Raw genomic sequence first — 72,089 nt, 5'->3', positions numbered from 1 at the left:
CTTGGCATTTTGTTGCTTGGCAAGTCTCAAGTGACTGCTGCTCTTGTCAGGAGTTAAGATTGAAGTGTAGTTCCCGTAGGCAGCCTCGCAGCAATGGGTGGCTAACTATTGTCTGACTAAACTGAGGGAGCTGGCTTCAGGAACATCCCAGGATTGATTGGTTGCACGCATGTACCTTTCAATCCACCTCTTCAAACATGGGCATTTTCCTGAAAAAGACTTCACGCCATTGTTTGTGCGACCAAATTTGAAATCAATTCCAACCACCCACCCCCTCCAATGTCCCCCCCTCCCCTCCCGCCCCATTAATAAATAACAAACCATTTACTCCCTTTGAACAATCACTTCGTTGGCAAGTGATTTTCTTTCAATAGACCACGTTGAATTGGCTGGAGTTGTCATTCTACCTTCTATGTGCCATTTCATCCTGCCTTTACACAATGTCTTACATGGTCCTGCAGCTTGAGGAATTCTGCAGATGTCCTGTCAAGTTAAATAGCATTTAGGACAAGTTTAGATAATCATAACCGTTGAGAGTTGAAAGTGTTTCCTGAGGCCTCAGATATGAGAAAATTTAGCTTTTCATTGTAAATTCTTTGTATCTTCTACCATAAGCAGCAGCTGTTAAGAGAATGTAAAACATTCTTGAACTTCAGGCACCTGGGGCAGAATTTCTGCTTGTCGGGCGGGCGGGCCCGACCCAATCTCTGGTGGGCAGGGAGCCGATCCCCACAGGAGAAGCGGGTCCTGCCGCCATTTTAAGTGGGCGGGCCGATTAAGGCCCACCCAGCGTGACGCCCGGCGGGAAGTGCTATGCGTTTCCTGTGCGGGCAGGGGGTGGGGGGAGATTCCCCAAATGCAGGAGTGCGCTCTTTCACGCATGCGCACAAAAGAGCACACATCTCCCTGAGACAAAGTGCTCCCTCAGGGAGATCGCTGACAGCTTTATAAACTTTAAAAATAGAAAAATAAAAAAATCCTTAACATGTCACCCTCATGTGACAATGTCACACGAGATGGGACATGTTAATAAATTTCACTGAAACTTTAATAAACTTTTTTAAACCCTACATGAAATCTCATCCCGCCGGTGGATGAGGTTTCATGTTTTTTCAGAAGCCCGTCTTGGCTCCTGGCCAAGGTTGGACGGGCAGGTCCCTTTAATTGTTTTAATTATCCTGTCAATGGCCTCAATTGGCCATTGACATGTTGGCGGGTGGACAGCTGATCGCGCTGTGCCCCCACCTTCCCGAAGATTTAAATGGGGCGGGATGACGTCGGGGGTTCCGCCCAATGTCATCCCGTGTCATTTTTGCATGGCAACGGAAAAATTCAGCCCCTGAAGTTGAGATAGCCTGATGTTCAATAGCGCCTTCTTGCAAAGAGGGATTTTGAGAGGGTAGGAAATCTCCCCCCATGTACTATACTGGAAATGGACAACTTAGGTTAGAGTTTCTTCTGCTGTAATGGGCAGCTTTGGGAAACAGGGCAGGAACGATTAAATTGGATTCTCATGCATTTTTAGATACCCCTGAATTTCTGACTTCTTTTCCGTCAGGTGCCAGAGCCAATTTCCTTAATATGAGCAGAAAATAAGGTGCATGATGACATGATATATTCCATGTTCCTATTACTGACTGTGTGTCCAGCATTATTTGCCTTTACAACAAAGGTAGAAGTAAATTTAAAGTCCCGTAAGCAGTTCCTTATCCTTAGTCCTGAACTATTTTAGTTTTTGTTTTGCTACTGGCATCTTCTACATTTATGCCTTCTGCCATGCCTTTCTCTTTTGTTGTCTCCTTCAACTTTCTAAAGAAGTCACAATGTATTTTCCATCAGGAACATTTTTTGTTACATGTTTAGAAATTTGCCTTAGAAATTCTTTTGGGTATGGTCATGCTGATCATTCTCATTAGTGGTCTGAGCATCTTATATTTTAGGGTGTGCCCATACAGCCAAATACCTAGTAGTGCAATAACATAAACCAGGGGTATAATTGAATTGAATATCAAGTTTTTTTTGTACATGAGCTTCTTTAATGTCACTAAAGGTGGACTGAAACAAAGGGTCAAATTTTTAAATAGCTGTGGAGGCAGGACTGGAGGTGGATGGGGCGCAATTTCCCACCACTAACTGCTATGTCGCTGTCCTGCCACGTCCCTGCCTCCAGGCTATTTTCAATCTAGGGTGATCGAGGGGCGGGAGCTGACAGCTACCCTGCCGCAAGCGAAGGATGGCCAATTAAGCCAATTAAGGAGCATACCAAGGCCAACCCCTACACACCAGCTGGAATTTTTCAGTCAGCTTGCAGGCCTCCGACTGAGCCCAAAGCATGGCTGAGGAATAGAGGCGTCTTCCGGCTGAAGATTGGGCTGGAGGCTGGCACCCCGCCTACCTACAGAGCATCCCCACATCTGCAAAGATGGCCTGGCAGCTGTGGTCTTTTTGAGTTGAAAATATTATACATTTCGTCAGAGGGCACCTCCATCATCATCTCCCATCTCTGGATACTGATGTGTTGGCGGGGCCCCCTATTGGCCCTTCGACTTCAGGACCCCATCTCTCTCCTTTAATTGGGCTCTGGGAGAAGGCCACTTAATCGAATGTCTCCTCAAAAATCATCCTTTGTGTCCTGATGTTGGCATGTGTGAAGTCGCGTTCCCTTCCGGTTGCAGGATCGGGACCCAGAATGAAAACTCAGCCTAAACGTTTTATTCGTCAATGTCAAATACAAACACTAAGCTGCTTTGTTTCACAGGAAGTGAGCATACAGAACAATGTTTAAGAATAAATTCTCATATAATACAAAATATTGTTTCTCACATCAGAAAATCTCTCTCCTGCACGATAACCTCCTCACTCCCTTTACTGGGCCTGACTGCTTAGACTTTCTTTTTCAGAAACCTGACTGCTTATGTCTACATCCCTGTGTTTCTCTTCCTCTGTTCACAGTCATAAAGGGGTCAAAAGTGTTGAGAGTGGGATGTGTTAGTAGCCAGAGTTTTGGACTGCCACAAAGCTCCAGCTACACTTCACTGCTGCTGGTAGCGGAATCCTCCAACTGAGCTGCTGTTCATTACATCACCCTCAATACCATGCTTTTGATGCTTTGCAAACATCCTTCTTTTACAAGCAGAACCTGTGACACCTGGGTCCTTAGACTCTTCAGCCAAGGGTGATATGACCTGAGTTCCAGCCAAGAATATCCACCTTCTTAACTTCAAATCCAAGCATCTCATGTACACCATCCTGTGCACTCCTCAGCTTTCTTTCTAGTGGCTCTCCGGTGCTGCACATGTAAGGGATGAGTGACACCATGTGTGGTGTGGCACTGCCAGATCTCTACTTCTGTTTCTTTTTCATGTGCAGCATCCTAAGGTGGAGAAGAAGAAGGGAGCTGGGGATGGGTTGTTGAGGTACTGAGTTTGCATATTCCTTTCAGTAGGAATGACATGAGGGTTTCATGATATAGTTTTCTGACAGTTTATAGGAGAAGGAGAAATGGAATATCATAATAAACTTGCAACTAGAACCCACTCTACAGCTATCTCATCTTTGACTCCATGTCCTCACTTACGCCACATCAGCTCCAATAATTCCTTCTCGCAGAAGACGAAAGGGTTGTGATTGGCGGTACCACCATTTGTAAACAATCAGCCTGCTGCTATGTACATGTCTTTAAGATATGAGAAGAATGCAAAAAACAAGATGATCTTCGGATTGTAATGGGAGATTGTCCAACTTAGGCTTGAGTTTTCGTAAAGATGGAGAGTGTCGCTGGCTTAGCCAAAATGGTGCTAGAGACCCGAGTCCTGGAGTCCCATCTCGAACCTGGCAACCACCATTTTCAGCGGGGGATGAGGGTGGGGAAGGGGGGAAGGTTGTAGTTTACACATCCATGGTTCACACAGGCAGCTGCACATTAAAAGCATAGCTGCCTTCAAACGGATCTAACTTCCGTAACTGGAATGTCCAAAACATGACCTGTGGGCTTTAGACCTTTCAGGAGAAGGTCTAAAGCTGCCTGAGTTCTTTGGAGAAGTAGGGTATCCTTTTGGAAAGTACAGTACCCCTATGCATATGTCAAGGGACACCTTTGGGTGAGGTAAAGTGCCCTTTGGGATTGTTAAAAGTAGACATGGGGCAGAATTTTTTGTCTCGCAGGCGGCCATGCGCCTGAGCTGAATGAGAGTGATATAGTGCGCAATGACATAGGGCGAGCGTCCCGACGTCATCGCACACTCTCACGATCTTTTGGTTGGCGGTTGCGCACGAGAGGCGGCAGTGCGCCCGCCGACAGTTAAGAGACCTATTAAGGCCCTTAAGTAATTAATTAAGCTGCATTATTTGCTGCCCGCTCAACCGTTCAATTGGCGGGTGGCTGAATAGGCCAGACGGCCTTTGCATTTTTAACAAAACCTCATCCAGGCGAGGGATGAGGTTTCCAGCGCTTACTAAAAAATATATATATTTTTCAACATCATTTTTCACACTAAGTCACATGTGGGGACATACTTATCTCATATCTTAAAAGTTTATTTTTGTATTTAAAATCCATCAGCTCCCTGAGACAGCCCTGTACCTTCAGGGAGATGTCAGTGCGCGCTCCCTGTGTATGAGCACACCTCAACGCTCGTGCTCCTCCCAACCCCACCCCGGCAGTGCTGAGGCTCCCAGCATGCATTTCACGTTGGCTGGCCGTTAATTGGACAGCCAGTGTGAAGCCGCGGTTGGAGCCTGATCACGAATGACAGTCAGTTTTGCAGCTTCTCCCGGGCCCACCCACCATGTCTACCCGGTGAGGGAAAATTCTGCCCAGGAATGTGCACAAAAAGTGGATAAAACCAATGGAACTGTCAAGCTGAAGGGAACTCTCAAGCTACCAAGATATTTAAACCTCACTGGAACTGTCAGACTTATTGTAACTATCAAGCTGTTTGGAACTGTCAAACTCAATGGACATATCAACTTGTCAAGGCATAAATCTCCTGGCCTTTAAATATTAAAAAAAACATCCTGGAGTTTGAAAAACATCAGTGCTATTTCATTTTGTCTGTTGACATAAGCATGAGGGCTATCATGACAGGATTGGTGCTGCATGACTGATTTGACAACATACCATTATCACAGTGGGGTGCCTGTCAGCTCAGAGTTTGATTGACAGCTCCAAGTGATTATAAAGTCTCTGATGTGGGGTGAGGAACACAAATGCTTGATTTTCAAAGGAATTAAGCACTTGAATCAAATGTTTATATTTGTAAGGCATTAAGCACTTGTATTAAATGTTTCTTTTTATAAGGGGTTATGAAGTTGAAGGCATGTAAGTGTAGTGAATGGGTTTTTATGAATAAGAGTTTTTTTATAAAAAAATAAGTCTGCGATAGACATTTATTTCATCTCAGCATGGGTCCTGAGGTCTGCCCATGGTGGATGCTGGAAGAGTTGGCATAGATGATGTAAGTGAAAAGGGTGCTGGGTGGGGGGAATGGGTTGGCATAAGTTGGCACTAACTTGCCATGGGCCATAAAGGGTCATGGGGACGGACAGAGGGGAATGGGTTGGCATATGGGCTATAAAAGGCCATGGGGATGGGTAGAAGGGCGTAGGTTGTCATGGAGAGTATGAGGGAACATGAGGTGTGGGTGGGAGCCATGAGGTGGCTTGGGTTGGCATGAAGGATGCATGTGTATGGGGGTGAGGTGGTGTGAGGAGTGAAGGCTGGAGGGCTGTTTTCTTGTTTCATTGTGTTTTGTTATAGCTGGGATGAAGTCCCAGATCACCAAGGTGGGCCTTTCCCACAGCTCTCCTCCACAGCCGGTCCCAAAACTTTTTCCGTGACTGGCAGCCAGACTCCCATTAACAACCACACCCTTACCCCCAGAATGACAATTAGAGCCTCTGGGGCACTTTCTCCCGAGTTGGGTTTGCAGAGTCGGGAATTTTCCTAGCACTGCGCTCCCAACTCAGGAGTGAAAATTCAGGCCTTAGCATCAGCAAGCCCCTAATGGGGTGATAACAGGTGATTGGAATAATCAATTACAATCAATCAGGAAGAAGGTCGCTTACTACAGTACATTCTTAGCATCTGTGACCACTTCCTTTTACTTTGCCCAACTTGGTAAAGTCATTACCTTATTGAGTTATAGTGGAGGTAACACTACCCAGGCCAATCCCTAATTCTGTACCCAGGCATGATCCTTTAATGGCCTTCTTTCCTTCAATCCAAATTGATAAATGAAGTCCATCCCAGAAAACTCAGCAGGGTTCAGATTGGTGGGTAGGATTTTCATCCCGCCACATTCCTAATGAGAATCTTTTTCATTATAAAAACTTAGGCTCTTTTGTAAGTAAGTAATTGGACATAGCCCACAAAGGACCATAGACATCTCTCTCCATTGGAGGGAGAGAGACAATTGATTATATAGCTTGATAGCACCACACCACATGTAGACAATACACCACCAGGGAGATTAGATGTCTTGATCCTTACTCTGCCATGAAGAGTCGATTATAATTGTGCTTAGTAAGCGTAATTTTGACTTGGCAGCTGCATAGGCAATAATGACTCATTGTTCTGTATGGGTAATTAAAGCAAGGCAAGACAATGGAATTAGCAGTTCCTCCCACGTTTTGCCCAATCAGCCCTTGTCACTGTAGCAGTGTATAGAATCATAGAATGGTTACAGCACAGAAGGAGGCCATTCAGCCTATTGTGTCAGTTCTCTGCAAGAGCAACTCAGCTAGTCCAATTTCCCTGCCCTTTCCCCATAACCCTGTCATTTTTTTTCACTTCAGGTGCTTATCCAATTCCCTTCTGAATTTGCCTCCAACAGTCTCAGGTAATGTATACCAAATTGTAAACACTTGCCACATTAAAAGAGTTTTTCCTCATATTGCCTCTGGTTCTTTTGCCATTTGCCTTAAACCTGTGTCCTCTGGCTCCCTGCCCTTCTGCCAATGGGAACAGTGTCTCCCTCTCTACTTTGTCCAGACTCCTCATGATTTTGAACACGTCTATCAAATCGCATCTCAAACTTCTCTGAGCAAACAGCCCCATGCTGCTTCTCCAACCTCTCTGGGTAACTCAACTCCCAGCCTCTGGAACTATTTTGTTCGAAAAGATTACTTATTTACAGCATGCCATTTTCTTTTTAATCTCTTCAAAGACACAGCTGGAATTCTCCTCAGTGAGAGAAAATTCTAGTGAAATGTTTTCACAGCAACTGGGGATGGGGAATTGTTGAAATTTAACCATCAGCACCAGCAGCTCCAGTCATTAATCCACCTGTATCGTGTTTAATTTACGGTGTTCAAATACAGCTCACAGCAGCTGCAAACCCAAATGACTCAGCAGCAGAGGTGCACTAATTTTTCTGATATTGTTATAATGACCTGGGGTAGGTGAATTGTCAACTTGCTGGCTGCCAATTTCTCACATGAGAAACAGGCAGCTGCAAGTTGAAAATTGGGGCGATTGGGGGGGATGGCGATGGGGCTCAGCCACTGTATTGATAAACAAGGGTCAGGACTTTGTGCCTGTCAGGCGGGTGGGCCCGACCCAACCTCCGGCGGGCGGGGAGCTGATCCCCGCCAGTGAAGCGGGCCACGCCACCATTTTACGTGGGCGGGCCAATTAAGGCTGGCCCAGCGTGACGTCCGGCAGGAAGCGCTATGCGCTTCCTGTGCGGGCGGGGAGGAATCCCTAAAAGCGAGAGTGCACTGTTTCGCACATGCGCCGAAAGAGCGCACATCTCCCTGAGTAAATGCATTGGAGGCGGTTCAGAGGAGATTTACTAGATTGATACCTGGAATGAGCGGGTTGCCTTATGAGGTAAGGTTGGACAAACTGGGCTTGTTTTCATTGGAGTTTAGGAGAATGAGGGGTGGCTTGATTGGAGCAGAGAAGGTCCTGAACAGTCTCGACAAGGTGAACGTAGAAAGGATGTTTTGTCTTGTGGGTGGGTCCAGAAATAGGGGGCACTGTTTTAGTACTAGGGGTCGCCCTTTTAGGACAGAGATGAGGAGAATTTTTTTCTCTCAGAGGGTTGTGTAACTTTGGAATTCTCTGCCTCAGAAGGTGTTTGAGGTGGGGTCATTGCATATTTTTAAGGCGGAGGTAGATAGATTTTTGTTAGGCAAGGGTATCAAAGGTTATCGCGGTTAGATAGGAATGTAAAATTCGAAACAAAATAAGATTATGGTTGATCTGCTTGAGTGGCGGAGAAGGCTCGAGGGGCCGAATGGCCTACTTCTGCCCTTATTTTGAATGTTCGTACTTTTTTAATGGTAGGCCATTAACTCCTTTAAATACGACTAATTAGACTACTAACACTGACATGAGTCATTTCTAAGGTGTCGCAAGTAATGTATGCCAGCTCGAAAAAGTAATCTAGTTATCAACACTTTCACAACATACTTTTAAAGAATGTTTTGTCATGCATTGGACAAATAACTTACTAGCAATCGCATCCATCTAAACCCATTAGAGCAGATGTTTGTTGCCTTGTTGCTAGCAATGATTTTTTTAATATATTGCATGGCTCACAAAATACTTATTGATTATTTCTGTATGTTCACTTCAATAATATCAAGACCAATACTTTTTTTTATTTTTGTTGATGTATCCTTGTCCACATTATCAGATGATTTGTTGCTTCTTAGTAATGAACTTGTGCATGTAGGAGACATGGAGAATGCTAAAGCTGTAAAGATGCTCCTCACATCGACAGGTAAATTCAGCCAGCTTCGCAAAATTTGAAATGGTTGACATTTTCAATCCATGCCAAAGTGTTACAGAAGCTGAGGTGACTTGAAGTAGATGGCATCGTTGAGTGAATCAAATCATCCTGATGGATATTGAAACTAGTCATTGTGTGACACAAAAATGGCGAATTTAGACTATGGCCAGAATTTTCTGGCCCCATTGGCATTGGCCATCATGGCGAGCGGTGGAGGGGCGGTGGGGATGGACAATGTGGCGAGGGAGCCAAATATCAGTTTCACACAGGCGTGAAGGCACAGCGGGGTCACCTGATGGTCTCTGTCATGGCGGAATGCGAATCCTGCTGGAGGCCGGCATGAATCTGATATGCATCCCACTGATGGGATGCAAAGTAAGGCCTGACCCTTGCCAGATGTACTGTTACACCGGCGGGAAAACACGCCGGCCCAAAACACCTCTGGACAAGCGTAACACGCAGAGTTCACCATTAGGACCTTGCTCAGATCGCGGACATCTGAGGAGAAGAAGATGTTGGAGCCCTAACTGTTACCAGAACCCGGAGGAACACACGCATCGCATGCTGAGTGTTCTCATGGACATGGTTCCACCATGAAGCCGCTGACGGAAGGTGGGAGGTTTCCGTTGATGTCTGGGCTCTACTTTGGAACATCACGGTCTAGGCCATGGGGCTGCTATGGATGATTGGTGAGGTGGGGGAGAGGGAGGTCCAGCTGTGAGTGGGAGAGGAAGGTGTAATCATGGGGCGGTGGTGAGGTTGGGAGGGAGAGACGATGGTTTCACGGGGGGTTGAGGTTGGGAGGGGGCAGGAGGGAATGGGGAGAGGAGGGTGTAGCTGGGGAGAATGCGGCAAATGGGGAGGTAGTTGTAAGTGGGGAAAGCTGCAAGGGAAGGAGTTCAAGAGGGAAAGGAGTTCAGAGGGGGGAAGGAGGTCAAGGGTAAGGAGTTAGAGGGAGAAAGGAGTTTGGAGTAGGGGAGAAGTATACAGGGGAAGGAGCTTGGTGGGGGGTGATTGGAAGGGGGAAGGTATTCAGGGTGAGGAGTGAATCGGACGGTCAAAGGTTTGCAGGGGGAGGAGGGAGTAAGGGTGGGGGTTGTTCAGGTGAACGTGCAAGAGAGGGGCCTATGGAGTCAATAACTGCCTCCTGGGGAGCGAATGGAGGGTGGGAATTGTAGAAGGGAATGGTGAGCATGAGAGGGGGCAGAGGGGGCAGAGGGAGTTGGCAGGGTCAGGGTGCATCGGTAGTCGTAGATGGGATGGCGAGGGTGGTTGGTGGGGATTTGGAGGCAGATACGGACCCCAGGTTGGGAAGGAGGAGATCAGGGAGGTCAGTGTGGGTGGGGGTGGGATTCTTAGGGAGGTAGGGAATGCGCATGTTAACTTGGAAATCCTGGGAAGACAAGAATTAAGGTTGGTAGGTAAGAATGGGAAGGTTGAAGGTGGTGCCAGGGGGAAAGGGCATGTGTGAGTGGGGGAGGGGAAAGGATGGGGGAGCTGATCAAAAACTTAGCAACTACCATGACTGTCAAAATTGAAAGTGGGCGGAGCCTCGTGTTGGACGGGCACAGGTGCTGTATGGGAGTGTGATTATTGGGTGGGCGGAGATGCAGGTCAGCTCAGATGGACAACTGAAAGTGAACCCCAGCAGACAGCATTGAAAATGCCCAGGACAGTAAGATGTGTGTAACGGTGAAGGCTCCACATGTGTGGGAGAGTGTTTACACGAGGCTCCGAAAGGCCTTGCCATACAACATGCTTCTCCCATCAGAATCACTCGTGGGCCAGAATTTTCCAGCCCCATTGATGTTGGACATCATGGCGGGCAGGTGGGACAATATGGCAAGAAGGTCAAAAATCAGTATCACACCAGCATGAAAGCAGAGTGGGATCATACGATGGTGTCTGCCTTGTAAGAATGGCAATCTTGCTGGAGGCCGGCATGAATCCGATTTGCATCCCGTTAATGAGGTGGGGGGGGACAGCAGGGTTGGTGCAGATAAAATGTGTTTTTTTTTTCACTTCATTTTTTCTGAAAGCATTGCTGATCTGTGAATTTTTGAGGTGGAATTAACTGCTTCAGCTATTCCCCCCAATGTGCCCTCAAGTTTCTGTGCCAGAGTCCTGTCTGCAGTCCCTATAAAGAGGACCTCCAGCTCAACATCTTGTCAATGGCCTGACTGTCATCAGCTCTCATCTCCTTTCCTACACTTCCTCCATTACTACTTGCCCTTTAAGCTGCGACATGCCATGAAATCATAACCTTTGAGCTTCTGCTGAGGGATGTCAACTTTCCAGGATTGCCCAGGGATTAAAGATTAATCTCGATAACACTGTTCCAAGCAACCTTAGAGAAATATCAGGAAGCCATTTAAAAAAGATTGAGCAGGATTTTCAGTCCTGCCAGCAGTGGGATGGGATGGGAAAATGTGGAGGAGGGCCAAAAGTCAGTTTCCCGCCAGCACTAAAAAAGTTTACGATTGTCCGGTCCCTACTTTCCTAACGGATCGGGCAGCCCGCTTTGCCATAACAGGAACCGCATCTGCAATCATTTAAATATCATTTATATACTGACTGCTCATTATAACGACAGAGGCAAGGGAAGGTGCTGGAGGTCAAAGGCTTGACTGTAGGTGGGGGGAAGACTTGGAAAGTGCGCACACAGACACATCATGGATGGGTGGCGGGGGAGTTGGGGGTTAATGCAGTCAGGGCCAGAAAGCTTAAGCAGTCCTGTGGACCTGCGATACAATTTAGAGATTTGGAGGGCTGTGTTTGGTACACCTGTCCTGATCCCAGCCCAGGGACTGGACGGCCCGTCAGTCCTCTGTCAGTTGTGCCCAGCATGGTGTGCAGGGCGCGACCATGCCCTCGCATACGTTAGGTCTGGTGGTTGGTGGCTTTATACTGGGTTGCAGATGGCGCAGTCAGTCAGGGGATGCATCTGTAGTCTGTAGGTGGGGAGGAGATAATGTAGGGCTGGGAATTCAGTGGTGTCATGGGGGGTCTCTGTAAGTCACAGTGCAAGAGGCCTCAAGATGGAAAGGGATCAGATCAACATGGATCATCGGGACATCAACATCAGATGGTTCGGGGGGGGAAAAGGATATCATCCACAGTCATGACAGGATCAAGGATGAGAGGAGGACGAAAGACAGTGATTGGAAGGAGGGAAACCTGAACATGATGTAGGATTGGGCTTGCAAAGACCCTTTATCCCTCTTGTGGAAAATTCTGAGGGTCAGAAGGAACCAACTGACAAAGGCCACTGGCTAAAACGCATATGCCTAATGACCCTAACATTTCTAAACCTTGCAGCTGGCATGTTCAGTTTGTGATCTCACCCCTGCAACCCCCCACCCCCGACCCCCCCAAGAGTATCATACCATGATTGCAACTTTGGGCTCCTGACAGTGCCCTGAGTGAAGCTTCTGCTGCCTGGTAGAACTCATTGACATCCAAGCCCCTCCTTCAGAGCACTGTTAAAAGTATGCCGTTTTGGTGGGGGGAGTCATTGGGGAGCGTAGGTACACTAGTGATGATCCAGAAGCCTGTAATAATGCTGCAAAGGGGCTAATGGGGATGTATTGGTTGGGATGATAGGAACCCACGGGTTCCACACAGACTTCCTACTTAGCGAACGTAAGGTGACCATTGCAGTCTTATGTTCAGTCAGTTTCTGTTTGTTGCAGAGACGAGAACAAGGGCATGATGGATGGAGCAGGAAATATGCATTCATCCTGGCAATCAGGCAACAAAGAAGGAGGAGACAAAGGGCCCATCGCCACCAGGCTGGGCAAATGCAAGAGCCTTACCCTGATGATCAAGGGCCAAGGGGGTCCCCTCAACACCCAGAAACAGAGACTGCCAGGGGCGTTGTGCATAGGCATCTGGCAAGACCAAGGGTGTACAGAAGATGCCTCTCATTCCTCCAGATCAGCGAGAGAAAGTGCCATAGATGCCTTCACATGTCTACGGATGTGGCAGCTTACATCTGCCACATTCTCAGAGGGGGGAGTTGACGCTGCAGGGACTCGGAGACTATGCCTTGTCAGTGGTTCTCAAAGTCACTGCCGTTCTGGACTTCTACGTGAGTGGCTCGTTCCAGGGCTCCACTGGGGACCTCTGCAGGATTTCTCAACCATCTGTTGACAAGTGCACCCGAAAGGTTATGGATGCCCTATTTAGCAAGGTGCACGATTACGTCCAGTTCCCCCTGGATGAAGCTAGCCAGGCTGCAAGAGCAGTGAGATTTGCAGCTATATCTGGATTCCCACAGGTACATGGTGTCATAGACTGCACTCATGTGGCTTTAAGAGCTCCCTGGCAACAGCCACTACAATTCACTAACAGGAAGTGGTTCCACTTTCTCAATGTGCAGCTGGTCTGCAACCACCAGAAGCAGATTATGCAGGTATGTGTGAGATACCCTCAAAGTTCCCATGACTCATACACCTTGCATCATTGCTAGCTGCTAGAGATATTCAAGGGCCCTCCGCGCATTCCAGGTTGGCTCCTCAGTGACAAAGGCTACCATTTTGAAGATGTGTTTCCAATGCCTGGACAGGTCAGGCAATGCACTACTGTACTCTCCCCAGAGGGTCTCATGCATCCTGGTGGCTTGCTGTGCTCTACACAACCTGGCACTCCAAAGGGGGATAGATGTCTTGCCAGAAAGAGAGATGGAGGAGTTGCACTTCCCCTCTGATGATGAGGGCTTTGAGAGAGCTGATCTGGATGAGGGTGAGGAAGCAGAGGCTGCAGAGGAAGAGGCACTAGCTCAGGCAGGCATGCATGTGACACGCTTATAGCTACCAGGATCCAGGAGGAGGGTGACAATTAACCAGTAGTAGCCTCTTTGATTGGTGCCCTCCATGCTGGGTCCACATAAGCACTATCATTGCGATCCTCATCACGTGAAGGCAGCACATAAATCTCTGAATGAGTAGTTGCACGAGCATCACAATGGCCTTATCCTTGGAAGGCAATGCAGCCTCAGGAGCATGTGGTCTTTCTGCCAAGGGATAATAACTGCAACAGGGCATTTAGTGAATAGACTTCAGATATTGCAGCCTCTGCAAATATCCCGGCGACATTCCATTGCCTAGGCAGCGTTCAAGAGGCAGTAACAGCACTGTAATCCTCATTGCTCTTGTGGCAGTATTCCTGCATTCATGCAAGGTGCCTGAAGGACGATAGCCATCACACACTAGTTAACTACTTCAAGTCCCAGGTACACTGTGAACCAGCTCTGTGGTTTCTCCGCACAGCCAATCATTTCTGCTAGACGAGACAAGGCCTCTTCCGTCCCCAGTGTTACAAACATCCTCACAATGCAGTCATCTGCAACTCTCAGCGATGGATGCAACGCAGCCACTTAGCTCACCTCTCAGTGGACCGTGAAAGGTTCAGGAGATGCAAAGTCTGTTATATATGAATAACTCATGACCATGCTTCCATTTTCAGTCTCCCAATATCCCGTGCTGCCTAGCCGTTGTTTTGATGGCCTGAAAATGCTGATGCTCCATCTAGGCCTTAAGGACCCAAATTATTGATACTAGAGAGCACACATCAGAGATCTATTGTAGCCTCAGTTTGATCCCAATTGATGGCTACATATTTAACAGTCTAGCATATACACACCAAAATCAGGCACATTGATGCCATTGTAAGTAACACATTGCCAAGTCAATTGACCATGAAAGGGATTACAGAGGATTAATGTCATGTGGTGGTTGACACACCTTCTGGCCCTGAGCTACATCCTCCCATGTTCAAGTGAACTTTCTGGGGCCTGTGCACGCACATCCTATGCCACACACTTGTTCCCTTTTGGCAGGGATCATAAGGCTCAGCATGTTTCTCAGAGGTCCTTAGCTCTACACCACGGAGGTTGGAAGATAGGGACTAATAATGAGGTGATGTTCAGATGTACATGTGGACCTGAGATAATGCTGCAGGCAGGCAGGAGCACATACGAGCTGCGAGTTTCCATTCTGAAGTCAAGCACACTCAAGCTACATGGGGGCTAATGAAAGAAGCACCAACTCAATGCACACCGCCATTAAATCCTCTAGGATACACATTCTTCTATAATGCAGAAGGATGGAGGGACTAAAGCAGCCTGCAGGTCCTGAACTCATGAGGCACCATGACATGAGACTCTGAGGCAGGATTCATTAATGCTCTGGCAGACCACAATGTTCAATACAGGAGCAGGGATGTCTTGCTGCAAATATACAAGGCCTTGGTGAGACCATACCTGGAATATTGTGTGCAGTTTTGGTCACCTTATCTGAGAAAGGATGTTCTTGCTATAGAGGGAGTGCAATGAAGGTTTACCAGGCTGATTCCTGGGACGGCGGGACTGACATATGAGGAAAGATTGAGTCGGTTAGGATTATATTCGCTGGAGTTCAGTAGAATGAGGGGGAATCTCATAGAAACCTATAAAATTCTAACAGGGCCAGACAGGGTAGATGCAGGAATGATGTTCCCGATGGTGGGGGAGTCCAGAACCAGGGGTCACCATCTGAGGATACGGGATAGACCATTTAGGACTGAGATGAGGAGAAATTTCTTCACCTAGAGAGTGGTGAGGCGATGGAATTCGCTACCACAGAAAGTAGTTGAGGCCAAAACATTGTATGTTTTCAAGGAGAAGTTATATATAGCTCTTGGGGCGAAAGGGATCAAAGGATATGGGGAGAAAGTGGGAGCAGGCTATTGAGTTGGATGATCAGTCATGATCATCGTGAATGGCGGAGCAGGCTCGAAGGGCTGAATGGTTTACTTTTGCTCCTAGTTTCTATGTGTCTATGTTCTTAGAGGCTGATGCTTCACTCAGGTCACGACTGAGCAGAGAGCAGACAGACACTGTAATGAAATGGTTATAGAGCTGAGGTAGATGATGGGACGTCTGGGATGAGTGGGGTGGCTGGAGGAGAAGCAGCAGTGACACCTAAGTGACCACAGAGCGTATTATTAGAAAGAAGAGCAATACACAATATGAGAAGTGCAATGAGTGGAAATATATTTACATGTGTGCAAAGAATATACAAATAGTGGATGCCCATGCTACCTTTGTGTTTTGAGTATTTCTTAATTTTTTTAATGCGACCGCTACATCTAGGTTCTTCCCTGACATCTGCAGCAGAGGTGAAGGCAGCCTGTTGACTGCTATGCCTTATTATCTGTGATGACCTTGGCTGATGCCCTCTGGAAGGCCTAGTCCTGTAGAGGTCTGGCCTGCTTTATATCTCCGGTTGTGGGGTAGGTGCACTCTCCACGGCCTGTGGAGCTGGAGCTGATGGGATCACAAGCAGAGGGATTTGGGATCAGCTGGACCTGGAGTCGGAGTTACCTGGGTGGATGGCACCCTAAGGGTGGCCAAGGACCCCTGCCTGTCTCCTTGGCTAGAAGGGGCAGCTGGAGTGAGATCGAGGTGCCCTGCTCCCTCTCACTTAGCCACAGATGGGTCCCACCTATGCCTAGAGCGGTGTAGTGCAGGACCTGGCACATATCAGGCACAATGCCCTGGACCAAGGACCCCATGGCGGTCACCATCTTACTGGTGTTGACTTCGGGGCACTGGCATGTCAGAGCAATGACATCAGACTGAACATGGACTGACTCCTCCATCGTGCGTTGCAATCTGGTGATGGCATCTGACAACCTTGCCTGATGTTCCCATGTTTCTTTGCAGCTCCAACATCTGTGTTAGGGCCGAGTCCACAGCTCGTCATCTGACTCGGATTCAGCAGGAGCCTGGCCTTCAGCAGTCCTCCGAGACCCAATGACATTGGGTGTCCTGGGTCCGCATGCTGTAGAACCAAATTTGTGCTGTGCTCACCAGATTGTGACCCCAAGCCTGCTCTAGAACCATGTCCCACTGAGGTGTGTGTCCCTGTGCTAGCGGAGGGTGCGGGTAAGTGCTGTGACAGGTCTCCATCTATGGGTCCTCTGGATCTTCATCCGAGGTGGTGTGGGGGCTGGGGCTGATGGGCTGTCTGCCTTTGGCTCTCTCCGTCTTCATGCTGGTGCCTATCAATGAGATATGAGATTAGTGGTGATTGTCTGCATAGTGACCACCATAACAAATCACTCACAGCGTTGTTGGCTGAAGGGTGAGATGGTGATGGATCCTTACTGGGTTGGGAGACGCCGATCCCATGACGCAGGCATGATCCCATTCCTCACCGGCTATCTTTGCCGCAAGCTCCTTAAACTCTGTGAGGGGCCTGAGCTCAGGCTTCCCCCCCGGTAATGGATTTCTCCCTGTTCTTGTCCTGCATAAAGAAAGATGGACAGACTGTGAGCAGGACAGATGCCAAGGCAGGTGATAATGATGCCTGCCTTCTGTACATCCTGTGTGGCCCTGTGTAAGAGCTGAGGACACGTGCTGCACAGAATGTGAGAAGAGACAAAGATATCAAATGTGTGAGAGAGTCAGTGGTGATGTCCCTTGTGCTGGTAGTATGTGACATCCCTGTGGACTGTAAGCTTGTGATTGCTCGATGGGCTTGTGAGAGTGAGAGGTGAGAGTGAGGAGAAGGTTGACTTAAACTGGCAGAGCGGATGAGATCATTCATCCTTTTCCTGCACTGGATGGCAGTTCTCGTGTGAGCCACGTTGGCATTGACCACAATGGTGACCTTCTTCCAAGCTGGAGTGGTGACGTTGGTGGAACTCTGCCTCAAATCACTGGGTTGAAGGATATCCCGGTGTGCCTCCACCCAGTCCAGAAGCACCCCTAGCGCTTTGTCACTAAACTTGACGGCAGTTGGCTGCATTCCTTAGGGGACCATCACTCACCACGATTAGCCCTGGACTGCAGACAGTGAATGTTGTGTGAGGGTGTGGCTTAAATATGGTGCCCGGAAAGATGATCCGATGAGGTCACGGCACGGTGGAGGAATCGGAGCCCGCCTCACCACAAGATCTGACGTGGATCATGGTCAAGCATATATAATGAGCTGAAAAGCAGAAATCTGGCGCACAAATACGCCATTCTGGCCAGCGGGAAATGATCCGCTTTTCCTGCCCTCCACCGCACTTAGGCGGGAATTTTCCTGCCCCGTTAGCGTCGAGTGTCATGGCAGGTGGGGGGGGGGGGCGGGGGGTGCAGTGGGAGGAAACAATATGGCAAGAAAGCCAAAAGTTGGTTTTACCATGTTGTGAAACCAGTTTGCGGTCAAGTGCTCCACCTGTCAATTGTGGGCTGCGTTTCCTGTCGCCACATGTCGGCTGTGTCATTTTAAAATATTTGCATTTAATTGTGAGATCTGTTTGCTGGAATCATCTCTCTACATCACATTTACCGCCCATGTCAGCGTGACTTCAGAACAGCGTGCTTCACGACTGCCTTTAAAATGCGTGCACCTGGCAACCTGAACTTTGTGGGGAGTTCGGAGGAGAGTGCACACAACCTTGCGCAGCCCACCCATAGGACATCAAGGAAGAGGTGCCGCACATTCGCGTGGGACACAGACAAGTTGCTTTTCCCCCAGCTGGCTTTCAGCACAGTGTCGGGGCAAGAGCCCCAGGGTAAGTCAGGCCAGGGAGTGCTGCCGGGTGGAGAGCAAGGCAGCACAGACTGAAGGAAGTACTCAAGCAAATGCCAGGGGATGTGGGGGAGGGGCAGTGAAGGAAGAGGCCACACACTTGGAAAAACTTGTCAAAAGTGAGCATTCTTCCACAGCTGAGACCGTTCTGCAGCAGCTCCATTGACATGTTTGGGGTCGGGCCTCTAAAGCTTTTCTGCCCACTCAAGAAAGACAAAAGCTCGAAAGTGCCACCAAATGCTCTAGAATCTTTCATCCCTCAGGCATAGACTGCAAATTAATGTGCGTTTTAGGGGTCATCAGAACAATTGGCCGGCTGGACATGTAGTACAATCCCCTTGTGAAAGGTGGCCATGGTGCAGTCACTGGTGGAGGCGCTCACAGCTCCTTGCAATGTCTTTATTAAAGTTTGGACCTTTATCCCTCATAGTTCAAGCTAACAGCGCAGCCTCGCAGTGCGGGTTAGGAGAATGCCAGCGCCTGAGCTGAGAGCACAGCATTCAGTCCAGTGGCCGAAATTGCCGCCAATCAGTCAAGTGGAGTGGGGCGGAGGTGGGTGGGGTTTCAGACAACCAATGAGCGCACTACACACTGGCCATCCAAGTGGTGGCCAGCACTCTCCTGCATGTGTGAAAGGGCCTTTAGATTTAACCAAGAGGCATTCTTAGTACACCCATGCTAACCCACACGTCTCTCTCTTTGATCCTGCAGGAGGAGAACATCAGGCTCACGGAGCCTGGTGATTTAGCGGTATGCCTCATGGGCATACCAGAGGCCAGAGAAGAAGAAGAAGAGAATGGCGGAGACACCTGTCTTGGCAAAGAGAGCAGCTTCTCCTTCAAGGTGAAGCGGCACCAGGGCCTTCTGTGCATGCAGCTGAAGATCCACAACAAGCCGTCACATAAGCAGGACCTTTGCAGGTTCTCGCAAGCCTCCACGCACAAGTGCATCCAGGAAGTCACGGACGCCATGTTCGCAAAGGCTCAGAACTTTGTGCATTTCGCCCAGGATCAGGAAAGCCAGGATGCAAGAGCGATTGGATATGCCAAGATCTATGGTTTTCCAGAGGTGCAGGGTGCCATGAACTGCACTCATGTGGTGCTTAGATCTCTGTGGCAACAAGCAGTCAATTACATCAACCACAAGGGCTTCCACTCGCTGAATGTTCAACTGGTGTGCGACCATCACAAACACATCCCACAGGTCTGCGCATGATTCCCAAGGAGCATCCACGACTCCTACATCCTTCACAGGTCTCAGATCCCTGATATCTTCTCGGGTGCACAGAGGCTGCAGTGTTGGATCCTCAGGGACAACAGAGGATGTGGCAGATGATGCCTGTGCGGCAGCCTCAGACTGCAGCAGAGTGACGGTATAACGAGGCTCATGCGGCAACCCGGACCTTGGTGGAGCAAACGACAGGCATACTGAAAATGAGGTTCCGGTGCCTTGGCAGGGCTGATGGCGCACTGCAATACGGTCCACTGAGGCTGTCGCACATCATCGTCACTGGCTACGTGCTCCACAACCTGGTTCTGCAACGGGGGGAAGCATCTGGCTGAGGAGGAGCTGGAGGAGCTGCATGTATCCTTCTGATGAGGAGGATGTTGTTGTGGTCACTTTGACAAATGCACTACAGGAGTCTCAGGTACAGGTCACGATCGTTTATTCGAGCAATTGCAAGGAGAGAACAATCTCAATGCAGCTTGAGACAGTACTCTACTAAATTACAAGTGTTCAACATATTTACACATTATTGGTCACGTACAAGAACAGTTTCCAGATTCCGATCTCGCCAACATAGAGGTTTACATTAAACAGACATCTTTGGTAACAAGTGCATGCACCGTATGTCCCTGTTTGTTTTTAACCAGGCAGAGACCTTCCCTCCTATCTAAACTAGGACCATCTGTTCTTCCCCTATCTGTTGAAGAGCACACTTAATCTTAGTTGTTATTGCCATCTTCTGACTACAGTCTGGCTCCCAAGGCCTTTCTGTTGTTTTCAGGCCCTTAAGGTTATGCAAGGTTCATCTGGTAAGCTTTAACTGCCAACATGCTTGGTAGCACTGGCTGCTTGGAGATTTTAAGTAATTCATTCCCTTTCAATAAGTTCTTACTTATCCCCCCTAACAATATCGAAGTTGGTGACGATGATGAGGTCCTCGAAGGTGAGGGTGCCAGCAATGATGCCATTGCATTCATAGCCGCAAGTTTTGTGGAGGATGATGACAAGATGCAATGAGTACAGACCTGACATCCTTACCTTGCATCTGTGAGCATTTGACTCCTGTGTGGCTGATGGCAGCACACATGCCCTTAGTGATCAGGCTCATGTTATGCAGACGCAACGGAGGCCCTAATAGTCACTAGATTCCTGGAGGATGATGACGACATGCAGTATAGACACTCCATAAACCTTCCCCTTGCCTCTGTGAATGTCTGACTCCTATCTGGCTGAGGGCAGTTTGCTTGTGCTCTGTGATCAGGGTCATATCATGGAGACGCAGCCGTGAAACTTTAAATGCACCTGATCCTTTGTCAGCCTTCAGTACCTGACCCTTTCAGGGGCACAGCATCACTGGTCACAGATGCTGAAGAGATGTGGGCGGAACTAGCCCCACCTTAAAGGTACTGAGAGCACACAGAGAGAATGATGGAACTCTGTGACACCTGCCTACGACATTCTGGCAGCAATGACCAGCACCATTGAGGTGCAGACATCAGTAACGTGTCCAGTGAGTGTGAAGTCGGACCATCACTTTAACCTGAAGGTTATACACTGCACAGGGAAGATGCCCTGGACTGAAACACCTGTTATCTTGTGCGGGAACCAAGGGCAGAATTTTCCATTCATGAGACTATGTGTGGTGGTGGGCAGTTTTGGCAGTGCCCACCCCGCCGTTGGAAACTCACACCCGATTCTGCACTTGGAAGCTCATTAATTATGCACAGGTGAGTATCTCTCCGAATCACTTGGTGTGTTGGGGGCTGATTCTTCCGGCAGGGTCGAATGTCCGGGTACCAAACTTAAACGCCAGTCCAACAGATAATCTCACTCTCTCCAGCCCACTTGTCTTCAGGACATGTGCAGAGATGCCTTCCAGCCAGAAGGAGTAGGTCGAAAACCTAAGAAGAAGGCAGCACCCCACTTCACCACCAGACCTCCAGGCCTTGACCAGGGGAGTGCAGGCACACAGGCACGTCCTGTATACCAGTGATGGCTCCAGGAAGCACACCAGCCTCACCTCTCCAGCCTAGGAGGCCGCCGCAGAGCAGGTCAGCACAGTTGGCAACTGTGCCTGAAATGCCATCCAGTGCAGGAAGTGGATGAATGATCACATCTGCTCTGCCCAGGTATGTCACCCTTCAACACCCTCCAATATCAAACTCTCATCATGGCATCATGGAATCAAACAGCTACTCTCCTCAGGGGTTTCACACAACTATTAGCAGGGGACACATATCAACACTCATTCTCTCACCGGGACTTTGACATTACCACCATCCCATCTATCATATTGCTCACACTCCGTCCTCTGGCCTTTCTGGGGACGGCTCACCACACACAGGGGACATGCATCTCACCCAACCTCTGCTCCATCCCTTCTCATTCCTTCTTCATAAAGGCCAAGCTGCCATGCAACAGGTGCAAAAGGTCGCAGACAGGGGGAGGGACGTCCAACATCCTCACGCTCACTGAGTTCATGGAGGCTGCAGCCGAGCTGGCTGGGGAGGGCAGGGATCACTCCTGTGGGGAAGAGGAAATCAGCTTCTCCCAGCAACCTAGTACAGATCACAGCTCCAACACTTCATCAAATCCTGACATTCACAGTGACTCACATGCAGTCTTACATAGCTCATGTTCATTAACCGAAACTCTCTTTTCTATTTTCTAGGCACCAGCAGATCAAGGCCCCCAAGCCAGTCGAGCACCATTGCGAGCCTCCAGACCACGTCCGAAGAGGAAGCTCTGGAAGAACCATCACAGCACTCACACACACCCTCCACCAGCTCATAGACACATAAGTTGGTGGTGCACAGCAGCAGATTAGGCTTGAGCTCACTTTCTGGAGAACACCTCACTGATACGTCCCCGCAGCAGTCGTAGGCAGGAACAGCCCAGGTCTAGGGTACTCGGAGGGCTGCTGGAGACCAGCTGTCCATTCAGTTCGAGTCAGATGATGAGCCTCTGGGAGTGGCCGCCAACTCAATGCTGGAGATGCAATGACAGGCGGCGGGACATCTTCTTAACCTTCTTAACCCTGCAACTGCACCTTGGTGCTCCCCCGACTTCCACAGCAGAGGTGGAGGCAGCCTATTGACTGCTACGCCCTGTCTGTGATGACCTTGATGGGCATCCTATGGAAGTCTGAAATCTGGACGGCCCCTTCCTGCTTTCAGGGTCCTGCTGTGTGGCAGTGGGACCCTACTCGGGCTGTGGAGCTGAAACCGCTGGGGTCAAAGGAAGAGGGGTTTCTGATGGGCCAGATACTCCAGAAGTTACCTGACTGGATGGCCCTGGGGTGTGCACCTGCTGATCCTCTTCCCATTGGGTGTCTGAGGGCCCCTGGCTGACTCCTTGAGGTGAAGGGGAAGCTAGAGTAAGATCGAGCTGCCCAGCACCTCTCTCACGTTGACACTGTTGGAAGCCGACTATGGCATCAGCGATGGAGTTCAAGATGTGCAGCAGTGCAGGGCCTAAGTCTTGGACCGAGGTCTCCATGGCAGCCACCATCCTACCAGTGTTGACTTCAGTGTGTTGGCATGCCAGCGCTATCACCTCAGGCTGAAGGTAGACATATTCCTCCATCATGCCTTGCAACCTGAGGAGTGCAGTGGACATCCCTTCCTGATGTTCCCTAGCTTTGCCTTTGCAGCTCCAGCAACTAAGGTACGACCGAGTCCAGAGGCTCCTTATCTGATTCAGACTCAGCAGATTTCTGGCCTCCAGTGGTCCTTCGAGTGAAAGAGACCTCTGAAGTCCCTGTTGCCACCTGCTGTGAATCAGGCAGTGCAATGTGCTCACCAGATCGTGGCCCCGGGGCTACACTAGAACTAGGTCCCACCAAGGCATGTGTCTCTGCTCTGGTGGGTGTGGGTGAGCGTTGTGATGTGCCTTCAATTAGGGTATCATCAGGTTCTTCACCCAAGGTGTCTTCGGGTTTTGAGTCGAGGACCTGTCTCGTGGACTCCCTTGGCTGCTTCCCAGGTGTGCCTGCAAAAGCAAGGATAGATAATTAGTGCGTGACAAGAGACTGTGGAGCAGGGGAACTGACTGATGGTTGTCTGATGGATGTTTCTGTGCTGGATCCTCACTTGGTTTAGCACTGCTGACCTCACCGTCAACACAGGAACGGTCCAGATGGTTGCCGACCAGCTGGGTGAATCTATTTTCAAAGTCTGTGAGGACCTTGTCAGACATTCCTCCTCCAGTCTGAGTTCTCTCCCTTTTGTTGTGTGCCAGCTTGTCCTGCGTGAAGACAGATGGCAAGAGTATAAGCAGGATGCCTGCCAGGCTAGATGAGGAGGGTGCTTGACATGTGTGGGTGGTGAGTGGTGCCATAGATAGGATGAAGATACAATCAGTAAGGCAGATGAAGGTGTGTGTGAGAGAGTGAATGGTGATGTCCCTTGAACTGGCAGTGAGTGAGATCCCTGTGAATGTGTGTTGGGTTTGTGAGTGTGTGAATTGAGATTGATGAGAAGAGTGACTTATCCTGTCAGAACAGAAGAGATCATTCATCCTCTTTCGGCACTGGTTGACTGTCCTCTTTTGTAGGGCATTGGCGCTGACCACCACTGCCACAGCCTACCATGCTGGATTGGTGACCTTGCTTGGTCTTCACCCAGAGCAGGTATAGGCGACTTCATGGCAGGCCTCCACTGTGTCCAGTAGGCACCCGAGGGAGGTGTCGCTAAATTTGGTGGCAGCATGTTTCCTCCCTTTTGCAGCCATGACTTTGCAGCAGGTTCTGATGCCATAAAGGGTGCTAGCTCTGTGCAGGGGCACCCTTTAAATATGGCGTCTGGATTTCTGAAGGCCTGAGGTAACGGCGGGATGGGCGAATCAGGGGTCATCCTGCCAGCAATCCGGTGTGCTTCCCGGGAATGTATTATTAATGAAGTGGGACATGCCGGGGATGGGGGCGACAAGGCGTGAAAACCTGCCGTTGTGGCCAGCGAGTAAAATTTCATTTTTCCCACCCATTACCGCACTTTGTGCAAATCTGGGATGATTCCTTCCTTAGTCTCTGGAATGGAAAATTCCACCCATTTTTTTCATTTTATTTGAACATTTATTAGTTATAAATAGACTAGATGGAACTAAAAGGCTATTTGACAGACAGTGAACCATCATCCAATTGGCAATTCAGAGCCTGTTTGCTTTTCAAACGGGCAGTGCAATGTGAGGATGTGTCAGGTAGCCAATGGTATGAATGTGGGGGTGGGACAATGTGAGGCAGGAGGTCATGTGATGCAAGCTCTAGGAACACATTCAACCACATTCAGCATCCTTACCTCTGCCCTACTGGTGCTTATGTCCAATCACTGGCAGCTCTCCAGTGGGAGTCCGCTGATAACTATGTAAAGTCTGACCCTGACAAATCTGCTGATGTCAGCGGCAAGGTCATTGAGCAGGTGGAAGTACTTTTCAGCCGACAGAACAGATTATGAGAAAATTTAGGCCAATGCCTTTGGATGTGAAGTCTCTTTAGGGGATAGGTATGCACTCGGTGATTGATGTTTGATTAGGAAAATATTGAACTGTGGGCTGAACATGAATTTCTTTTCTGATATACAACTCTTGTATAAGCCTGAGAGCCACTTATTAATTAATTTATTGCAGGCATAGAAAATGCTTATAGCTTAGTCCAGGGAATTTTACACAACAATGCACCCAGGTTAACCTTTGATGTGTTTTTAAAAACCAAGATGAAAGCTGCTCAACTAATCAGGGGCCAAGGAAGCCTCCTCAGTGACTAAATTAGACAGCAGCATTTGAAGGGTTAACGAGTGCTATTTTGTGTTGCAGTATTCCCCACACAGTCATCCTCACATGGCTATATTGCCCTGCAATCTCAGAAGGAGCTAATTTGAGGGCATGCACTCCTGGAGGATATGACACATGCAACAGTAACAACTTGGCACTCACAGTACCTGTCAGGATCTGTTAATTCTGCGTATGAAACCTAGCTGTTGACAGGTACATTCAAGCCCATTAAAGCAGCTCTAGTGCACAATAACCAAAATTCAAAAAACTTTGATGCTGCTCAGCACTTTCTGTGATGTTGCCATCCGGTTAAAAAACATGTTGTTTAGACCCGACATTTTTAGAAGCCTCTGTGTTTCTTGTGTTGTCATAGAATAAATCTTTTTTGACAGTCACAGTGATAGCTTGAATTGGCAATTGTAATTTTATAGCAAAGACATACTTGAAGAAAGCAACATACCAAACAAGAGTTGCCTTTTGTTTTGTTTACTCGGAACAGCATCTGCTATTGATGTTGAAAAACCAAATACCCTGCTTGGTGTTCACCTGTCATCAATTCATCTCTGACTTAGCACATGGGGTAGGAAAGTGAAAATGCAAAGTTAATTTCTGTTGTATTTTTTAAACACGGCGTTGCTTTCAGCTGAACAGAAATAAAATAATTTTGGGATCGAAAGGCTTAATCAATCATTCTATCAAGCTGTGTTCTCGATAGGCAGCGATTGACATGAATACATTCATTAATAGCAACTTTTGTATTGTGCTTTCAGGCAGGTAACCAATGATTCCACAAGCATATTTCTTTTAAAGAGGTAGCTTTTGTTGGCCTATGCAACCTTACACAACTATCAAAATTCCATTATACAAAATGGTGGAAACACACAGCAAACCTGTCAGCATCCAGAAAAAGGAAGACAGTTTAACAAATTGGCCGTAGACGCTTTGTCAGAGCTGAAATCTCTTGTTATTTTGTGCTTATAGTGTTTTCTGTTTTTATTTTCAGAACTCCAGCATTGTAGATTCTTTATTCCAATATTTAAATCCAACACTAGATCCATTCTCATTATACTAAAAATAATGTGTGATCTCTTTACATTTTGTAGCATAATTTTTAATGACTGTTATGACAGAACCAGGGAGATAAAAGTGCGCGAGAAAGAGCGAGAGTGAGAGCGGAGCCGGGGAGATAAAAGAGAAAGAGAAAGAGTGGAGCTGGGGGGATAAAAGAGCAAGAGAAAAAGTGAGAGTGGAGCTGGGAGGATAAAAGAACAGGAGAAAGAGTGAGAGCGGAGTCAGGAGGATTCAAGAGTGCAGGAAAAAGTGAGAGTGAGAGCAGAGCCGGAAGGATAAAAGAGCATGGGAAAGAGTGAGAGTGAGAGCGGAGCTGGAAGGATAAAAGAGCGCGAGAAAGAGTGAGAGTGAGAGTGGATCTGGGAGGATAAAAGAGTGCAGGAAAGAGTGAGAGTGAGAGCGGAGCCGTGAGAATAAAAGAACGCAAGAAAGAGTGAGAGTGAGAGCAGAGCCAGAAGGATAAAAGAGCATGAGAAAGAGTGAGAGTGAGAACAGAGCTGGGAGAATAAAAGAGCACAAGAAAGAGTGAGAGCGGAGCTGGGAGGATAAGAGAGCATGGGGAAGAGCAAGGGTGAGAGTGGAGCTGGGAGGATAAAAGAACAGGAGAAAGAGTGAAAGCGGAGCCAGGAGGATAAAAGAGTGCAGGAAAGAGTGAGAGTGAGAGCAGAGCCGGGAGGATAAAAGAGGACGAGAAACAATGAGAGTGAGAGCGGAGCCGGGGAGATGAGAGAATGTGAGAAAGAACAAAAGTGAGAGCGGAGCCAGGGAAATAAAAAAGTGTGAGAAAGTGCGAAAGTGAGAGCAGAGCAGGAGAAATAAAACAGCTGGGGCTGCTGCTGGTCTCAGTGGATGACCAGATTTGGAGAAAATCAAGTGTGACGTTTTAGGGAACTAGGTGAGTGATTGGTTGGTGAATATTTTACTTGTTTTGCTTATTTATCTTTTAAATACAGGTACAACTGATTGATAACTGTAAGGTTTTCTTCATAATAAGATTTTTGTAATAGGAGTAGTAAAGCTTATTGGGAGCAGTAGGAATTGCGAATTAAGATAAGTAAAGATAAATAAATATAAATTAATAAAAATATTGTAAATATCTAAAACACATATCTGTGTAATTAAGAAACATATAACTTTTAGCTGTAGGTGGTACTAGCTTTGAGAAGGACAGTAAATTGCAATATACATAGAAATTATTCTAAGTTAATTAAGAAAGTAATTAAACTAAATTAACTAAATAATATAAGTAATAATGGCAAGACAGGTGTTACGTTGCAACTGTGAAATGTGGGAGCTTCTGGATGCCAAGATCTTATTAAATAGTGGAGCAGGCTTGAGGGGCTGAATGGCCTACTCCTGTTCCTATTTTGTATGTTCATATGTACTATTCTGTTATTTAAAGATATTGTTACAATTATAAAGTTTGTGAGATGATTTTGTTTTGGGACTGTGTCTTTAAACTTAAGGTAAAATGAAGGGGGTGATGTGACCTGTGCTGAAGCCTGCCTGACAGCAGGGCTGGGTGATCAGGCTGCTAAAAATTAAAGGCAGGCCTAATTTGTTTCACTGTAAAAAAAAGCTGCAAAGTATTCACACTTGAAGGCAGCTATGATGTTGGTGGACAGACTGTGAGTCTCCAAGTCCCAGAAAAGTGTTGAGAATGTTGGGCTGAAAACAATTGTGCTTTAAACTATCCATTTAGTTTCAAGATGCAAGAAAGCGTTGGGCTCTCAAGTATAGCTAATCAGCATTTCCACCTGGACACAAGGTCCATGTGATTCATGTTGCCATCATAATGGGCTTTGAGACGGGAAGAGTACAGAGCAAGCCATATTGCGTGATATGGGGCTACAGGCTTTGCTAAAATATCACTGAATATCACAGACCAGTTAGTCTGCCAGGGTCCGGGAGAGACAGAGAACACTTAGAAACTGAAACTCTCAATGGTTTACTGTACTGGAAAATGGGTGGCAACTCACACTCAGATTGAAAAGATCAAGTTTGTGAGGAGCTAAAACAAGGCTGGAAGATTCACGAGAGAGAGAATCTCCAGTAATAGTCTCATGCTGAAGGACAGTTCTGGGGTTAGAAGTTACCAGGCTGAGAAAGGAAAAAAACAGAAGTAAACCCTCTGGAGCTAAGAATCATTTTGAACTGATCTCACAGAATTGAATGTTTACTTGAAGGACAGTGTAACGTATACCTCTGAAATGTGTTTTATCGGTTGTGCTAAAAACCAATAGGGGGATTTCTGTTCTTTGTGCCTACAAACATCATGTTTAGTCCTTTCAAGTGAAGTAGCATTTCACTTGCATTTCCCCTAACTTAGTCTACTGCATTCATTGCTCCTAATGCGGCCTCCTCTACATTGGAGAGACCAAACGCAAACTGGGCGACCGCTTTGCAGAACACCTGCGGTCTGTCCGCAAGAAAGACCCAAACCTCCCTGTCGCTTGCCATTTTAACACTCCACCCTGCTCTCTTGCCCACATGTCTGTCCTTGGCTTGCTACATTGTTCCAGTGAAGCCCAACGCAAACTGGAGGAACAGCACCTCATCTTCCGACTAGGCACTTTACAGCCTTCCGGGCTGAATATTGAATTCAACAACTTTAGATCTTAAACTCCCCCTCCCCCCATCCCCACCCCGTTTCTTCCCCCTCCCTTTTGTTTTTTTTCAATAATTTATATAGATTCTTCTTTTCCCACTTATTTCCGTTATTTTTAAATCTACAACTAATACCTTGTTAGTCTTTCAACCCCACCCCCACTAGAGCTGTACCTTGAGTATCCTACCATCCATTCTTAATTAGCACTTTTCTTAGATAATATCACCACCTTCAACACCTCTTTGATCCTTTTGTCTGTGACATCTTTTGATTATCTGCTCCTATCACTGCTTGCTTGTCCTCACAACCACCCCACCCTCAACTTCTCTCTCCCCCCGCCCCCCCCACCTTAAACCAGCTTATATTTCACCTCTCTCCTAACTATACTTCAGTTCTGTTGAAGGGTCATGTGGTACCGAAACGTCAGCTCTTTTCTTCTCCACCGATGCTGCCAGACCTGCTGAGTTTTTCCAGGTAATTCTGTTTTTGTTTTGGATTTCCAGCATCCGCAGTAGCTTTTTGTTTTTATCATGTTTAGTCCATAGGGCTTTTAGCCTTAAAACGTGAAATCTTGCTGTGTTATTCTTTCAGCTATTAACTGGAAGTTTGAACTTTTTAAAAGTTATCGGTCTCTACGGAGATCACAACTATTATATATATGTATATGCAGTTGAGGAATATATTGGTCAGCTATTAACTGGAGGCTTTTGAGAGCACATTAAACCAATTGAAGCCTAAGCTATTTTACACTTGAGGTCACATCTGCAACCCAAATGACAATTTATCTTGCAGTTCAAAAGCTATAGTCAGTATTATACTTGTTATATTATATATTTTTTCTTTTATCTGTATCTAGCTATATCTTAAGACATTACACTATGGGTGAGAAATTCAGTTGTGCAATGCTGCTTCTAGTGGTGTAATGGACGTCTACATTCGTTTCCCAGGGGGCAGGATGGGCTGCAGCCGCTTCCTGCACTGCCCGCACAGTGTTACTGGAGAACATGGTGTATGCAGGGGTGCTACCTCTGGGACTGCAGCACAACACGGAAGTGGAAGCAATGGAGAGGGCAAGCTCTGCACCATCCCCTCTGCCGATTTGGAGCCAGATTCCTCCATGCTTCCTGACAGTGACAGGAAGCTATCCAGTGGGACAGCCACTCCACTCAACATCTTGGTGTTCATGCCCATTCAGTTCCCTCTTGTATGCTGCACCATCAAAGTCCCCAATTAAGTCCTGTACAGCAGTACTTGTCTGCTACCTTGCCTTCTGGTGACCTGGCAAATGAATCATTCTTTATCCCCTGGCCAGGTTGCAGCCCACTTGTGCCCAGTGAGTCAACTTGTGCTGTTCCCAACTCTATACTAGTGCCCAAGGTAAGTGCAATATCAGTATCTGAGTGTTGGCTGCAAGTGTCAGATCAAGTGATGGGGCTTCTTCATTGGTGCTGTGCTAGTGCTCTCACTCTTCCTCTTCCTGGGACTCCAGTTGCTGGGCAGGCAGTAGTTCTTGGGTGTCTGAAAACAGGAATGCAGAAAAGGAATGCTGGTATGAGGGAAGGTGACTAGGATGGAAGCAAGAATTCAATGCTCACACTATCTGCAGCATGTTCATTATTCCAGATAGCATGATGAGAATGTGCTGGCAGTTGAGAAAGGGCATAAGGCAAGAACATGCTGTCATCCTCAATGTTCTCAGTGACAATGGGCTAAGTTAAATCTTGCAATATAAGGGAAGGCCACTGTTTTCAAGAGGATACATGCATAAAAAGGTTTGCACAGAGAGCAAACCTGGAGGGGAGTTCAAAATCTGGCATGGTAGGTTTGTTTAAAAGTTGTAGCTTGCCACAGAAAGGAAACCTGTATTGCCAGCATAAAAGTTTAATAATTATTCACAAGGGCACTATGAAAAAAATAAAATAAGGTTATTACTGTCATCTTTGGTTGTACACAAGATCATACAAATGGAGAAAGGCCCTATTTGAGGCTGAGGCTGAGGGCCACTCTTCAGTAAAAACATAGGTGCAAACAGAAAGATGACTGACCAAGTTCATCCAGTCACTCAGCTCCTTCAAATCTTGCTGCAAACAAGGTGAAGGTTCATTCCACTATCAAGGTAAAGGCGAGTGCACTTCTGCCTTTTGTATACGTTTCTGGTACAGCCCATTGAGTATAGCATAAATCTAAATTGGCACCTGCCACGCCCTCTGGCAGGTTCCATTTGAAATATTGTCCACCAGCACTTAGTTCCTCACCTTCCTCATTGCAGCTGAACTCCTTTCTCACTGCAGCTGAACTCCTTCCTCACTGCAGCTGAACTCCTTCCTCATTGCAGCTGAACTCCTTCCTCATTGCAGCTGAACTCCTTCCTCATTGCAGCTGAACTCCTTCCTCACTGCAGCTGAACTCCTTCCTCACTGCAGCTGAACTCCTTCCTCATTGCAGCTGAACTCCTTCCTCATTGCAGCTGAACTCCTTCCTCACTGCAGCTGAACTCCTTTCTCATTGCAGCTGAACTCCTTCCTCATTGCAGCTGAACTCCTTCCTCACTGCAGCTGAACTCCTTTCTCATTGCAGCTGAACTCCTTCCTCATTGCAGCTGAACTCCTTCCTCATTGCAGCTGAACTCCTTTCTCATTGCAGCTGAACTCCTTTCTCATTGCAGCTGAACTCCTTCCTCATTGCAGCTGAACACCATGACATATTTTTCTTGAACATGAATGTGACAAGGATGAGCATATCTTCGGTCATTGGAGGTTTTCTTAATGGGGTTAGCTGCCATGAATGCAAAGGGTGGACCTGTTGGCTTAAGAGACATTGCCCACTATTTTTACTCCCTTAAACACAGCAGCCACAGTGAAATGCTCACTTGAAGATATCGTGACTACTTCCTGGATTCCATTGACATACACAATGCATCTGTAGTTACACACCCATTAACATTAATTGAACACAACCTTTTTCTTTTAATGAAGGATACAGGGTTGATAGAATGAACCCCCCTGCCCTGGTGGGCATTGTGCAACTCTTTGCACTGGGGTAAATCCTAATGCTTGCTTGGGTTTGGAAATGTAATCTTTACTAAGCATACTACCTGGCTTGCTATAGTCATGTGACTCTGCCATGAGGCAAGCTAACTGTGGGCTGTCATTTCTCTTCAATTCAATAAAGCCTCTCACTGAGAACAGACTGAAGAAGTACAACTGTCCTTATACATGAAATGTGGTGTCAGGAACTGAAGAAAAAATAGATCTTTGAGCACTGGAAATCGTGCAGAAAAGACACAGCACAGAAAGGGACAAAGAAATGTTCAAATCTGAAAAAAGAAGCTGTTAAAAATGGAGTTCAGGAAAAACATTGAGCTGCAGAACAAGGACAGAGGACAAGCAAACACAAAAGGGCAAAAGGCAAGCAAACACATACCAAAGGCTGCAAATAAATCAGGGTGAGTGAACATGGCCAATTTTGGAAACTTTCCAATCCATCTCCAGTCGAAATGAATGGTGATACAAGGAAAAATTGGCAGTTTTTCCACTTACAATGGCAAAACTATGAGTTTGCAACAGCCTTAATTAAAAAGCCGGAACTGATAAGAGTAGCCACACTCCTAACTGCTACATAGTATACACTACCCTAAATCTAAACGTTGAACAAAGGACAAAGATGGCAGAGGTTTTGAAAGCCTTGAACAATCATTTTGAACCCTGATTGAATGTTACGTCTGAATGCTATGTATTCAACACCAGAGCTCAAGGTGCACAAGAAACCATTGAACAGTACATGACTGCAGTAACACAGCTTGCAGAATTATGCGAATTTGGACAGCTGAAAGATCACCTGATTAGAGATCGATTAGTCTTAGGCATGCAAGACCACTTAGTGAGAGCAAGTCTATTGAAAGATGAGAAACTGATGCTAAAGAAAGCAATAGAACTGCGTCGAAATCCAGAATTTGTAAAATGTCAGCTAGAGCATATGTATGGCAGATCAGACCAGGAGACACATTAAGCTGAGAGACAGTCCAAGCTGAAACAGCAGAACAATCGCAGATAAAGGGCAGGATACAAATATTGAGGAGGACAGTCTTCCCAGGAAAAGAAGAATTGTCCACCATGGAGAAAGCAGTATTTTAACTGCAAGAAACAGAATCATTTCGCACACGTGTTTGGCTAGAAAGAACCAAAACAAGCCTAGACAGAAGGCCAATGGAGAGGTATCAGCAGAAGAGTTTGATGAAGAACTATACATGATACAACAGGGTTGGTTCAGACAAGTCTATAGGAGACAAACGGTTTGTGGCAGTTACAACGATGACGGAAGAGAGAGAGTACCAAGTGAGCAAAAAATGTCAAATAGACACGGTTGTGCCATGCAACATAATGAATTTTACACACCTGTGTGAAGTGGTTCAACATGGCGGTCTGAAAATGAAGCCCTCGAAAGTAAGATTGAGGCTATATGATGACACAGCGCTCATACTGAGAAGACAAATTAGTCAGAGAGCCTAAAGCAATGACACGAAGGAAGATCTAGAGTTCCAGATCATGGATGGGACACAAATGCCACTCACCTCAGCTGAAGCAAGTCTAAAACTTGGACTGGTAACCCTAAACATGCCAACAGAGATTCACAATGTGTCACAGCACACAAAACAATTGACCACTGAACAGATCCTAGAGGAGTACAAAGATGTGTTTACAGGGTTGGGATGTCAACCAGAAGAATCATCGATAAGTAGATGAGAGTGTAAGACCAATACAGCATCTGTACAGAAGAGTTCCAGCTGCCTTCAGGTCAAGCCTAAAAGACAAGATACAAGAGGTGGAAAAGATGGGAGTAATCAAGAAAGTGACAACTCCTCCAGACTGGATTAGCAGCATGGTAGCAGTTAAATAACCTGGAAAGCTGCAAGTATGCTTAGACCCAAATGATGTAAGACCGAAATAAAGCACTGAAGAGGTCTCACGACCCTGTGCCAACCATCAAAGGAATTTTTCCGCAACTTGCCACAGCAAAGATATTCATTACCCTGGATGTGAAGGATGATTACTGATGAGTGAAGCTGGATGAAAGCAGCAGCTCTCTAACCATATTCTGGACGCTGTTCAGGAGATACAGACAGCTGCACATGCCGTTTGGCATTTCCACAGCTCCAGAAGAATATCAACACAGGTAACATGAGATGGTCAGTGACCTTCCCGGAGTGGAACACATAGTGGATGATCTACTAGTCTATGGTTGCAGAAACACAATGAAAGAGGCCATTGCTGACCATAATCAGAATTTAATACGACTGCTGGAGAGAGCTCGCCCGAAGAACCTGAAGCTGAAAAAGAAAAAATTGCAATTGAAGATGCCTGAGGTCACGTACATAGGTCATGTATTGACAGCAAAATGTCTTCGTCTGGATCCTGCTAAGGTGAGAGTTGTAGAAGTGATGCAGCAACTAACAGATGTGAAAGCAGTGCAACAATTTGTTGGATTCGTAAACTAGTTAGCAAAATTTTTGCCTAATTTTTCAGCCGAGTGTGAACCATTATGCAAGCTCACGGCCAAGGAGGTGCTGTGGTATTGGGGAACAGATGTACATTGCAGACATGCTTTTGAGAGCAGTGCTCCCCATGAAGAATGTTGAGGTTCCAAAACAGACCGTGAATCTTCCAGATTCAATGTGAAGCAGCAGCTAGACATGGCCTGGAGTCATCAACCCAGCATAGACATTGAATCTGACAGACAAGCGCCTTGCTCAAATCAAGTGAACTACCCAACAAGATGCAACTCTCCAAGTGCTACAAGAAGTAGTGACAAAAGGGTGGCCTGAGAGCATCAAGGACACACCTGCGGTCACAAGAGCCTATTGGGCATGCCCAGGATGGCATCTTGTACAAAGGAAATAGAGTCATTATCCCTAAGGAAATGAGAGGGGAGATGCTAAAGTACATTCAAGCAAGCCATCGAGGAATTGAATCAACTCTGAGAAAGGCAAGAGAAGTGCTCTACTGGCCAAACACGAACAGAGAAATTAAAGACCACATTGACCAGTGTGGTGTGTGTAATGAATACCAAGCTAAACAAGTTAGAGAGCTGTGGATGACATTTGACATTTCAGACAGACCATGAATGAAGCTGGAAATATACCTTTTCACTGTAGACTACTATTCTGGCAGCAGGGAGGTAGACCAGCTGACTTCAACGACGACAGGAGAGATAGTAGAATGCCTGAAAGCACACTTCAGTCAGCACGGCATTCCAGATGTGATGAGTGACAATGGCCCTCAGCTCACAAGTGAAGAATTCAGCCGCATCACAAAAGATTGGGAAATACAGCACCATACATCATCCCTGCACTAGCCCCAGTTCAATGGAAAGGCTGAGGTGGCAGTGAAAATTGCCAAAGAGCTCATCCAGAAATCAAGCAAATCTTGCACAGATGTATACAAGGTAATCCTTGAGCGGAAAAACACACCGAATGAAGGCATGGAAAGTAACGCTGGCCAGAGACTAATGTCATTCCACACACAAACTATTCTTCCAATAGCTAAAAAAGCTACTGAAACCAGAAGTCATAACAGGTGTGAGTAAAAAGATCAAGGTGAAATGACAGAAAGCCAAATCTCAGTCTGACAAGACTGCCAAACCATTGCCAGAGCTGAGCACTGGAGAGCTAGTCAGGGTGAAAATCTTCAACGTTCTCAACAGGAGTCAGCCCACATGGAAGCTTGGCACATGCGTAGAGAACTTTTCATCTTGATGGTATGCGGCGGAAGAGAACAGCCAAACATACCAGTGCGACCACAGGCACATCCAAACAACTAGTAAAGCTGCTCCTTCACAGCAATTGGCCGGTCAGGGAGAAGGGATCTCACCAGCTGTATTGAGTACAGAACTACCATCAATCCCAGAGGGCCACAAGTCCCCAACAACTGCAATTGGACAACAACAGTCACCAAGGCAACAAGGGCCATGAGAACGACACCCTCCGGACAAGGAACATCACGCCAACGAACAGCCAATGTCAACATGCATGCATTCCATTAAGAGACCTGTACAATTTAAAGACCATGTGTGCAATACATGTGCAGAGGTTGACTAGTAGAACAAACCATTGTTAATGCATGGGAACATTGGGTGCATAGTGGGTAACATGGGTAACTCACAGTCACACAGAATTGTGCATGCAAGTGTGTCTTTTGTTCGTTAGGAAAAAGGGGATGTTTGTATCTTTTGTTCGATATGAAAAGGGGGATGTTTAGGTTTGGAAATGCAATCTTTACTAAGTCTACTACTTGGCTTGCCATAGTAATGTGACTCTGCCTTGAGGCAAGCTGACTATAGGCTGCCATTTCGCATCAGTTCAATAAAGCCTCTCACTGAGAACACACTGAAGATGCATAGCTGTCCTTATACATGAAACAATATTTAGTAAAATCTGTGCCATCTATCCAGCTGATGCATCCTTATTGTATGAAATGTCATGAAGGCGCTACCCCTTGCAAGTATTTTGGTTCTCTGTTCCCTGTTATGTTTACACACAGCAGATTGCCTGATGGGCAGGTGTCCCTTGGGACATGGAGATAGTGGGGATGGAGTGGTTGTGAAGCAGGGTCTTGGCAGCTTCTTGTCATGGCAAACTTCACCTCTTTGGGAGCACCCATCTCTGATCCAGCCAGAAGACCCATTTCTATGTTGACCTTTTAAGAATTCTGAGCAAAGTTAAGTTGGGCTGTGCCAATCCAATTCCGTTTTTAAGCACATAGCCAAGGCAGAAAAGTTCTTCCAGTCTTGCAGCATTTGGTTTCACTTAAACAATCTCACTCTAAGGTGGCTGCTGTAAAAAAATGAAAATGCCAGAACTGCTCTTCTGAAATTGGGACTGGGCAAACCATTTGTAACAAATAGAGTAAGCTTTATTCTGCATTTAATCTGTGCAGCTGTAGCAGACTCGTGAGTGCTTGATGCTGATATTCGGTGCCTGAAACAGGAAAGGTCCCCATTTTCTAGTGCTGATATTCTTCGTTTTGCCGAGCATAAAATGCACAAAAAATTGTTTGTCTGCCTCGTGGATAAACACTTCTAATTTGAAGTTCAATCTTTGGCCTCTGTAGAATAGAGGTCAGCAAAGCATATTACACATCTGCTTCCCCAACTATCATACACCAAACAGGTAAGAAATGATTCACTGAAATCCCTTTCAGTAATGAGTGGCCTTTGCAGCTTTCAAATGATACATGCTCTTTGATCATAAATTGTGCATAAAAATGATTTACTGAGAATTTCTGCAGCTGAATGTTATAAAATTGAGTCACATTAATGTGCAGGGCCATACCACATTTTTAATATAAATTATTCTAATAATAAACTATCACAAATGCATTGTTATACTTAAACTATCCTTGCTTTATCCATTGTTTTTGAAATTCTTTTTCAGTATATAAAAAGTTAAATATTGCAATCTTAATGATGGTAGTAAACAAGAACAAGACAATTCTGTCTTCATTGTTAGTGCAGCCTACAGGATAGTTTTAATCTAATCATTGCCTTATCATGATAAAAAGATTGCATATCTTTTACATTATTGTTTAATTTTACTGCTTTCCTTGTGATTAAAAATACATGGTCATACCTTTATAGGCGCATTCTGCATTTTACGACTCCCCAGCTCCTAATTTTGCATATTGAAATAGATTTTCAATCTCTGCACCAGGAGCAATATCAACCATGCCAGCTGTGGCCTGGGTGCAAACAATAAGATTGGCATATTTTCAGTTGACATCAAAATGCTATTTGTCCACATGGGGAAATAAATTCAGTTCATTATTTGTGAGGGTAAGACTATGGGGTGCAAATATTACAGTTCACTTTGTAATCAACAGTTAATTTGGATAAAGCATGTTGCCTTTGCGAACTTGTTGTCAGGCGCATATAACATTCTGCAACACTTATCCCCTGGTGGATAGTAACATTCACCATTATTTAGGTAAATATACACAAGGAAGATGAGAACTGTTCGTATGTTAGTATGAAATGTATCCCCCGGTGTTATTTACAAACCTGCAGAACTTCATGTTGCAGCACTGGATGAATTATTGATGATGCCATAAGGAAACACACAAAAGCCAGGCCTATTCCACTTTGCATTATGCTGGATGCAGTGATGGTGGTAACCTGATTCTTGGGCAGTAAAATCACATGAGGCATGGTTATTGCCAGTAGGGGTAGCGTACCCTGTGCAAATGACAAAAGCAGCTTTTACCAGCAGAGTTATTAAGAGTCAATTAAGGTTATAAATAAGGGGCGGAACAGTAGAGAAAAATGCTCATTTGAATCTTTCAGTGATAGCATTCAGCATTGAACATTGGCAGTGTTCGAATAGTCATTTGGTAGTAAAGAGCTTGAGAATTGCTGAGAAAAGAGACATGTTGAAGCTTTTCATCTTGTACTCATCAGGACAATTCATAAGCAATATAAGGGGAAAACAACAATTTATACTGTATCAGAAGAGATGGTGATTGGTTGGCAGTGGACTCTGATCAGCAGAAGCATTGCTATGGATAATACACCAGTTGATAGTGACTGGCAATTAACTGCCAGCATTGTTTGAAATTAACCAGGCAGATTGACCCTGATTTGTCAAGGCATTGTACTGAGGAAGGAGTCAGCAAATGGCTGTCACTTTTTCTGTTTAGATGAAGCAGGCTCAATGTGTGTACATGTTCTTTCTGCCTGCACAGAATAAGGCCTTGAGTATTAATATATGTGGCTTCCAGTACACACAAGTACACCGCACTGTGTGCCCAACTGACAATCTTAAGGCAATGCTTCTGAGTCCAATTGCCAACCGATCAGCACTCTTTTCTCATACAGTATAAATTGTTGTTTTCCCCTTGGTATTCTTGCAAAGTGTCCTGATGAGTGCAAGATGAAAAGCTTCGACATGTCTCTTTTTTCAGCAACTGGCAGTGTTCATTCAAAGTGGGATTTAATTCTCTGTGGGCACTTCAAAATTGCTTAAAGCAGCAAATGCATCTCAAATTATTGACACTAATCAGTAGCTGATGATCAACCTATGTGGCGCATGAAGGAATTCTAATTTGTGAGATTTCCCCACAAAGCGTTAGCCCCCAATATTTACTCAATGCCATGGGGAGAGGATTTTGAATGCAAATCCTGGGTGTTCTGCAGAAATTAACAGCAGGATGTTTTTTAAACTTTTGCAACAACTTCCCATCTGACAGCCATCTTGATTGACAGACAGGCCAGCAGCCAAGGAAAACATGCCAACTGCAGGAAATTGTGGAGGCGATGTGAGGGGTATAGGAAATCATGGGACAGGGGAAGGTCGGCTGATCCTAAGGATGTTGGAGGAAGTCGGAGATGGTGGGGGAGCTGGAGATCACAAAGGGGTGGGGAAGTGATCTTGAGGGTGTTGGGATGTGCCAGAGGACACAGGAATGGGGACAGTTGAAATTCACAGGAGTACAGGGAGTTGAAGATCACAGGCTGGATGATGGGGTTTGATGGAAATTTACAATCAAAAACCTGATAGTAGTGACTTCTCAGTGTTATCACTCAGGACAAAATCAGGTTGCTGTGTAAATCACTTCTCCCAGCTACTGTCAAGCGAAAATCAAACCTAATATCATCATTTAATTTAACTTTCCAAGCTCCCTTCTGTTTTTCTGTTGTACCAATAGAAGTGTCTGTGATCTCCTCATGTTGTTTTGTGGAATATTCTTCATGTCACACATCAAATAGAGAGGAGCGATAAATAAGCACTTTATAATGAGACATTGAAACTTTTTATTTTGTGGTGGCTTGAATCACTGTCTTGGTGTGATATGGCCCTGTTAAAGAGAGGCTCGTCCGTATCAGTTCTGTGCTGAGCCACTCAACTCAAACATGATAATATCAGTATGATCATTTTTAAGAACATAATTATTTCTTAACCGAAGGCATAATTCTATGCTAATTGTTATCATTCAGATGCTTCATCGGACTGCCTAACAATTTTTCTTCCCAGTGTAAGACAGCAGCTTTCTGACAGATGTACCATGCGGTGCCATCAGATATTTGAGCACGGAAACTAGACAGTTGATTATATCTAACGATAGACAAGTGAAGGATTTCAGCTATTTGCTCTCAATTGTTTGAAAGTGACTGGAACCTAGCTCTGGTATACACTTTTTTTACACACAGGTATTGTGTAGCATAGTTAAGAGCTGCTATACTTAGTTTTTCCCCAAAAATGGTGCTTAAAATAAACTCTTACATCAAGAAATATCATTGCAGTCTTTTATTTTGGCAGTTACATGGGAAAATGTCTGCTCTGCATTAAGTTTTTATTCTGATTCAGTTGTTTGTGACATTGGTAACTGTAATGACCTTTCTTTATTTGAATAGTTAGCCTCTTCCATTCTCACAATTAGGAAAACGCTGCAGTATTTCTTTTTGCTTTTCATTTTCGGTAAATGGACAAAAATCACTGGGGCTGAAACCGTGCTCTTCTATATTCACACTAATGTGTTAAATGTCCTTTTGTTCACAATTTACCTTAGAGATGTTAAATAATGCTATGACCTTAGTCACAACAGTGGTTAGAGGGGGCTACCTATGCATGTGCTAATACATTCATTCCTATGTGATCAGTGTTCCAATGAGTACTTGCTAATATTTCAAATAGTGTGAAGAACTTGACAGCAAGGGTACTGGAATTCTCACAGTGATACCATCGTAAGTGTACATGTTGATTTAAAACTACATTAAGGCCGGATTTTTCTGTTCTAGTTGGCAGAGGCCGTCATGGCGAGCGGGGGCGGGGGGGGTTCAGTGGGAGGGGCAGAAATCAGTTTCACGCTGGCGTGACATCACAGCAGGGTCATCTGATGGTGTCCGCTATGGCGGATCACGAATCGCGCTGGAGGCCGGCATGAACCCAATTTGCATTCAGCTAATGGGATGCAAAGGAAAGCCTGACCAGGATTGGCCCCCAGTGCCCGATTTACTGTTACGCCGGTGGGAAAACACACCAGCCGAAAGCACGTCTAGATAAGTGTGAAGTGCAGAAGTTAGAACTTACCTTTAGAGCCTTGCTAAGATCGCGGACATCTGAGGGGAAGAAGATGCTGGAGCCCTACAGCAACCGAACCCTGGAGGAACATGTGCATCGCATGCTGGGTGGGTCCTCCTGTGTATGGCTGTGCCGCGAAGCAGCTCTCGGAAGGTGGGAGGTCTCCACACAGCAGCTTCGACTTCGCTGAGGCTTCGGAACTTCACAGGCTTCACCATGGGCTGGTGCGGATGATCAGCGAAGCCGGGGGTGAGGGAGGGAAATGTCGAGGTGTGAGTGGAAGAGGAAGCTGCACTGGGTGGGGGTGAGGTTGAAAGTGGAGTGGGGGTTGGGGAGGGGGTGGTGAATGTGTCGGGGGAGGGTTGAGGTTGGGAGTGGGAAGGAGGGTGTTTGGGGGGGAGGAGGGAATACAGGAGGCAGAGAGAGTACGGGGGAGGAGAGTGTAACAGGGGAGAATGGTGCAAATGGGGACAAGGGTGTAAGGGGGGAGGAAGGTGTAAGGGAGGGAGCTCGGAGGGTGGAAGGTGTTCAGGGGATGGAGAGAATTCGATTGGGGGAAGGTGTCCATGGGGAGGAAGGAGTTCGGAAGGTAGGGAGGAAGGAATAAGGGTGAAGGAAGGAGTGAGAGGGGCGGTGGTGTGTCCAGCTGAACATGCAAGGGAGGGATCTGTGGAGTCAATGACTGTCTCCTGGGGAGCGAAATGAGGGGGAGTGTGGTAGGATGGAATGATGAGTGTGAGACAGGGCAGAGGGAGCTGATAGGGTGGGTAGGTGAGGGTAAATCGGTACTGGTAGAAGGGGCGGCGAGGGAGGAGACAGACACGAACCCTGGGGTGGGAAGGATGGGGTCAGGGAGGCCAAATGCTCCCTTTGCGGTGACAGAGGTTGAGGTTGAGGGGGTCACAGGCAAAGGGGACTGGGAAGGAGAGGACAGCCTCTGAGATCCCTGAGTGGATGACCCAGGGGTGTCCAGCTGCCGCTGCTCCTCCCATCGGATACCCAAGGGCCCCAGCATGACTTCTTAAGGGGCAGGACCACCTGGAGGGATGTTGAGCTGACCCTTTTCCCTCACACGTTGCCATGACAGGAGGTCACCCATGTCTTCCATGATGGAGTGCAGGTCTGCACTCAACTCCGCGTTCTGCTGGACCAGGGTTTCCATGATATCTGCCATCCTCCCCATGGAGACCCCTATGCATGCACATGTGGGAACCACTTCATCAGAGAGCAGGGCTTCCAACAGCTCTGTGTGATGCTCCCCCCGCCTTCTGCTAACTCTCCATGAAGAGTTGAAAGGCCAAGTCCAGAAGATCGTCATCTGACTTGGACCTCACAGATGCCTCTGCCCCAGCAGTCTTCTGAGTGCCGGGGAGCTCAGGTGAACCTGCCTTCTCCTGCTGTGGACATGTAGACCACCAGATTGTGAACCCTAGATCTAGGCACCACCGAGGTGTGCATCACTGTGCTGTTGCAGGGTGAGGGCAAACGCTGTAACAGGTCATCCAGGCTGCTTATTTCCAGCTCTTAAATGGAGGATGTGCCCTCTTCACTGGAGGTGAGGACATGGATGGAGCTGAAGGACTGGCTGGCAGAGTGTGTCAGTCACTTGGCAGAACTCCCTGTGAACCAGTGTAGAGATAATTAGTGCCTGACAGCAGAGTCAAAATCAGGAGAGAGAGCGTTCACAGTTGGATTGAGAGAGAGATGATCTGGTGCAGGATCCTCACGTAGGTATTTGACACCAACCTCGCCATCACCGCAAGCACAGTCCAGGTCCTCGCCAGTCAGCACCATGGCACACTTCTCAAAGTTAGTGTGGGGCCTAATGTTGGCCACTCCACCCCTTGTCTGGGACCTCTCCCTGCTGTTGTGAGTCAGCTTCTCTTGCATGAAAACAGGTGGAGAGAATGTGAGCAGGGCACATGGCACTGAGCAGAATGTTTGTGAGGTGAGCAGAGCCATGCTCAGGATGAGGACGCGAGCTCCAGAGGATATGAACCTGATGGAGATGTGAGGGTGTGTGTGAGAGTTAGTGGTATAAGATCCCTGTGGATATGTGATGGGTTTGTGAGTGTGTGAGTTGAGAGTGATGAGCTGGTTAACTTACCCTGGCAGAATTGATGAGAACATTCATCCTCTTCCTGCACTGGATGGCTGACCACCTCTGTGCTCTGTTGGCACTGATCACTGCTGCAACCGCCTCCCAGGCCGGATTGGTGGCTCTGAACCTCCTGCGGCCAGAGCGGGGCTAGAGGAGTTTGTAGCGGCCTTCCACTACAGCAGGAGTGCTCCACAGAGGCATCACTCAATTTGAGAGCTGTCGTCACCTTTGCTTTCAGGGCCACCTGTTGCCTGGATCAGTCCTGGTCTGTAGACACAAAGTAGGCTGCCCTCTTGCGCGATTTAAATATAATGCCGGCGGGGGGGGGGTCAAGGAAGCACTGAGGTCATGATGTGGCGGACAAATCCGAGCCCGCCCACCAGTGATCTGGCATGATCCCCATGAATACATTATTAATGAGGCAGGACGCACGGGAAGGGGACAATATGTTGCAAAACCTACCATTTCACGCCCGCTACCTCACTTAGTGCAAATTTGGGAAGGCTGTACCCTAAGTCTTCAGATTTATTAATAAAGGACAATCCCTATTACTAAGTATAGCGATAGGTCAAACTAAACTTATGGGACTTTTCAATCCACCATTTTATTTCTCTTTAACCTTTCTGTTTTGCCTCCTTCTTTAATGGGATGTAATTCAACAGGCAGGATTTTGTGACAATGTGGCTGATCAAGTCTGACTTTTCAGCCAACGTTTATAGCGTGCAACACAGACAGATAAACACACACAACTCGTGCGCGTGCGCGCGCACACACACACGCACAAACACATGGAATATGTACTCTGGCTGATTTTTTTCCCTTGCTCATTCTGGGAACACAAAGACCAAATGTAAACCCTGAACTCATGCCCTGCAGAGAGCACATAAGACTATCCAGAAAAAGGGCGGATTTCCATGGTGAATCTGCCAATCCTCCACCATAATGTCGGTGGATGTAAGATGGAAGACAACGGCAGGATGATGTGGTGGCGGCCAGTGAGGCTCTGGATTTTGCAAGTTGGTTAAATCTGAGAGACCCATCCTGTCAGCTTTGGATGTCCATGGGGAAAGTGGCATTAATTACCTGCTAATGCAAACATTAAGTGCTGACTGTTTGATATTGCTGGCATCCAATTTTGCAGCTTGGAAGGAACCAGAGACAAAGAAGCTCAGAGCTGCAGTGACCTTGTCTGCAACAGGCAACTTTGTACTAACTGTTGCCACTGTTCATAAGTCTTCCTACAAGAGATCGCACAATTCTGTGACAGCTCTCTAGATGATGAGCAGCCTTACTGCTCATCAACAAATTGCATGCATGTTGTCCTGAGCATATGTTCCTTTAGAAGGATAAGCGTTCCTTAGGGCATGCCTCCCTATCTCTCTCTGTGCTCCACCCTCCTAAGTCTCCTGCTCTTGTTCTCAGCTCCAGATTGGAACTGCCAGAAGGACTCCCATAATGAATATAATGCGTTGCCAAAAGTCCCTTAAGAAATGAGAGCATTCACCAGACACTATAAGCACTGTGAAATTGTTTCAGTTGTCAAAAAGTACAAAGCAAAATATCTCTCACAACTTTTCAGCATTTCACCTGAAAGAAGCTGAGAATCCCTTTAAGTGCCACTGGAGTTTATCAGGATGCAGACAGAACTCACTGTTGAGTTAATAAGAAGAATAAAGCCTGTAGAAAGACATTTTAGGATTATAAAGGATTATATAGCAGCCAAATCAGTGATTCTACTTGAAGTGCCACAGCTAGCTGGGTAAGATGTGCACCTATGGACAGGAAAACTGACCTCAACAAATTCAAAGTGGTCAGCTCATCAATAGAGTTAGCATACACTCTCGGTGCATACTTCATGCATGCAGGGAGGGCTGTAATTGGCAAGGGCGGATTTCTAGAAGCAGCAATGCTTAAAGAGCTGCTGCTTCCATTTGAATGTGGACAGCTTTTGATCCACAAACATCAATTTTTTTTTGTCTGCGGAGGGGTGGTGAGGGAAATATTCTGCAAAAAGCAATGCAGCAGAGGAAAGTAGTCATATTTGAAGCTGATTTCTCTGCATTCCAATGTATATAACAGAAGCAGGTACAGATATGGAAGCTACCTTTCAAGTGATGCCACAATCGCCTGACCCAGCCATTCCCCTCAAAGGTTGTGGTACAGTTAGCTAATGGGCAGGAACAACTGTGAAAACAATGCACATCCCATTCAAACACATGTACCTACTTATAAAATAGTAATTTTGATTGTCCTATGGTTTGAAAAATAGTACAAATGTATCTAACAAGGAATAACACCAAGGGAAAAATTAATAACATAGGTGTATTTTCTTCATTATATGGAAGGCATTCTTTGGTTCAGAAACTAATGCTAGATGTGAGCCATTCATTATTAAAGATGAATCAAAAAACGATCAAGGCTTCAATTATACGACACGACTGAACTGAGACCAGAAACTGCGGACTGCAAAGCACAGCTAGCAAAACCTAAGTTATATTGCGGGCTGCCTTTTAATAGAAAAACAAACTGAAGAGAATAATCAGCATTTAAGAAACCATTGGATGTTGATTTGATGAGCCTGGTGTATTTTCTGGGCAGATGAGTTAAGATGAGACAAGTGGCTGCTCTCATCTGTAGCTATTTTCTCACCTTGTTATACAGCTCTCTAACTGAAAATAATCCAACTGCCCTGAGTGCTAACTAAGAATGACCCCATATTGACTTGCAGGTTTGCAAATTTCAGGGGTGCCTGAACTTAAACAAATATAATTCTTGTTTTGATTGATGGACAATTTAGAATGTGGTGTTCCATGTGTCCTATGTCAATACTACTTTATGAAAGAGTGGCAAAAGTACAAATGACAGTGCAAATCAGGTGCCTCTGTTGTGTTGACCTGTGTTGTGCATATATACATGCAAAAACCTCTAATGGAATGCGATATTATTTAATACTCAGCTTGACGGATTGATTGAAAATGAATGAAACTCCCCTGATGACTCAGGTGCACTGCTTGCTATGGCATTATGGCATATATGCTAGAAAGATTTTGGGTTTGATTTCTCCTGTCCAGCCTCCCACCTTCCACTCACCACAACTTTGAGCCCATCAAAAACTCTGCTGCCTGCAGCTTAATTTTCAGCCATTCACCAGACACCCGTATGTGCTCTCATTTACAATTTCTTACAGTCATGATTTTTTTTTTCTCACTTTTATATTCAAAGCTGTCCATGGCCTCAACCCTCCCTAACTCTATAACTTCCTCAAGGCTTAATCCTTTGAGAACTCTGCATTCCTCTAACTCTGGCATACTGGGCATCGCCCCACTTCCTTCACACCACTATTGGATGGCATGCATTCAGCCATTTAAACTCCAACTTCTGGAGCTTCCTCCCCAAACCTTTCCACCTTTCACCCTCAGTATTCTGGTTTAAGGTGCCCCTTAAAACCAACCCCTTTTATTAAACTTTTAGTCACCTTTCCTAATACCTCTGTTTTGGTTTGGTGTCAATTTTAATTTGATTATGTTTTGAGACGTTTTATTACATTAAAGGAGCATTATGAATGCAACTTGTCGTTAATGTGCTCCATCTAAGCTAAATTGGTTGATTTTACCATGTTTTGGCCATGTTCACCACCCAGTAACCAGCTTTACTGACCAAGGACGAAATTGCAGTCAGTTTTGATATCCTCCTTACACCTGGATATGAAACGCCCTGAGGACACTCATAGGCTTATTAGACACTAGGGGCAGAATATTACGCTCTGGTGTGCGGGCGCATGCCCGACACACCCGAGCGTAAAATGGCGAGCAATGACGTCGGGTGTGCACTCCGGATATTTCATTCGGCCGGTGCACGCCGGAGTTGGCTGCACACCTGTCGATAATTAAAAGACCTATTAAGGCCATTAACAAGCCAATGGAATTCAAATCTACGCTGCCCGTCCAACCTTATGGTTGGTGGGCGGGCGAATAAGCCGCACAGCCTTTACATTTTTGTAATAAACATTAAATAAAAACTTTATTTTAGAATTAAAAACATGTCCCATCTCATGTGACAGAGTCACATGAAGGGGCATGTTTTATTCAATTTTTACTGTCTTTATTAATTTTTTAAACAGCACTTCAATTTCCCTGAGGCAGCTCCGTGCGCAAGGCCTGCTCGCCCTCCTCCCACCCGCCTGCACAGGTAGTGCTCAGTGCTGCCGCTCATGATCCACGCGGGGTGGGCCTTAATTGGCCCACTTGCGTGAAATTGCAGTGCGGAGCCGATTGTGGGCAGCGGTCAGCTTCCCGACCGCCCCACCCGCCAAGCACTCCCACCAAGGGCAAAATCCTGCCCTTGGAGTACAGTGCCAAACATGAGTTAACAGAATCAGTAGAGGAGAAAAAGAGAGGAAATATTTTAAAAAACTTCCCCCAATTGAAAAACACAATTTTGAGTAGCAACACTTAGGGAGATTGATGGCATTAGAGCAAAGGTTTATGATAGGACATTGAAAACATGTCCATCGCCTTTCTTGACGGAGTGGTGGATCAAGAGGGGAGGGAGGTAAGCTTTTGCCTTTTCTCACTTTTTGACCCTGTAGGTTTTGGTTCTTGCTCTCCTGTAGGGAAGAAGCTAACTGTTTGGTGAGTATCTGGTGAGTGATTAAGGTCTATTCTATCCCTTAGGTTTAAAATAGTACAGGGAATAATGGTAAGATAAGTATGACAAGACAGGTGATGTGTCACAGCTGCAGCATGTGGGAGCTCCTAGATACCAGTGTGATCCAGGCCAAACACACCTTCAGTAAATGTCTGCCACTTGAGTCATTGAGCTGGAGGATGAGCTGCGGACACTGTGACACATCAGGGAAGGGGAAAGTTACCTGGATGCTTTGTACCAGGTGGCGGTCACACCCCTTAGGATAGGGTCTTCTGACTTGGAAGGTGGTCAGGGACAGGAAAGTATGACTGCAGCTGAGGCAGGTAAAGGGGCCCAAAGGGCAGGAGTGCAGGAATGTCAGCCTCTGCAATTTTTCAACAGGTCTGAGGCTCTTTCTGCTTGTTTGGGTGAGAATGGGGTCTATAGGGTAGATGAGCTGATTGACCATGGCACTGTGGTACAGGAGGCCATTCAAGTGGGGCAAGCAAAAAAGAATGTAGTGGTAGTGGGGGACAGTGTAATGAGAGGGAGTGACACTGTTCTCTGCAACAAAGAGTGAGAATTCAGATAGCTATGTTGCCTGCCCGGCACCAGGGTTCCAGGTATTTGCAGAGAGAAACTTACAGTGGGAGGGGGAGGATCCAGTTGTTGAGGTCCATGTAGGTCCAGCGACAGGAACAGGATGAGGAAGAGGGTTCTGCATAGTCAGTATGAGGAGTTAGGCACCAAATTAAAAAGCAGGCCCTCAAAGGTAATAATCTTTGGATTACTTCCTGAGCCACATGCAAATTGGCATAGGACAAATAAGATCAGAGAAATGACTTAAAGACTGGTGTGGGAGAAGGGGGTTCCAGTTTGTGGGGCACTGGCAACACTACTGGGGGAAATGGGGCTGTGCGGATGGGACAGTCGACACTTGAACCATGTTAGGGCTGATGTTCTAGCGAGCGGCATAACTTTGGGCAGTAGGGAGGGTTTTAAACTGAATAGTGGGGGCAAGGGATCAAATTTGGGAATATGTGGTAAACCAAAGAGTAGAGACAAGGGAAGAGAGACAGTTACTAATATGGAAATGATAAACAGACCCTAACAGGCAGGGACAGATAAAACAAATCTAAGAGTAAATCATCAGATAAAACTAGAGGTGATAAAATAATAAAAAGGACAAAACTGAAAGCTCTGTATCTGAATGCACATAGCATTCAAAACAAAGCAGGTGAACTGATATCGCAAATAGAAATAAATAAGTACGATCTGATAGCTATTAGAGAGACATGACTACAGGATGTCATAGATTGGGACCTGAATATTGAAGAGCACATGACGTTTAGGAAGGACAGGAGGTTAGGAAAAGATGGAAAGGTGGTTCTGTTAATTAATGATGGTATTAGCACATTACAGAGAGATGAACTAAATTCAGGAAACCAGGATGTAGAAGCAGTTTGGGTTGAAAAGAGAAATAATAAAGGCAAGAAGTCACTCGTGGGAGTGGTGTACAGGCCCCCTAATTGTAACTACAAGGTAGGGCAAAGTATAAAGAAAGGGATAATGAAAGGTACAGCAATAATCATGGGGGATTTTAATCTATATATATACTGGAAAAATCAGATTGCATAGATGGGGAGTTCATAGAATGTATTCGGGATAGTTTCTTAGAATAGCACACTCTGGAGCCAACCAAAGAGCAAGCTATACTAGGCCTGGTACCGTACAATGAGATCCAATTAATTGATAACCTCATAGTGAAGGCACCCTAGGCAGCAGATATTATAATGCAATTGAATTTTATATTCAGTTTGAGGGAGAAATGAGTAGGTCCAAAGCTAGTGCTGTAAACTTAAATAAGGGCAATTCTGAGGGCATGAATTCAGAGTTAGCTAAAGTTGACAAATGAGGTTGAGGGATGGTCAATAGAGATGCAGTGGCAGACATTTAAAGGGATATTTTAGAATACACCGAATAGATACATTCCAATGAGGAAACAGATAGTAAGAGTTTTAAAAAAGAAACGAGTTACCAAAGTGAGTGTTGGTCCTATAGAAAGTGAGTCTGGAGAATTGATAATGGAAAACAAGGAAATGGTAGATGAATTGGACAGGTATTTTGAATCAGTTTTCCCTATAGAGGATCAAAGTAACATTCCAGAAGCAGTTATAAACCAGGAAATGGAAGTGGAGGGGGAAGTCAGAAAAATTGTAGCAACCAGAGAAATGGTACTGAGTAAATTGTTGGAGCTGCGGACTGAAAAGAGCCCGGGTCTTGATGGACTTCATCCTAGAGTCTTAAAAGAAGTTTCTAGTGAGATAGTTGATTGGTTTTAATTTTCCAAAATTCCCTAGATTCGGGGAAGGTCCCATTAGATTGAAAGATAGCAAATGAAACTGCATTGTTCAAAAATGGAGGGAGACAGAAAGTGGGAAACTACAGACCAGCTAGCTTAACATCTGTTGTAAGGAAAATGTTAGAAGCTGTAATTAAGGAAGTTATAGCAGGGCACTTGGATAAGCTCAAGGTCATCAGGCAAAGTCAACACAGTTTTATGGAAAGGAAATAATGTTTAGCCAACTTATTGGAGTTCTTCGAGGAAGTAACATGCACTGTGGATAAAGGGGAACCGGTGGATGTACTGTACTTTGATTTCCAGAAGGCATTTGATAAAGTGCCACGTCAAAGGTTATTGCGGAAAATAAAAGCTCATGGTATAGGGGATAACATATTGGCATGGATAGAAGATTTGCTAGCTAACAGGAAGCAGAGCATCGGCATAAATGAGTCTTTTTTAAATTGGAAAAATGTAACAAGTGGTGTGCCACAGGGATCAGTGCTGGGGCCTCAACTGTTTACAATTTATATAAATGACTTGGATGAAGGGATGAATGGGATGGTTGCCAAAGTTGCTGATGACAGAAAGATAGGCAGAAAAGTAAGTTGTGAAGGGGACATAAGGAGGTTCCAGAAGGATATAGATAGGTTAAGTGAGTGGGCAAAGATCTGGCAAATGGAGTATAATGTGGGAAAATATGAAATTGTCCATTTTGGCATGTAGAATAAAAGAGAAGCATATTATCTAAATGGTGAGAGATTGCAGAGCTCTGAGGTGCAGAGGGATCTGGGTGTCCTAGTGCATTAATCACAAAAGGCTAGTCTGCAGGTACAGCTAGTAATTAGGAAAGCTAATAGATTATTATAATTTATTCCAAGGGGAATTGATTACAAAAGTAGGGAGGTAATGCTTCAGTTGTACAGGGCACTAGTGAGAGCACATTTGGAGTACTGTGTACATTATTGATCACCTTATTTGAGGAAGGATATAAATGCATTGGAAGCAGTTCAGAGAAGGTTTACCAGACTAATACCTGGAATGGGCGGATTACCTTATGAGGAAAGGTTGAACAGACTAGGCTTGCATCTGCTGGAGTCTAGAAGTGTAAGAGGTGACTTAATTGAAACATATAAGATCCTTAGGGGTCTTGACAGGGTGGATGTGGAGAGGATGCTTCCTCTTGTGAGAGAACCTAGAACTAGGGTTCGCTGTTTAAATGTAAGGGGCCACCCACTTAAAACAGAGATGAGGTGAATTATTTCACTCAGAGGGTTGTGAGCCTTTGTAACTCTCTTCCTGAAATGGCAGTGGAAGCAGAGTATATTGAATATTTGAATATTTCTAAGGCAGAGGTGGATAGATTCTTGGTACGTAAGGGGGTAATAGGTTATCGGGGGTAGGCAGGATGCAGATTTGAGATTACTCTCAGATCAGCCATGATCTTATTAAATGACAGTGCAGGCTTAAGGGGCTGAATGGCCTACTCCTGCTCCTTGTTCACTTGTTCGTAAAGAAAAATTCCAAGGGAGGGCCCACAATCGATGTTTAACTAAAAATGTTAAAGACAGATGGATAGCAGGTCAGAAATTGGACAAAGTATTAAAAAAAAAGCAAAGAATGACAAACAAATTAATAAGGAGGGAAAATTAGAGAATGAGAGAAAGCTAGCTAGAAATATAGGCCAGAATATAACGCTCATCAGGCCGACGTGCGCCCAGCCTGCCCAAGCGTAAAACAATGCGTGATGACGTCGGGTGAGCATCCCGAAATCATCGCATGCTCGCGCAACATTTTGGTCGGCGGGCGCACGTGGGAGTCGACAGCGCGCCCACTGACAATTCAAAGGCCTATTAAGGCCATTAAAGATTTAATTAAATGCTATTTTTCGCTGCCTGAAGCCAAGTGGCCTTTGCACTTTTTAGGAAACCTCATCCGCGGGCGGGATGAGGTTTCCAAGAGCAATTAGAAATGAAAGGAAAATTTTAAGATTTCATGAAGAACATGTCGCTGCTCATGTGACAGAGTCACGTGAGGGGATATGTTTTATAACATTTTAAAAGTCTTTATTTTTAATATTCTAAACTCTTCATCTCCCCGAGGCAGCTCTGTGTGAACTTCACTCTTGCCCACCTCCCCCGCCCACACACAGGCAGTGCTGAGTGTTGCTGCAGGCATTTCATGTTGGGCGGGCCTTAATTGGCACGCCAGCATGAAATTGCTGTCCGGCCCCAATTGTAGGCGGCGATCAGCTTCCCAACCGCCCCCACCTGCCCCCACTGAGCCCACCCGGTGAGGGAAAAATCCTCCCCATAAAGAAGGAAAGAGCTAACAAAGTGAGCATTGGTCGTATAGAAAGTGCGTCTGGGGAATTAATAATGAAAAGTAGGGTGATGGCAAATGAATTGCACAGGTATTTTGCATCGGTCTTCACTATAGAAGATACAAGTAACATCCCAGAAATAGCTGTAAATCAGGAAATGGAAGAGAGGGTAACTCAGGAAAATTGCAATCACCAGGGAAGTTGCACTGTGCAAATTGTTAAAGCTGTGGGCTGACAAATCCCCAGGTCTTGATGGACTTCGTTCTAGGTCTTGAAAGAAATGGCTAGTGAGATAGTTGATGCGCTGGATTTAATTTTCCAAAATTCCCTAGATTCGGGTATGGTTCCATTAGATTGGAAAATAGCAAATGTAACTCTTTATTCAAAAAGGGAGGGAGACTGAAAGCAGGAAACTACAGACCAGTTAGCTTAACAGCTGTCATAGGGAAAATGTTAGAAGCTATTATTAAAAACGTTGTAGCAGGGCACTTAGAAAAATTCAAAGCAATCAGGCAGTGTCAACATGGTTTTGTGAAAAGAAAATCATGTTTAACAATGTATTGGAATTATTTGAAAGTGTAACAAGTGCTGCGGATAAAGGGAACCAGTGAATGTACTGTACTTAGATCTCCAGAAGGCATTTGAAAAGGTGCCACATCAAAGGTTATTGCAGAATATAAAAGCTCATGGTGTAGGAGGTTACATATTGGCATGGACAGAAGATTGGCTAGCTTCCAGGAAACAGAGAGTTGGCATAAATGGGTATTTTTCTGGTTAGCAGGATGTAATGAGAGCTGCGGCACAAGGATCAGTGCTGGGGCATCAACTTTTTATAATTGATTTAAATGACTTGGATGAAGGGACTGAAGGTATGGGTTGCTAAATTTGCTGATGACACCAAGATAGTTAGGGAAGTATGTTGTGAAGAGGATATAAAGCGGCTACAAAGGAACATAGATTGGTTAAGTCAGTGGGCAAAGACTTGGCAAATGGAGTATAATGTGGGAAAATGTGAAATTGTCCATTTTGTCAGGTAGAATATAGAAGAATCATATTCTCTAAATGGTGAGAGATTTCAGAGCTCTGAGATGCAGAGGGATCTGGGTGTCCTAGTGCATGAATCACAAAAGGTTACTATGTAGGTACAGCAAGTAATTAGGAAAGCTAATAGAGTTTTATAATTTATTGGAAAGGGAATTGATTACAAAAATAGGGAGGTTATGCTTCAGCTGCACTAGTGAGACCACATCTGGATTATTGTGCACAGTATTGGTTCTCGTCGTTTAAGGAAGGATGTAAATGCACTGGAAACAGTTCAGAGAAGGTTTACTAGACTAATACCAAGAATGGGCTGGTTATCCTATGAGGAAAGGTTGGACAAGCTAGGCTTGTATCCACTGGAGTTTAGAAGAGTAAAAGGTGACTTGATTAAAACCTTTAAGATCCTCAGTGGTCTTGACAGGATGGATATGAAGAGGATGTTTCTTCTTGTGGGACAATCTGGAATTAGGGGTCACTGTTTGAGATAAGTGATCGCTCATTTAAGACAGAGATAAGGGAATTTTTCCTCTCGGAGGGTAATGAGTCTTTGAAATTTCTTCCTCAAAAGGCAGTGGAAGCAGAGTCTTTGAATATTTTTAAGGCAGAGTTAGGTAGATTCTTGATTAACAAGGGGGTGAAAGGTTATCGGGGGTAGTCAGGAATGTGGAGTTGATGTTACAACCAGATCAGCTATGATCTTATTCAATGGCAAAGCAGGCTTGAGGGGCCGAGTGGCCTACTCTTGCTCCTAATTCGTATGTTCGTATGTAAGAGAGATTTCTGATGGGATAAAAACAAAAAACTGCAGATGCTGGAAATCCAAACAAAAACAGAAACAGAAATACCTGGAAAAACTCAGCAGGTCTGGCAGCATCGGCAGAGAAGAGTACAGTTGACGTTTCGAGTCCTCATGACCCTTCAACAGAAGTAAGTAAAGATAGGAGAGGGGTGAAATATAGGCTAGTTTAAGGGGGGGTGAAGTGGGGGTGGGGGTGGGGGGGGGGTGTGTGGGAGAAGGGGGGTGGTGGTTGTTGGGATAAGCAAGCAGTGATAGGAGGAGATAACCAAAAGATGTCACAGACAAACGAACAAAGAGGTGTTGAAGGTGGTGATATTATCTAAAAGAATGTGCTAATTAAGAGTGGATAGCAGGACAAGCAAGGTACAGATAGCTCTAGTGGGGGTGGGGTGAAATAAGACTATAAGGGCATAAAAGGTGTAGATAAATGATGGTGGAATACATTTAAAAATAATAGAAATAGGTGGGAAAAGAAAAATCTATATATATTATTGGAAAAAACAAAAAGGGGAGGGGGGGGGGGAAGAAACGGAAAGTGGGTGGGGATGGAGGAGGGAGTTCAAGATCTAAAATTGTTGAACTCAATATTCAGTCCGGAAGGCTGTAAAGTGCCTAGTCGGAAGATGAGGTGCTGTTCCTCCAGTTTGCATTGAGCTTCACTGGAACAATGCAGCAGGCCAATAACGGACATGTGGGCAAGAGAGCAGGGTGGAGTGTTAAAATGGCAAGCGACAGGGAGGTCTGGGTGAAGCTTGCGGACAGACCGAAGGTGTTCTGCAAAGCGGTCACACGGTCTACCCCAACTGGCGGCATTCTGTAGGGATCGTTCCCTCTGTGACACCCTGGTCCACTCCTCCATCACCACCTACTCCTCAACCCCCTCCTACGGCACCTCCCCATGTGAACGCTAGATATGCAACACCTGCCCCTTCACTTCCTCTCTCCTCACCATCCAAGGGCCCAAACACTCCTTTCAAGTGAAGCAGCATTTCACTTGCACTTCCCTCAACTTAGTCTACTGCATTCATTGCTCCCAATGTGGTTTCCTCTACATTGGAGAGACCAAACACAGACTGGGTGACCGCTTTGCAGAACACCTTCGGTCTGTCCACAAGCATTACCCAGACCTCCCTGTCGCTTGCCATTTTAACACTCCACCCTGCTCTCTTGCCCACATGTCTGTCCTTGGCTTGCTGCATTGTTCCAGTGAAGCTCAATGCAAACTAGAGGAACAGCACCTCATCTTCCGACTAGGCACTTTACAGCCTACCGGACTGAATATTGAGTTCAACAATTTTAGATCTTGAACTCCCTCCTCCATCCCCACCCCCTTTTCATTTCTTCCCCCTCCTTTTTGTTTTTTCCAATAATTTATATAGATTTTTCTTTTCCCACCTATTTCCATTATTTTTAAATGTATTCCACCGTCATTTATCTATACCTTTTATGCCATTTTAGTCTTATTTCACCCCATCCCCACTAGAGCTATCTGTACCTTGCTTGTCCTGCTATCCACTCTTAATTAACACATTCTTTTAGATAATATCACCACCTTCAACACCTCTTTGTCCTTTTGTCTGTGACATCTTTTGGTTATCTCCTCCTATCACTGCTTGCTTGTCCCAACAACCACCCGCCCTTCTCCCCACCCCCACCACCCCCCCCCCTTAAACCAGCTTATATTTCACCCCTCTCCTATTTTTACTTAGTTCTGTTGAAGGGTCATGAGGACTCAAAATGTCAACTGTACTCTTCTCTGCCAATGCTGCCAGACCTGCTGAGTTTTTCCAGGTATTTCTGTTTCTGTTTTTGTTTAGATTTCTGATGAGCTTTGGTTGGTGGGATAACCTAGCTTCATCTAAAATCTTCTCCTTTTGTTGTTTAGCATGCATTTAGACCTGTATTCTAGCTTCACTAGCTTACCGCCACATTCTAAGCTATAAATGGTGCTGCTCTTGACACACTTTCTTAACTGACCACAGGTCTGAAATCTCTGATGAATGACAATTAGGCATGAATCACATCAAGGCATGGAAGATAAATCAGGCCATGACATTACAGGTTTTGATGAGATATAATTCTGCTGCTGTAGCTCAGCTGGGAGGCATACATGGCTTTGAATCACTAAGTTCCAGGTTCAAGTCCCACACCAGATCAAGCCTGACACTCCAGCACTCTGACGGTGCACTGGCTGTCAGAAGTGCCATCTTTCAGTTGAGATGTTAAACAAAGGCCCCAGCTCAGTTGAATGTAAAAGATCCTATGGCCTGATTTAGAAGTTATTCCTCAGTCCTGGACAATATTTATCCCCCAGTCAATGGGCAGAATTTTCCATGCCCATTGGCAGCAGGCGCACTTTGCAGCAAGAGCAGACAACATGGCGAGAAGGCCAAAAATAGGTTTTACGCCATTGTGAAACCATTTTACGATCATCTACTCCACGCTTCAATGGCAGGTCACGTTTCCCACTGCTGTATGTCAGGAACCTAGTTTCAATAAGCCCTGCTCACCGGAATCATCCTGGCACTACAGTGTGATTGCACGCTGACGTGTTTCACAACTGTACAAAAGCAACATGCACCTGGCGAGCTGCACTTCACTCTGGACTTTGAGGTTTGTTTGCCTACCTTGCTTCAGGCAGCACTCGTGGTTTACTAGCATCAGGCTTCACAGACAGCACCACATCACTTTTAGGGGGTATCATGGGCACATCTCTGCCTACCAGATCAGCCATAAGGTGGGGTGGCTTTTCAATGGATGCAGGGCTCCGGCTTGCTTGGGGAAGGGGGAGAAGTGGCCTCAGGCAATGGAAAAGGCTGCAAGGTGAGGGCTGTACTGGGGAAGTGGGGTATCCCAGGGCGTGTGTGGAGGCACATGTTGTTCTGTGCAAGTGGTCTCAAGATGATGAAGGCTGAGGAGGCAGCTTCCAGAGAAGATGAGGCCAGATGGAGTCGTGAAGGTATGTGTGAGAGAGTGATAGGTGACAACCCTTGAGCTGGCAGTGAGTGAGATGCAAGTGAATTTGTGATGGCCTTGTGAGTGTGTGAGTTTAGAGTGATGAGATGTTTGCCTTACCCTGGCGGCATGGATGGCAACCTCTTCTGTGCAGCATTGGCACTGACCACCACTGCCACTGCCTCCCAATCTGGAGTGGTGAGATTGCTAGACTCCTGCAGCCAGAGTGTGGGGTGGAGGACATCATGGCAGGCCTCCAAAAAGGCATTCCAGCAACGGGTTACTGAATTCTTCTTGGCTTTTGGGGCCATGTCTTCACTGGAACAGTCCTGAGCTGCAAGCATTGAGAACTGTGCGCATGGCTGCAGTTTAGATATGGCAGCCAGAGTGAGGAAACGGTGAGGAAAAAGTGATTCAGAGGCCACCTGCCAGCAAGACGACACGTTTCCTGAGGCTGCATAATTAATGAGGTGGGAAGTGGATGATACAGCGTGAAAACCCAGTATTGTGGCCAGCGGGTAAAACGTCATTTTTCATGCCCACTACCACAAGTGCAGTTCTGGGATGATTCTACCCACCATCACAAAACATGACATATCTGGTCATTATCAATTTGCTGTGTGTGGGAGTTTGCTGAGTGCAAACTAGCTGCCATGTTCCCGATACTACATAGTGACTACACTTCAAAAAGTACTTCATTGGCTGTAAAGCACTTTGACATGTCCAGTGGTCTGTCTTCCGAAATTGAACGATTTTGAGAGGAATGTCCCTTTAAATGGACATGCCAAGAAAACAATAGTCGGAGGAATTCACGCCTCCAATTTTGTAGATTCATCCAAATCTCAAAACTAATCGACTTCCAGATCCCCTGGTCTGAATTTTTAGCTCATTGGGTGTGCATGATGGGCAGGCCAGGGAGAGGACAGGAAACAGGCTGCCAACCGGGATCGGCCCCTGACCATGATTTTACGCTGGCTGGCCAATTATTGGGCAGCCAGCGTGAAACATGCACTGAGAAAGGCTCAGCGCTGCCGGTGGGGGCGGGAAGAGGGCGGGTGCTGACGTCACCATGGGTGTTGGTGAGCACATCCACTGAGCTCCCTGAAGGCAGACAGCTGCCCGAGGAAGCTGCAGACCTCCACAGAATAAATAAAACATCAAAAATGCTGCAAAATATGTCCATGCAGCACAATCAAGCACCTGAAAGCATATATCATAAAAAAACAGTCCCCAAGTATCTCTTTTTATTTTATTTCCCCACAGAGATTTCATCCCATCCTGGCTCAAGGTTTGAGCAAAAATGTAAAGACCACCCGACCGATTGGCCCATCCACCAACAGTGAAAATGGACAGACCAAGAAAAATCGCTTTCAATTGCCTCCTTAACAGGCTTAGCTGCCCGCTTATTTGTCAACGGGTGTGCTTCTGACTGTCACGAGCGCCTGCTGAGCAAGATACCGCATGAGGGTGCAATGATGTTGGGACATTCGCCCAGCGTCATCTCATGCTATTTCGTGGCCAGGCAGTCAGGCGCTCACCCGCAGGACATAATATTCCAGCCCCGTCTCCGAATTTGAAACTTAACAAAGTGAGCTGTGGAGAAAGCAGTTCGTCAATAGTGAGTATAAATAACTCTCATAATTTTTCATTGCATAGCCATGGCTTCTAACTTCAAATCATTCTCTGTGGACAATAGAAATATTGATCATGTGACTGAAACTGTCTTCATATGCCGAATCTTGTTATTTCAAGAACCATGGTGAAATCAGCCAGCCTGCAAACATCAGCTATAGAGACAGCAGCAGAAAGGGCAGCAACATATGCATGCCTTAGAAACCAGGGACATCTATGGTCTCCAAGCCTTTTCAAGTTCACCAGTTCCAAAAGCCAACCTCCTGATAAGAAGGCCACAAGTACCTAGCTTCATGACCTTTTGAAAATTCATCTCTTCGAGGGAATCTTGCAACAATTCTGATATTCAACTCTGGCTATTGAATCAATCTAGACGGCCCTTCAAGAGTGAAACACCTTCTTCACCAGACCTGCAAAATGAGCCAAACATGTGAATTACAAGCTATCCTTTTGTTTATGACTTGTAAAAGTGCACTAATTTCTTTAACTGTATTTTTTCTTAAGTGTGTGTGTGCGTGTGTCTCTGTGTGTTTGTGAGGTAACATTAGACTTCTGGATGAATGTGTGAATAAATGGTGTTCTTTATTTAAAATCATGAAAAGTATGTTGCTGGTTACTTAAATTAGCCAAACACTCAGGGGTTAAGAAACACCCATATCTTCCTTTCAAAAACACATTGAATACAGTCAGTAAGGGAAGGGTACAGCAGTTTCACTTCGCTCTCATCCTTGTCTGTAACACTTTATTTTCTCTATTTTCCTTATGGCCCACAGTCATGCTTCATGGATTGGATTACTGTTGCAATTCTTAATGCAATGGTGCCACATTATATAGAGAAAGGTGTCCTCACTGTGAAGAGAAGACATTTGTCTGTTTGATGGCACCATGCCTGTTTTTCATATATAAAATGAGCATCTAAGACTCTAATATAATGGACAAGTATGGCACATTAATTATGAGATAGAAGTGCATCTCCAACCATATTGGTATAAGTTTAAAAAAGTGTAAAAGTGTGGTTTTCCTGAATGTCAACAACCAAAAAAAAAGTTGTTTAAAAATGATGTTTCTGAATGTGGGAGATGCAAGGGTGCTTCCCCTCTACCCACCCCTACTAGATCCACATTTAAACAATGGGTTGCTGTTGGCCACCATTCATCCTGCTTTTGATCTCAATCTACCCCTCCAATCGTGACCTTAACCCCCCTCAACCAATTGCAAGCTCAATCAATCCCCGATTGGTGCCACTACCTTCTCTCTCACTGCCATCTTCCCAATTTCCACCACCACTGCCCTCCCAGTTGCACTCATTCATAATCACCATGAACACCCCAACTCCGAGTCATCCTTCTGCCATGAGGATGCCTTCCCTTTCCCTTTAAAAAATTACTCAATGGCTGTTGTCAACATTACAGGAATCTGATATTGTAAGTCTTCATCAGTGAGTTGCCTATGGAATATCTAGTAGGTATTTGCCGCGTGTTGATATAATTTAAATGAAGCTTAAGACCCGCTATCAGGTAATCCTCAGGTCTACCTGTTCAGCGCAGTAATTTCTATCCCTTTATATTAACAAGAACTGTGCAGTGATCACTCTTGCTAATAGACAGATAAATTGCTGACAACAAGGTGAAGCAGCCTATTCCCTTGTGTTGATTCCCTGCTCATTCTGGAGGATACATTCCCAAGCCCTAGCCAGCTCAGTCAGTGGTATTCAGCAATTGAGTTAATTTGTTGGTGGTAATCAGCTTGATGTTTCCTTGGCATTGCTTGACCTGGAGCCATGAGATTTTATGGAGTGTGGAGTTAATGTTTATAAATCTCGGGGCCACTCCCATTCAACCACATACCCATGTGCCCCGCCCTTTCATATGATATCTTCCAGAGGAACAAGACAGGCCCAGGATGGCAATAGGGAGTCTGGGTTGTTGACTGAAAAATATAACTCTGTTAGTTCAAGGTGCAAAGCCTTCTATCTTAGAACAACCTGTCAACACTGACTGTCAAATTAGGATAGGTGTAAAAAGATGGTCAGTGCCCATGGAACAATGTGCAAGCATGGGCAAGATTTTACCGTCAGTGAGCGGGGGCAGGGCCCACTTGCCGACACGTAAAATGATGGGGGATGACATCGGGCGGAACTTCTGACGTCACCCCGCCCCATTTAAATTTTCAGGAAGGCGGGGGCGCAGCAAAATCAGCTGTGCGCCCGCCGACCTGTCAATGGCCAAATGAGGCCATTGACAGGATCAATTAAACAAATAAAGGACCTGGCCATCCAACCTTAAGGTTGGCGGGCAGGCCAGGAGCCCCGGCAGCAACTAGAAAAAACATGAAGCCTCATCCACCGGTGGGATTGAGGTTTCGTGTAGGGTTTTAAAAATTTTAATAAAATTCTTATGGAAATTATGAACATGTCCCAACTCATGTGACATTGTCACATGAGGGGACATGTAAGGGAATTTTTTTTTTCCAATTTTTAATATTGTTGAAAGTGGAGCCAATCTCCCTGAGGTTGCACTTAGCCTCAGAGAGATGAGTGCGCTCTTTTGTGCGCATGTGTAAAAGAGCCCACTCTCGATTTTAGGGATTTCCCCCCCCGCCCGCACAGGAAACACATAGTGCTTCCCTGCAGATGTCACGCTGGGCAAGCCTTAATTGGCCCGCCCATGTAAAATGGCGCCACGCCTCCGATTGGGGGCGCCAATCGGAAGCGTGCTGGCATGCACCCACCCATCAACTTCCCCACCAATGGGGGGAAAATTCAGCCCCATGAGTTTGCATTTTTAGTAAACTGGAGGGAAAAATTAGACAGAAAATTGAAAGAAAATGATATGAGTTTGGTAGATTCGTTAGCAAATACTAAATTATTCTGGAGTTGAAATACACTCAGATGTCCCAGTATACCATATATCTTAGATTTTCAGCTTTTCCCCATCTTTTTTTGCTTGCTGCTGTGTTAATATTATCCCTTGCTCCCCCTCCCTATCTTCTTGACGTTTAAGTGTTTAAGTTCCTCTGATAACACTGGTTAACAAAACTTCATAAAATTCCTGTGTGAAGTACTTTGCAGTCAATAATGCTGTTAAAATAAACAGATTCATGAGCATGCTGAAGTAAAGCAAATTTAAAACAGTTTTCCTTCAAATTTACTTCCTCCTTGACTTACACGAGTGCTTGCCTTCTCTCAAAAATATGTTACTCTAGTCTAATCACCTATTTGCAGCACCACAATTTTGTGCAATATTAATTGAATTATGTAAGTAAAATAAATGGTTCAGCATGACCCTTTAACAAAATGAGCATTAAATAACCTAAAAAGGTAATTTAGCTAAATACAATTGGAATAGTGTGCGCTACAGGAGATAATCCACTATCGGATATTTTAATTTTGTAATTTTTTTATTTTGTTATTTCTCCTTTGGATTATGTGCACAACCTTGGTCATATTAACCATGAGCACTGATTTTAAGATTCTGCTTAACATTCATCGCAACTGCAATATTTCTAAATTTGAGGAGGCGGGGCAAGGTGGCAATGCCTTTGGGCATGAAAAGATGGCAAATATCTAAAAACAGAGCAATACAAAAGGTTGGCATTCATATAGAAAACAGAACCACATTTGCACTAGTTCTTTATTTTGTGGCATGTCACTCACATTGTTTGTTTTTGAATTTTTTTATTGATTCTGCTCCATCATTGGGCAAAATGTTCCAAAGTTCAGCAGTTAAGCTGAAAAATTAAGTTTGTTATTTTGTTACCTGTTGACTTTCTCTTTTTGGATTCCATCAATCATATTATTTGCTTCCCTGTGCATTGTTTCTCCAGCAGATTTTCTGTATCCCTTGTCTCTTATGCTTTTTTTTAAGGAGTTTGCTATATTGAAAACCCTCTTCCCTAAGGAGATTTAAAAGTGTAATAAAATACTTTCTTTTTGTTCCACTCAACTTCTATCAGTCTCTGCTTATCTCTTCACCTGTCCTTTTATTTTCTTGTCCTTTTGCTTTCAGTGTGCCTCTTTTCTCTTTTCTGGTTTTCGACCAGGGTGATTTATTTCTGCGTCACTCTTTGTTAGTTCTCCTTCAATCTTGTTTTTACACAAGTTCCATGCCAGAGGAAAATCTCATTATTGGCAGATTTAGAAATTTAAAACATTTATGGCCAAATCATTGCTTGAGAATTATGCAATTTACAAGCATCAGTCCAATCCAAACACACCTTTCTTCCATTGGTTGATAAGCTTCGTCTTGTCTATTTTACAGGATTGATATTCAGTAACCAGACGACAACAGATCCAAGCAAACTCAGATCTTGATTTGATATTTTAAACTTAGGTTGTTTTTAAACAGAGATACATAGTGTAGGGAGTGCAGGTACCTGGGGTCAATGCTCTGCCCTGTAGTACAAATGTGACTGTGCATTGACTGGAAATGTGCCGATGTGCTTGGACCAGTATGAGGAGTATGGGACCTGATGTCTCTGAATGGAAGTTTCATTCTGCAGAGTTCAAAACAAAAGCTTGTCAAATCCCTCCTGATCAGAGCGATTGAATCTACGATATAAATAAATGGTTTATCTCACCAGTTAATGGGAATCAGGAGGAAATCTCTCTACTGGTTGGAGTCATACCTAGCACAAAGGAAGATGGTTGTGGTTATTGGAGGTCAGTCATCTCAGCTCCAGGACATCACTGCAGGGTAGAGTCCTAGGCCCAACCATCTTCAACTGTTTCAGCAATGACCTTCCTTCCATCAAAAGGTCAGAAGGGGGATGTTTGCTGATGATTGCACAATGTTCAACATCATTCCGAACTCCTCAGATACTGAAGCAGTCCATCTCCAAGTGCAGCAAGGCCTGGACAATATCCAGGCTTGGGCTGACAAGTGGCAAATAACGTTCGCGCTACACAAGTTCCAGGCAATGACCATCTCCAACAAGAGAGGATCCAACCATTGCCCCTTGACATTCAATGGCATTACCATCACTGAATCCCCCACTATCAGCATTTTGGAGGTTACCATTGACTAGAAACTGAAATGAACTAGCCATATAAATTCTGTGGCTACAAGAACAGGTCAGAGACTAAGAACCCTGTGACCTTTTGACCCCCACAAAGCCAGTCCACCATCTACAAGGCACAAGTCAGGTGTGTGAAGGAATACTCCCCACTTGCCTGGATGAGTGCAGCTCCTACAAAACTCAAGAAGCTTGACGTCATCCAGGACAAAGCAGCCCACTTGATTGGCACCACATCCACAAACATTCACTCCCTCCACCACCGACACACAGTAGCAGCAGTGTGCACCATCTACAAGATGCACTGCAGGAATTCACCAAGGCTCCTACGACAGCACCTTCCAAACCCACGACCACTACCACCTAGAAGGACAAGGGCAGCAGATACATGGGAACACCACCACCTAGAAGTTCCTCTCCAAGTCACTCATCATCCTGACTTGGAACTATATCACCGTTCCTTCACTTGCGCTGGGTCAAAATCCGGGAACTCCCTTCCTAACAGCATTGTGAGTGTACCTGCACCACATGGACTGCAGCGGTTTAAGAAAGCAGCTCACTACCACCTTCTCAAGGGCAATTAGGGATAGCCAATAAATGCTGGCCTAACCAGCGAAGCCTACATCCTGCAAATATTTTTTTTTTTAAATCACTGCATAGAATTAGTAGCTGTGGGATTAATCCATCATTCTATTGGAATTGAGAAAATTTCAGGGCAATGACATCTAGTTGACTAGCTTGCAAAGAGCTGCCACTGACATAATGGGCTGAATGGCCTCTTGTTATAATGCCATGATTTATATTATATTAAATCAAATAATTTATTTATTGGGCTGAAACCACTGGTAGAGTTTTAAAAAGACAGAACAGCAACATTTAAATAAAATGGTTCAAACAGCAGCTTCGAAGATGGCTAAATATTTGCATAACCATACTCTACTAATTCCAAAGCCTTAGAATGGTGACAGCCTGTCTAAATGTAGCTCACTGGAGACAATTGCCTTAGAGGAGTGTGAATTAACAACACCATGAACCATTCACAAAACATCGAGACAGCAACTGGGTATGGAACAAACCATTAGGCACAATCACTTTGGATGATAGGCCTTGACTGGGGAGGGAACTCTTCCAACCATAATCTAATCTTGTCAAACTATGGACCTGGATTCAACTTGCTATGAACACATTGGGTAACTGGTCAGTTTGTGGGGGGAGATCATGTGATGAGCCAGCTAACCCTCCTTTTGTGTTTTTTTAATAAACTGCCTCTCTCCAGGCCGTGAGAATGGAAGAAGAGATGGAGAAGAAGAAGGACCCTGAGTGGGCACTCTCTCTCTCTCTCTCTCTCTCACTCTCCCTTTCTCTCTTTCTCCATTCACCCTGCAAGCTTCAGCCCTGTCTGTTGTTTGATCAACGGTATTTCATGGGCAGCGTCCAAAACCCAGCAGCTGCTGATTCCATGAGATCAAATAGAAATTGTTTGTCAACATCTTTAAATTGTCCCATTGCAGAATTTGGAAAGACACTTGATACCAGTTTGAAACCATCCAAAGTACCAGCCTATCCAATCTGTATATAACTGACGTTTTAGACTTTTAACCTATTTAACTTATCCTCCCACTTTCTAACTTACTTGTGTCTGTGTGTGTGTGTGTGAACTCTTGAATGTATATTTTTATTTAGGTTGTGTGTTAAATACAATAAACATTATTCTCTTTTCTTTTGGAAAGTTTACAGGATAGCATGCCTGTGTGTGTCTGTTAGTCACAGCATTTAAACAGTTAAATTCTCACTGAATTTGCTAGCAGATTCTTTTTTAAAAATCTATTGCGATCAAGGAGTGGAGAAAGAGGGGAACCATTCTATCGCTTCTCACCTGGCTGTTACATTCTGTTCTTGTGATTCTATGGTTCATACAATATATTTGTACTGATGCGAGTGTCCTTTTCATATCATCACAATTCATTCATTCAGTAGAGCACATATCTCCTCAATGCTTTGTTAGCTCAATGATATTACAATCAAGCAGCAATTCCTTGACTCAACCAATTTCGTATCCATGTTGCTAACGTTCCTTTTATACAATGAAATCAAACCTGCTCCTACTCCTGCCCATGGCTGGGTAACAGATCTGGCTTGCTTCGGGCAGGGCTGTGGGAAAATTTATGGAAATGAGGACCAGCCATTAAGATGCACATATCAGGGCTTGCAGGATCCTCTGGCAACTCCAAGGCTCATGTGCTCTTCATTTGCCACCCCACCCCACTCCCCCCCCCACCCCCCCAACTCCCTCAACTATAAAATCAGGGTTGATGAGTTCCCATCTTCATTTCAAATCTAAAATTAATTCAACGCATTGTTCTGTGGTCATTTATAAATCTGACAATCGTGAAAGTGCCTAAACTGGATGTTTTTAAACAAAAGGTTGGAGTTTTCTGTTAACAGGGATTATTAACAGTCTATTCAGAAACTTGGTCAGTCCATCATACTTATAAACCTTTTTTGATTATATTGTTCAGTCTGTTGATTGCAAATTATTGACAAGTGTGCAAAACACCCAGGTTCAAACTCTGCATCACAGTATTAATCTTCAAAGCTGCCAAAACTGGCTTTGGTGTTTACAAAAGTGATACTGGAAGACATAGGGAAACGTTGAGGACCAGTCACAAACTCATATTGTAATGCAATAATATTTTCAGTCTACCAGCCATATGGGTATCCATGGCATGAAATTTGTTTTAAGGATTGTATTCTGTGAAAAAGATTGAGGTGATATTTGTGTTGAATGGGAAAAAAAAGGTACTGAAAGAAGAATAAATCAAACAGCGTCTATGGTTCCTCAGAAAAAAATGTTATGTTATCCGCTGTTCATCTATTTACTAGCACTTTTGTTGCAGGGGTTTTAAAGGCACAAATCTATATGCTGCAGGGACATTGTGTGCTTCCTTCAAATAAATGTGAAGGTCAGAGCTATTGTGTAGCAGGCACAGGCAAAGGAAACTCAAATTTACAATGTCAACAACAGGCAAAAAAAGGTCATCTTCTATACAGTTCTGAAAAAATTGAGGTTAGATCAGACAAAATTATCATTTTCCTTTTGTGTTCCTGGCTCTGATGGGATACCAAATATCGTCTGACCTCTCTGCCACCCATGTCTTGTTCTGATAGCAATGTCTGACCTTTGACACCTAATTAAAATGGGAAACAAGTTTTGTGATGGGTCAATATGCATTTTTTTTTTGGCAAAATTGAGCCATGAAAATAGATTCAGAGAGGTTTATTGGTGCTATCATTGTAATTTATGTGTGATGTAGGGATTGCAGTTTTTGGGTTTTATGGGAGCCCTGTTCTTTTCTTCCTCAGTTGTCTAATAATTCTTCAAAATGAAAGTGCTCTACAGCACTTTTGTCAGCACTGAAAGTGCATGTGCTGGATTTAGGATTCTAAATGCGCCTTAATTATTCAGCTCCTTTGTTCTCACACACCACAACTCAATTACCCTGCCCATGCAAACTTGATCCAGGAGTGAGTGACACAGAGCATTTTGCATAGTAATGACAAACAACGGATCAATATGAACATACATCACGGAAGAAAGAGAAAGCAATGCCTGTTCATCAACAATTATATCTTCTGGCATGAAATGAAATTAAGCTTAGGCAAACAGCTGATTAATGAAAGATGGGTTACTTGTAAATCAATGGAGAAGTGTCAGGGTTTAGAATGGGTTTGGGGATTTACTTTGATAGAAGAATTACATTTACAACTGAAACAGGGGTAGCAGTAATTGAGTGTTCTGGTTAATATACATAGATAAATGAAGAGTTCGCTTGAGGTGTGTAACGTCAATTCATGAAAGGAACAGACAATTTAATTTACCTCAACATTGTGTCTCTTTTTCACAAGATTTCCTCTGACTATTTTAATGATAAAACTGATCAGGCTAAAGTACAAAAACTTAATATCATATAAATTCTCTTTGACCATGTATGATGCATTTCAATTTATGTCCTGCACGTATCTATAAATGGATCTGTCTCTCATATATATCATTTATTAATCCATGAAAGCTTCGTTAGCCTGTTTCCAATGGTTTACTTGTCAATTTCGCATCAAATTCAAAACGTCTAGAGGCAACTAACTAGTAATACCTTTATACTCCAATTCATTTAATAACATTGGGATCATTCATGAACGAAAGGACTTGCAATTATTTCGCACCTTTCACAACCTCAGAATTTCCCAAGCATTTTTCAACCAATGAATTACTTTTGAAGAATAGTACCCGTTGTAACGTGGGGAAATGCAGCAGCCAATTTAAAGAAAGCAAGCTCCCTCAAACAGCAACAAGGTACATGATCAGATAATCTGTGTCAGTGATGTTGGGATAAGTATCTCTCAGTGTAACATGAAATCTCCCCTGCTCTTGAATTTTGACATTGAATGTGAAAGTCACTTAGTTCAGTCCAAAACTAGCACCTTCAATCTGAACAAAACAAACCACAAAGTTCTGAAGGGCAAGCTGACTAAGATAGTTTGGGATGATGATAGACATGCAAAGACAAAAATGTAAAGAATTAATTAATAATTTGCAATAAATATACATCCCCTTAGTGAATAAAAAAAACCCACAGGGAAACTGGTCAAACCATGCTGACAATAGAAGTTAAAGACAGTATTAGATTAAAGGAAGAAGCTTAAAATGTTGCCAAGAAAGGGCAGTTAAATTCGAGGTTGGATTTTTAAAAATTCAGCAAAGGATGACCAAGGGATTGGAAAGTAAATTTTATATGCAGTAGTTATGTAAAGAGGTAATTCATGAAAGTAAATGTGGGCCCATGCAGGCAGAGACTGGTGAAATTATAATGGGAAATAAGGAAATGGCAGAGACATTAAAAAGATGCTTTGTATTTCTCTTTATTGTAGAAGACACAATAACATTCTGGAAATAGTGGCTAACCAAGGACCTAATGAGAATGAAGAATTTAAAGAAATTAGTACACTGTAAAGCCAGTCCAGAATGCTCAAGGTCAAGTCATTTTTGGATTTAGGAATTTTTTGGATTATTGAATGTTAGGATGCCTAACCACAAGTGTGTGAACTGGAAAACAGCGTTGATATAAATATTTACCTGAAACATAAAACAGTGATAAAACATTGGGAGCAGAATTTAATTGAGCCTGCCAGAGTGGGCATTATAGTGGTGGGGTTGGGGGAGGGGGGGGGGATCGGGTGAAAGTATCCGCATTGGATTCCTGGCGACAGGAAAACTGTCCCCAATTATGTTGGGACAGGGAAGGGCCCAATATAGGAATCCTGCCCACTGGTGGCTGGATGTCAATTAGGCTCATTAATGATCTGCTTGATACCAAGTACACCTGAGTCCACTGGAAATCAATGGTGGCCCAGGGACTCACATGGCTCTCCTGTGACCCTGAAGGCTGCCCAGCCAACCATGTTGGGTTTGCCTACAGCCCTACAGGAGGGATCTCTCATTGACGGGCACTCAGTGCCCGATCGAGGGACCCAGTGACAGAAAGTGGGGAGGGGTGTTGAAAGTCAGCCCCCTTCCCTTGCCAATGACCCCCTTCTCTGCCCCTCTCCCTCTGGCGACCTCCTCCTCATGATTCCCATCCTGCTCCACTCAACTACATTGTGGGATCCAGTGGCAATCATCTGGCTGGCCCTGGGAACATTACCGGCAGCAGCCATCCCTTACAATTCTATAAAGCCTTGGTAAGGCCATGCCTGGAGTACTGTGCACAGTTTTGGTCTCCTTACCTAAGGAAGTATATGTGACGCTCGAGGGAGTGCAACAAACATTCACTAGACTATTCCTGGGATGAGAGGTTTGTCCTCTGTGGAGAGGTTAAGTAGACTAGGTCAATATTTTCTATAATTTAAAAGAATGAGAGATGATCCAATGGAAATATATAAAATTCTTAGGGGGTTTGACAGGGCAGATGCTGGGAGAATATTTCCCTTGGCCGGGGATTGCAGCACTTAGAGTTACATTCACAGAATAAAAGGTTGGCCATTTAGGACTGAGATGAGGAGAAATTTAAAATCAGTCATGGGCTGAGTAGCACAGGGACACGGACAGCTCACCCACCATGAAGCAAAGTTGGCATGGAGCCAACATGCTCCACACTGACTTTCCCCGCATCCATAAAGTGCTGCAGGCAGGCTAAATGAGGGCCAAATGGGACTTCCACCCCTCACTGGGTACGAAGTCTGACTCTCTGAAGCTGCGGGCCAATTGATTTTCTAGCAGCTCCATCAGCCTTGGTAATGCCAAGAGTGCATCAGTGGCTGCTGCGGGGATTGCAGGAGATGAAGGAAGAAAACCCATGGGTTCCTGGAGGAGTTAAGTATGGGGTCTTGGACGGGGAGGATGTGGGAAGGGCAGGAAGGGAGAGGTGATGTGTTTGGAAGGAAGTGGAGATTGAGGATGGGCTGACAACTTTGGCGCCCACCCACCCCCCATATTATGAGGGTGAGTGGGAAGGTGGTGGGGTGGGCACCTGTCCTATTCCACGGGCAGGATGAGGTTTCATGAAGAGTTTATAAGTTTTATAAAAATTTTTATTAACATTCATTGACATGTCCCAGCTCATGTGATACTGCCACTTAAGGGGACATGTCTGAATATTTTTTAAAATTATTTTATTCAGCTTTTCATAATCAAAGTAACATTCCTGACGCAGCTCCGTGCCTCAGGGAGATTTCTGAGCTCTTTCGCGCACATGCGCATCACGCTGGGGGTGCCTTAATTGGCCCGCCCAAGCTAAATGGTGGTATGCAGCCGATCATGGGCGGCGATTGGCTACGCACCCACCTACGCCTGCTCCCGAATCACCCGCCTGACAGGGAGAAAATTCTTCCCAGTGTTAAAATCGGATCCATTGTACTCAACATTTTGAAGTGCGTTTGAACACCTGACCTTCCAACTCAAAGGTGAGAGTGACTGAAGAAAGGATGTCATCTGACCATTACAATCTGCCCAAAATGCTTTAGTGCCTGACATACAGAAAATAAGACTTTTTTTTTATCCTTAAAAGCAATATTGGTGATGAGACTACCTTTTTAATGAGTTGGTTTTCAAATGAGTTTCAATGTCTTTGTTTAGTGTAACTATTAGTTACAATGGATTTACACCAGCAGCATATCTGTCATCTGAGAGTCCGACAATTCCCAAGCGGTAGATGGAAATGTTCTTGTCATCACTCTGAATTCCTTCCCGATCTGCTACATTACACCTTAAAATGAAATTTTCTGAAGTGATTTTCATACACAAAGCACAGAGTGAAAACAAAATGATATAACCAGCTTCTCGGTCTCCCAAAGTACTCACGAGAATGATTGAAAAATGAAACTTCAAAGATAAATAATATCCTCTATCCATGCTGCCCCCCATCTATAGAGAAATCTCCCATGAAGTGTTATAATGTAACCTATATGTTCCAACTTTATTGAATAGCTTTGATGATTTCCCCACAGTCTCTTAGAATTGTTATTTTCTGCTATGTGAGAAGGGAGAAAACTACACGCGTTGGTGAGGTGTTCCATGGTGACAGATAAAATGGGAGGGTTTTTTTCACTGCTGGCAGTGGCATGTTATGCCAGTAAAAAATAGTCTGAATTTGAAGATGTCAGTATTCAGATCTGACTGATGATCCTTATTGTTTGGATTAAATTGAAACTGACCAAAAAGTTGATGTCTCCAAAATGGGGATGGAGGATCAATTAGAAACAACAAATGGTGGGACAGAAAACCTGGAGGGTTTTTATGCCTGATTGAAGTGCTGGTCTCATTGCTGAATGAAATCAATAAAAATACTTTTGTTAAGAAGAGCATTTTGTAATTACACAACTGTCAGACATTATGATGACAATTTTCAAAACAAAGAACTTATGATGTGTATGTACGCAAATGACAAATTGATCAGAAAAGAAATACCTCACTGCCAGGGAGTCTGTTGAAAAAAGAGCAAAAAAAGCGGAAAATAAATTGCTTCCACTACTGAAACAGTAATACGATGATAGAAAGCAGTTATACTTTATGTAATTCAAATCTTAATTGATTTTTGAAGTTAGCAGATGCGTGTACAAGGCCGAATTTCTGTAACCACAATGTGAACAACTGCACCATACGGAATAAGGAAGCAGGCTAGAAAATAGAAGGATTAAAACCTCAGAGAGAAATGATAAGACTGCA

The sequence above is a fragment of the Cetorhinus maximus genome, chromosome 2 (assembly GCF_964194155.1).
Source record: "Cetorhinus maximus chromosome 2, sCetMax3.hap1.1, whole genome shotgun sequence".
Classification (NCBI taxonomy): Eukaryota; Metazoa; Chordata; class Chondrichthyes; order Lamniformes; family Cetorhinidae; genus Cetorhinus; species Cetorhinus maximus.
This window is presented reverse-complemented; position numbering follows the sequence as displayed.